At 43.3% G+C, this 72,089-nt stretch overlaps 1 protein-coding gene across 1 annotated transcript; it reads left to right on the top strand.

Annotated features, from left to right (window-relative positions):
• Positions 1–40,274: 40,274 nt before the first annotated feature.
• On the top strand, positions 40,275–67,805 carry LOC310773370 (NLR family CARD domain-containing protein 3-like; the record flags this gene model as incomplete). Its single annotated transcript, XM_083633238.1, has 9 exons — positions 40,275–40,299; positions 45,498–45,560; positions 50,767–50,855; positions 51,500–51,548; positions 57,030–57,302; positions 58,848–60,670; positions 62,181–62,209; positions 64,497–64,670; positions 67,742–67,805. The coding sequence occupies 9 exons, from the start codon at positions 40,275–40,277 to the stop codon at positions 67,803–67,805; spliced, it is 2,589 nt and encodes an 862-aa protein (XP_083489364.1).
• Between the last annotated feature and the right edge of the window lie 4,284 nt (positions 67,806–72,089).

Here is a 72,089-nt window from a genome sequence, read left to right as displayed (position 1 = left end):
TTGAGCTTACACTTTTATTGCCAACTTGTAGATGTCCACTGTGCCCAAGCTTACCCTTTTAAAACATCTGAATAACAGACAAGTAACTTGTTAACTGATAACCTATTAAGCCACTAACAGTTTGACTTAAAGGGTGATTTACACAACCTGAATATTAATCTTGTTATACCTATACAGAGACACTATGAATGTACCATGTGGAGTATCTAGTAATAGTTAGGATTTTACATTAATTTCAAGACAAATGGTTCAAATTCTGGCCTTGTGCTTATGCAGACCAGATTTATGACTACCACCACTACTACAAAAGCATTGGCTTTTCATTGTGACAACCAATTACTTAGATCACCATTCAGGAACAGTTTGTTTAATCCTTTCCTCACTGAGCACATCTATAACCATGATCAGAAGTGTACAGTAGAAGCAGCACACTATCTTCATCCAATGGACTCGGAACACCACAAAAGCAACACCTCAGTAAGCTGTCCACTCATGGCTAACACATCTAAGCTTATCAGGAAGCTAGGATTTGAAATTATGACAGTTTGCCTAGAAAAAGTCCATTGCTTAATAAGCCTCTTTGACAGCCACCATTTGGCTTACCACCACCACTGCTACTTACTACATATTACTTGCAAACTTGGTACACTTGTGCACATATCAACTCTGACTAAATGTGTAATTCAGTGTCTATATTATCTGACATATAACCCCCAAGTCACCAGAAGCTTGGACCCCGCATCGCCGCTTGCGGCTATATTTATTATTATTATTATTATTATTATTATTATTATTATTATTATGAGGGAGGGGTTTATCCAAACCTGGCAGGGGTTTGACCAATAGCAGAGCTATCATAAGATCTGTCAACCAATCACAAGTGATATTTCTCTGTAGCTCCATCCAATGAATGGAAAAGCGGTAGCTCTATTCACCAGTCACAGTGATATTTGCTTGTGACAGTGCGCTGGTCAACATCCAATGAATGAATGAGTTTTTGCTAGACTTGGAGGGCTCACTGCCATCCACATTATAATGAAGTACCCACTGCGAGGTGTGAAGCCCTATCGGCCCTATTGTCGTGGCTGAAGGGTTAGGATCAGTAGGGGACACATTACATTACATTACATTACATTACATTACATCATTTGGCTGACGCTTTTATCCAAAGCAACTACAATAACACATTTTTGTCAGCAATAGAGCAATCAACTATAGGGAGCACAGTCTATGACAACTACAACCTCTGAAGGAACAGTGGTACAAGTTTAGTTTAGGTTATGTTGTTTTTTTGTTTTTTGTTTTTAGAAAGAGAGAGAAATAAGTTTAATAGATCAAGAAGGGCCCAGAGGGAGCCTGAAAAGGTTCCAACAAACGGAACACCACAGACGTAATACTGACGTGGAGGTATGAGGACAGAAATCCGGCTTTTCGTGCAGTGATAGTGATAGGCGCTTCCTTACTTGGAACCTCAGTTTTTTCTTTTTGCTGAGTCAGAAGAGCTGTGCGAGTCAGAAGAGCTGTGCGTTTGTCTCCACTACATGTCTTTCAAAAGCATTGATTTTCCACAATGGGTGAGTAAAGTTTCTCTGTAATTTTTTTAATAGCGAATTTATTTTTATAAACGTGTAGGCTATATCATGTAGGCTACTGTAGAAAAAACAATGCTTAGGAATTAGCCTATTTAGGCTATTTTACCTTTTATCTTAAGGAAAGTAGCCTAACTTTAATTTAAATCGTTTTGTCCTTCCTCTCTGTCTATTATTTTCTATATAAGGGTGTATGTGTTTATTTACTTTTGTTGTTGTTTTTTTGTTTTTAGTCCGAGTTGTAGATAGAAGAAAAGCAATTGCGCTGTATCTTTCGAAGGAAGAATATGGTTTTGTTTTAGGCTACACAAGAGACGGAGGGGGAGGGGCACACACACACACACACACACACACACACACACACACACAGGGCCGGCCCTAGCCATCTGGGGGCCCTAAGCAGGATATAGATCAGGGGCCCCCTCCCAGGGGCGGGGGTTTGGGGCCATCCGTGCTGGAAGTACTTTTAAGTAGGGGGTGCTGTAAGGAGGGGACTCTCGGTGCTGCCCGATAGGGCTTTTAACGTTTTTGGACTTTTAGCCATATTTAGAAGAATATTTAAAACAAACAGACATGACAATGACGCTCGTTTGTAGCCCTATCAGTGTCAAGCAAGCGTGTAGAACCCAGCAGCCATAGGGGTTGCCAGGTCAGTTAAACCAGGGGTTCCCAACCTTTTTTGTGCCAAGGACCGGTAGATACATGCAGGACCGGTTGTCAATTTTAATCGTTTTAGTTACATATATATTTACTAACCAGGTGGCGACAAAAGGTAAATAACAGCCTTTTGTGTTGTATGTAGCCTACAGTATTTATGTTTTTGTTTAAACTACAAACATAAATAAACGTCAACCTATGTTTTAACTACCACACACAGCCTATAATATTATAGCCTATGTTTATTAAAAAAAAAAAAAAAAAAAAAAAAAAATTGGGGCCTGATAGATTTCTCTCCTCAGATCTATGGTTTTTTTTGATTAAACATTTCCTCATAGGTCCAGTTTGGACTCAACAGAAGGCGGATACTCCAGAATGGTGGCCCAACATGCTTATATGAAGCATATGGATTTGTTAATTCAAATATATCTTTAATTATGGTTTAAATGTTCTGTTCTAGGTCTCGGAGGAACTGCGGTGACTTTGTGTTTAGATAACCTTCTCCCTCTCTGCTAGGAGACGTGCTGACCATGGAGAGGTGAATGATTCAACTGCACCAGGATGTCAGTTAATGGATTCAACAGATGGTTAAATGGTTTTGGTTAGCAGTAAAACTTCTCTTAGACTGTTATCTGAGGATGGTCTATTAACCTTTAATGGATATATGGTCTTGCTCAGTCACGTTTGGAAAACAACATAGGGTTTATGGCCCTTCTTTGGGATAGATGGTTGCAGGAGAATGGGGGGAGCCGCATTCCACGGGATGCCCCAGCAGAAGGAGAGATATGTGGAAGGGAGATCAACTCTATGCATTTAACAATCTAAATGAATGACTGTTGTTGCTTATTATTCAATATATATCCTACTGATTGACTGACTGGTTTTGATATCTGATATGGAATAAAGTTTAGACTATACATTCGATGTGCTGACTTTTCCCCCCGAGGAGACAGGATCAGACGCAGCACAGAGCAGAGGAGAGGAACCATGATTTGAATCTCAGACGGCCCGGCTGGGAATGTTGGATGATTTGGAGAATATATATTGGTTATCTTATGAGAATAGAGTGTGTTTAGATCAGTCTGATGTTGTATTTCTGTGTTTTGAATGACTTCAAACTTGCATTACTTGCTACACAATAAGGGAGCTATATAATATTTAGATAAATATCAGCCTATTGTTATTACTGCAACTATAGAATGGAAAATAAATGTATAGTCAAAATAGTGGTTATATTAGAGTTGAATCTGCCGACCGAATTGGCAGGTAGCTGTCAAATTAGTTGATAATTGGTAATTGATAAGAGTTTTCTCATCCTGATTAAATGAGGGTGAGTTTTTCTCTGGTTTGTTGAATTTAACTTAAGAAAATACCATCTTGCTCTTTTTACATCCTTAGGGTGGTTTTAGACTGAGAGGTAGTGGTCTGGACTGTATGATGTTGTTTCCAGTTCAGACTGGGAGTAACCCATCATTAGTTGGATTTGATCTTATCCAGGATGTAGAATTAGTTTATATAGTCTAAAGTAAACCATAGATAAAGTGCAATAGGATTTCTAATAGAAAAATAGCTAAATTAGCTGACCCAAATTATAAGAATCAAAATAGGAATTTAAAGTAAATATATTGACAGTTGCTTTGGTAGATAGGAAGTTAATAGATAACTATTTTAAGAGAGGGTTAGAGCTGTCACCTCCAGTGGGAGAGCCAGGTCACATGATGTGGACAGAGAGGGGGAGAAAAACATGCCTGTCAAGTAGCAGTGACCGGAGAGATCATATGACCACCAATGACAGCCCAAGCAGTGAAGGGTGTCACCAGATGGAGGAGGAAACCTACGGGGAGAGACCAGCCCACACTGGAAGACAGACGCCCCGAAGAAAATGCAGTTTAAAAGTCCACGCAAAATATTAGAATGGGTCGGTTTTCAAGGGTCTTTTTTGACCTGCTACATATTTGCTGTTAGGAAGGACCACTGAAAATTCACCTCGGAGATCTCTGATGGGGTAATATAATACTTGATCTGCTTTGTACTAAATATGCAACATTCTCTATATAAAATAATGTTCTAAATATCAGAATTGCTTGTTGTATTGGTTTTTCATATATCTGGAATAATTGGACACACTGGAAAGGTATTAACATATGTCACACCTTCTGATTGGAGTGGGCAGTTTTAACTAGGTTGAGCGAGGCACAGACAAAACCTTTCCATCAGGCCCCCCCAACTCCCGGGGCTCTAGGCAGCCGCTTGGTTCGCATATAGGGCGGGCCGGCCCTGACACACACACACACACACACACACACACACACACACATATAGAGAGAAACAGAGAGACCACAGGGAAAATACTGTCCTTCAATTTATTTTCTTTTTATATTATGATAATACTAGTAGCCTATCCTGCTTGTGTTATTTGTTTTGACTATTGTATTTTTTCGATAAAAAAATATACTCAATTAAAAGCGGCTCACCACCGAGAAACACTCATGAAAGGGAATTATCCACAACAATATCCTGGATTATTACCAATTTAACATCAGATGGAGCTAGCGTTTTAACTGAAGATCGCTTGGGCTCACTTCTTAATCGAGGCAGTATTGATTTGTGTGTGTGTGTGTGTGTGTGTGTGTGTGTGTGTGTGAAGTGAGGGGAGGAGGGATTCAAAGTTAAATTGTGTATTTATTTCTCATTTAAATGCGGCTCTGAAACTGGAACTTTTGCAAGCCGAACCCCATATTTTCAAGATGAGCCAGAGAGAGCCAGAGACCCGAGGCAGTGCACTGTAGCAGGTATGGAGTCACGCTGAAAAAGGTGCGCTGTCTCTGGGCAGTGGGTGTTGGGTGCTGGGGGTGAAATGAAGGATGGTTGTGGAGGCGTGCAGCGGTGCGCTACTCGCCGACTTAAGGCTGGGTTCACACCGACGACCCAAGCCTACCAGCCTGCTACTGTCAGGTGCTTTAAAAGCATCAGTGGTTTCAGTTTAATGTAGCTTAAGGTGACCAGATTTCCGGAATGAAAATCGGGGACATTTTCTGGTCCGCTATAGGGGACCATTTTAGAAAATTGTGTACATTTTACAGTAAAATGCATGAATCTGGTGCACTTTGAGAGCAAAAGTAAGAGGCTAGATCTATGAAGAACTTTGTGATTTTGAAACAATAGAAAAAGAAGCAGTTTACAATGGTTAGGCTACTAGTTATCTGGCACATTTTACCACAAATTAGACAGCCTAGGTAATTCATGGGAAATAGGCTACTGGTGTATTGTGTAGGGTGGCAGGAACATAGAGAGGGACAACTTCTCTCTTTGACCTCACCAACTGGTGGATAATTTATTTCCACAAAACAAAAACATTACAGTAGTGATTTATTACCTCAGTAAACACTTTCCTTGAGTTTAGGGTGTCGCTCACCAGTTTCAAGTATTCAATGGCCACATGACCATATTAACTGCTAATTTAATATTAAATGCTGACAAAATAATTAAAAAAATCATGTTAATACTAAAAGGCAATTTTAATGATTAAAATTGTAATCTAGAGATAAATATGACCTATTGTGTTAATTTAAACGAGGAGTTATCAAAGTTTTGATGGCTGAAGGCCAATTTAGGGAACAGTAGGCTAATGACTAGATAACAATGATCCAAGTTTGGTGTACATAAAAACGTTACTGACTTCTCTGCAAAAACGTTTTGAGTTAGTTACTGCACTTACTTACCAGATAGTTTTACTGTACTTTTAACTATTCAAAACAACTGGGATGGATAACCCACTGAATGGGGTCCGGTAAACAAGGACGGTAGCAAAAGCAGTAAGCAGACGCCCCCTCTCGTTCGCCACCTCTGGGGCTTCGGTTGCGGGCGGCTGGGTCCTGGGAAAACCACGGCACGGGCAGAGGGAGAACATCTACTCTGTGATGTACTCTGTCACACACAGGCAGCACTTTGCACAACGTGCGCACAATGACAGGCTTTTGTGGTGCCGCAAATGCTCTGTTATCGAGTTTCTTGCCAGTATTATTATTTGACTTTGTGGCCAAAATCGGGGACAGCTCCAGCCGGGGACAGAGCACCGAAATCGGGGACTGTCCCCGAAAATCGGGGACGTCTGGTCACCCTAATAGCTGCTCTATGCAAAGGATGTGTCATTGGCTCATTTTAACACACATTTCCGAAAAATGGCCTTTGTGCCCTGACATGTGGCCTTGTGCCCTAAAAAAAATTGCGACGCCAAAGGTCAGATGGCCTTCCCCCTAAAATGACGAAATTCCCAGCCTGGTGGACACACACATTTGGATCAGCACATGAGCTTGAGGTTGTCTGTCAGTGTGTGCATGTTGTTGAGATCCTGTCAGTGTCTGCTGGTCCTGAAAAAAATCATAAAATGTCTTCAATGACCTAAACTGGCCTAGAGAATCATATTGACTTTAGTTAAATAGAGCATTTTTAGTCTTACATTTGGTTTTAGAGGTTTATAAATGTTGTGGTTCCTTAATATGCGTGTGTCCAGTGAGAAATCAATCTACATATACTCTGATATTCTGATCTGGTCTGATCTCAACTATAAAGTCCCATTAAAAGGTGTGAAATCTTAAATTTTACTTATTAAACCCTCCTTAAAACTAAAGGCTAGGTCCACTGGATGATTTTAACACTGATTCTAACACCAACTGGACTGGACCATGCCAACCGTGAGGGTAGGGTTGCCAACTTCTTGAAATGGAAATAAGGAACCGGGGCAGACCGTCGGGGGCGGGGGGGTTTGCTAACTGTAACAGTGTTGCTAACTTTAATGGCTTTGGCTTCAACCATTTACCCATTAATACAAGCAGACACAAACCTGGTTTTGATCAGTTTTTGCAGGGGGGTTTTGCGCCATGGATAAAGTTCAACATTTTAAGAAAAACAATAAACAGTAGTGCAAATGACATTTTGATATAATTTATCTTCACATTGGCATGTAGCCTACTCATTCAAGAATTTTCTTTTTTCGTTCAACAGTGCAAACAGCAATTTTACATAGCTATTCTTTTGAATAGGGGGGGGGGTCTTAAATATATATTAACAATCGCACAACTCAGGCCCGGTTCTACAGGGGTGCAAAAGCATGCATTGCACCCTTATTTTAATTGTCTGCATGCTCAGTTGAAAAGTAAAAAAAAAAAAAAAAATCTTGGCTTCACCTTCAACCATTTACCCATGTATTATTAACACAAGCAAACACACAAACCTGATTTTGATCAGTTTTTGCATTTTATTTATGGATAAAGTTCAACATTTTAATGAAAAACAATAAATAGGATGCAAATGATATTTTTATATAATTCATCTTCACATTGGCATGTACGTATTCAAGAATTGTCTTTCAACAGTGCAAACAGCAATTTTACATCTTATTTTGAATAGAACAGACCTGCAAGAGTTTACATTATTATTGCAAAATCATTTTAGATTTCAAATGTAATCTTCTGAACAAAAGAAAAGTATAGCTTTAGACTGAGGAGCTCTGATTACTGTATAAGAAGTCTTACACCTGCATTACCCTATAGACTTTTACTGTATCTAAAGATATCACATAAACATGCCAAAACACTGTTGTAAGCGTTTGCAGCTTTTTAAAAGTACAATTCAAGCACTTTTCAAGGGACCTAAACCAGACTCTCGAAGCCTTTATGATCACATCTGAATAAATAAATAAATAAATAAATAAATAAATAAATAAATAAATAAATAAATAAATAAATAAATATTGACAATGTGCAAAACAAATGGCATTTGTGATGCCTGGTGAATGAGGAACTTTGAGAGTGCTCTGTGTCCTGCCTCTGGCTGCTGCTGTAAGATGACACCACAGACAGGCAGCGATGTCAGCACAGACTCCACAGCAGTTTACTCACTCATACATATAGCCCTGCACTCTTTGCACAGCAGTGTTTCTCCAATAAGGGACACATCGCGTCCCGTATCAGTTCAATACGGAACAAGTCTTTTTGTTTAGAAATAAGGGACGATTCATTCCTGTATTTTAAGGGACCCCTTACCCCTCTGATCACACTTGTGATCAGATAATTGTTACCACCCCAACTCACTCCCCCTTCCAACACATTCCTGCAACATTCCTTAAAAGGTGTAGGCGATCTGACAACAGACACAGACTGACTGAAAACTTGACATACTCTTCATTGAAACCAGGCCAGATGTCCATTCCATATCAATAGGTGAATTGCAAGATCCGTGTAATGATTTGGAGAATATTGCTCTCTTTTCTGTTATTGCAAGAAAACAATTACAAATGAATTACAAATAGCAAACATTAGGCCTGAAAAACATATTTTAAAGTGCTAAATGTCTTTGATTGCTGCAATGTCCCAAAATCTGACCACAGTAGGTGCAAGAGAGGTTGGTTGTTTACACGTTTATCCACGGCCTAAAAACCTTTCTACTTCACAATTTGGGCTAAAAAAAATGGTTAAATGCAAATCCTTTTTTTTGGGGGGGGGGGGGGGGGGGCAACTTCTTAGGTAAGGGAGGGTAAGGTAAGGTAAAGGAATGTCAGCAGGTTTTACATGTTTACATTTCCTTGAGGGAAATATTTGGTCAAAATTAGGGGGTGGAGGCTCCCTCCACCAGGGTCACTGGACAAAGAAAGGTAAAACTTAGAATGTAGACAACTTAAGACAAGGAAACACACCGTGGAGCTGCAACTAAAGCAAGAGGTAGGTGATAGTTTTCTTGGCTCTTGACCAAACAAAACAGCCTTCATTTGTAGGGAGATGTAACCATTTCATTGTTTTCTTTTATGACAATGATGAGCAAAGCAAAATAGATTTAACTTATTTATTCATGTAGAAGGAATCTCTTGCGCTACCGCCCCTCCACAAGGGGAGATCGGTGCTCTCAGACGAGGACAGAATAGTGGAAAGGTAGAGATGACTGGAGCACACGAGATCACTGGCAAACACATTTAATAAGGTAGAGAAACTGACGTTTCGACGCGAGCAGCGTCTTCTTCTTCAGAGTCAAACAGTGAAGACAGATTTACAGCAGTTAAAAAAGCCTCCACTCCAGAGAGGATGATTTCTCATTGCTTACAAGGGAGTGGGAGGTGGTGCATCAATAAGCCAATCACATGATGACAGCACTCATAACACATAGAAGTGGTGGTGATGCTGTATTAAAGCAGCACTCCGTCCACAATAATATAGAAAAAGCAACAATATTGAGAAATAATGTAATCAAACACCAACAAGTCAACATCGTATCATTACAGGAAACATCATAGCATTACAAAAAACAAGAGAGGCTCAATTCTTCATTTAGTCCCGGTGGTTCAACAGTGTTGAGGGTGAAGATCCAGAAGGCCTCTCTTCTGAGCAGTTTGTTGATAATGTCTCCCCCTCTCTCTGTGAGGGGGAGATTTTCTCTAGACCCCAGAACTTGAGTGTATAGCTGCAGAGCCATGTTGTGTCCTGTGCATAGTGTCTTGCAATTGCATAGTCCATGTTTTTATTGCGGATGGCGGCCTTGTGCTCAGCAATCCTGATCTTGAGAGGGCGTTTGGTCTGACCGACATAGACCAGACCACATGGACATTTTAGGATATAGACTACATGGGTTGAACTGCAGTTGATGAATGATTTAATGTTATATTTTTTACCTGTGCGGGGATGAACAAACTGTTTGGAATTTGATGAGTTTGAACAGTGGGTACAATGCCCACATCTGTAGAAACCAGAAGGGGGCGGGGGTAACCAGGTGGTTTTTCTGAGGGGTATGGCACTATGAACCAATCTGTCTCTGAGTGAGCGGGATTTTCTGAAGGTGATGAGAGGAGGTTCAGCACAGATGTTATTCATGGCTGGATCGTTTTGTAGCACATGCCTGTGTCTCTTGACAATGTTTTTGATTTGCCCTCCCATCGGGGAGAACTCAGTGGTGAAGACGAGGGGTTGTGCAGAGCTGCGCTTAGATTTTGTGAGGAGGCGGGCTCTGTCGGTGCACACCGCTCTCTGATAGGCTGATGTGATGTCTCTCTCCGCATAGCCTCTGTCACAGAAGCGTTGAGTCATGTCAACTGCCACGCGCTCAAATTCCTCCTCTGTGCTGCAGTTCCTTCTGAGCCGCTGAACCTGTTTTGTGGGAATGTTTTTGATCAGTTGTTTTGGGTGGTGACTGTCTGCTCTAAGAAGAGTGTTTCTGCTCAGTGGTTTGCGGTAGATAGATAGTGCTATACAGACCTCCGTGTTTATTTTTAAAGATGGTAAGGTTGAGAAAGTTTATGTTGTTGTTGTTGGAAAAATCCACTGTGAAACGTAGATATTGTGTGCTGGAATTGATGTAAGTCATACAGTCATTCAGTTCATCAGCAGTGCCGGTCCAGACAAACAGAATGTCGTCTATGTACCGTTTCCATAGGGTGATCTTGGAAAGAAATGTGTTGTTGGCTGAGTTGTTGATGAATCTTTCTTCCCAGAACCCCATCACTAAACAAGCATATGACGGCGCAAATGCACTGCCCATACTTACACCTCGCCAGGCCCGTAGCTACCATTGAGGACACCGAGGTCATGACCTCAGTATTTTCCACACCAAAAAAAAAAAAAAAAAAATATATATACCGGTATATATATATATATATATATTTTTTTTTAATAGCCCCGGTCCCCAGATCTATTAATCTGGCATTGATGTTTTAATGCGACAGTTGATCAGAAATGCAACAATTTGCTCCCTCTGTATGCTATAGAAGGAAGAGAGATAACTCACAACATTCAGATTTTGCATTGAGGCTAGATTGGGGCTAGACTTTGGGGACAGTTCTATTGAAGTGAATGGGTAAGTAACTCCCCTGTAAGTGATGTTTGTGCAGATGGGCCATTGTATTTAATTGAGCAGTATTCTGCCATGTGACCTGTATGCAGAATATAAATTATATCATATGGGGAGACATTTATTTTTTGTATCATTTTAAAGCAACAGCACAGTAAAGAGGATATTAATCTAACATGATGTATGTAGTTCTTTATAGATCTAGCCTCTTCATTTTGCTCTCAAAGTGCACCAGATTGAAGCATTTTACTTTAAAATGGACAACATTTTCTATCCGGGGCGGCAGAGCCCCCCCTGGGCCCCCCACGCCGCGCTAAAATGACCTCGGTATTTCTCAAACCCTGGCTACGGGCCTGCACCTCGCCTCTGCAGATAGTACGAACCTGCATATTGGAAATAGTTTTTGGAAATAACTATTTCCGTGAGGGTCAATACAAATTCATTAGGTGGTAGCCTATCAGTGGGGTGTGTTTCAATGTAGTGCAATAATGCTTCAATGGCTACATCATGAGGGATACATGTATATAGGCTTTGGACATCAGATGTGACGAGTAAAAAGTCTTTCTCACATTTAAAGGACTCTAACATTGTTAGAACATCCGTCGTGTCTCCTAGATAGGAGGCAAGATTAGGGACGATTTTTTTAAGAAGGAAGTCCAGATATTGTGATAAGGGTTCTGTGAGACAGCCGATACTGGATACAATGGGTCTGAGAGGTGGATGGGACTGGGAATTGTGAATTTTGGGAAGACCAATAAAAGACAGGGCAAATAGGGTGCTGTATGGTCAAAAAATAATTTTCCTTTCCTGTGATCCAGCCTCTTGAGTGCTGACTCCAGGATCTGATCTATCTCAGTCTTGTGTTCATACACCGGGTTAGCAGTTAAGGGGGTGTATCAGAGTTGATCATTGTGTTGGGACTTAATGCTGTCATCATATTGTCCCAAACTCATAACTACAATGGAGCCCCCTTTGTCAGCAGACCGAATGACTATGTCCTTTGTTTTTTCCAGTTCATTTAAACAATTCATTTCAGCATCTGATAGGTTCCTTTTCTTGTGGTTTGCCTTGTTGCACATTTTTATTAGCGGATACTATTACTACAGCCGTGTATTATTACACAGCACACTATCGCTGTTGTGAAATAGCTCCTGACGCAGTAAACACGGCATTAAATAGGCTAGTAAGTTGGCTAGCGTCCTAAGCTATGACAGCTGTCAGTCACTTTTAAACAGCGCGCTGCGGAATGTCAAGAATATGGCGGCGGTGGGCGTGCCCGTATGTGAGTGACGTCAATCGAAGGTCTATTGTCAGTGTTTTTGTGCTGCTGGGTCCTAATGCCTGCTGCAAACTTCCTTTGGGATATCAATAATGTTGAAGTTGAAGTTGGAACTCTGGACAAAATCATATCTAGAAATATTCTCAGATTTGGGTTTGAGAGACAAAATCAGGCACTGATGTGGACTAACTTAGTGGGTCCTTCATATGAAAAAGATGGAGAATCTCTGGCCTAGGTGACCTGGGTCTAGGTGACCTGCATGAACCCAGAGATTCTTGGTACTATAAAGTCCAGAAATGACACATTCACAAAATCTAGTAAAAATAGGGATGAGCAGTTATATGAGGAGTTCAAAAAGCTGAGAAATGAGGTCACTAGACTGATCAAGAAAGCCAAGGCTGAATACTTTAATGACAAAATAACAGAGAATGAGTCAAACCGTTGTTTGACTTATTCTTCCAACAGTTGTGGAAGTGTTTGAAACAGATAGCGTATGGAAACAAGCTTAGGACAAAAGCTAAAAATATGATTTTAGATATAGGCGGCACACTGATTACAGGTAATATTAATATAGATAATTGTTTAATCATTTATTTTTAAACCATAGCAAATGCCCTAGTAAATAAACTGCCCAATCAAACTGGCATGTACGGTGAAAAACAGGTAGGGGAGTTTTACAGACAGGTATCCAGGCAGACACCTTTTCTTTTTCGAACGTGTCTGAGGACACGGTATTGAGAAAGCTGAGGGCCCTCAACGCTACCACGGCAACAGGACAGGATAACATTCCTGCTAGATTCCTTTGGGATGCTGCAGAGTCCATCGCCCCCTGCTTCACTTTCATTGTAAATCTGTCAAGGTCAGTTTCCCAATGATCTCAAACAAGCCTGAGTTATACCTCTTTACAAAAAAGGTAATAAACTAGACCCAGGGAACTATAGGCCTGTTTCGATCCTTAGTGAGCTGTCTAAGGTTCTAGAAAGGATCATTCATGATCAAATAAATGATTACCTGTCAACAAACACCCTACTGTTTTTCTTTTTTTTGTCGACGCCCTCCCCAGGCCACCGCCAGTAGGCCAGCACCCGATCGCACCGTTCCAGGACCAGAGTGCGCCCGCCGACTCGGGAACGCGATTCAGCAAGGACAGAAGTGTCCTTTGAAGTAAGAGGCATTTACCTAATTGGTCTGGGCAGACTTCCTTAGAACCGAGGTTTTAAAGTTTGTAGTAGCCTAACTGTGAAATGTATTGATTGCGCTGTAATGCTAATGCTGATTGTTGGAATACACTGTGAATTGTTGTGAAAGGAAGCAAAATCGCCAGTGTGCTCTGCTCCTCGCACGCCCGCTGCTGACGTGCGGGATTTTCAAATAAGTGTGTGTTGATCTTATATGCAGCCAGGTCAGGGGCGATCCCCCTCTACCCTGTTGGTCAACATATCATTATTCCGAAGCTGCTATTAAGTATATTCTCTCTCTCTCTCTCTCTCTCTCTCTCTCTCTCTCTCTCTCTCTCTCTCTCTCTCTCTCTCCCTCCCTTTCTCTCTCTCTCTCTCTCTCTCTCTCTCTCCCCCTCTCTCTCTCTCTCTCTCTCTCTCTCTCCGTCTCCTCTGTCACACACACACACACTGATCATTGAAAGATAAGCCCCGCCAAATTTCAAAGGAGGATTCCCATGATGTAGCTCCCTCTTCCTCTTCCTCTTCCTCTTCCTCACCAAACCCCGTGCGGAGGAGTCACGCCTCACGTGACTTCCCCCCTCACCAAGTTACATCACCATTTGGTAGCCAGATCCCGGAGTGCCCCCCCCCCTTCTGCTCTCTCTCTCTCCCTCCCTTGCTCACACACACACACACACACACACACACACACACACACACACATGCACACATACGCATGCACACACACACACACACACACACACACACACACACACACACACACACACGCATGCACGCACACGCACATGCACACACACGCACACACACACCATTTTGAATATTCATGATTGAAGGATTATGAATAATTTAGAATAGAATAGAATAGAATAGAATAGAATAGAATAGAATAGAATAGAATATAACTTTATTTGGCATTTCAACACATGGTTGATTGGAAATTGTCTTGGTGCAGAAGTGCTCACATAGAATCACTAATCACAGGAGACATAGATGCAGAGAGTTCCATACATACAAAAACAAGGAAGTAATAAAAAAGAACAGTAACGACATTTTAAAAAACAACTCATGGAACATGTTAAAAAAGCAGAGTGCCACAGTGCCACAGGGAGCTAAAAGTGCTCCATAAAAAGTGCTTAAGAAGTATTTAAAAAGAAAGTGCTAAACTATTTTTTAAAGTGCTTTTGGTCATAAAGTGCAAAAAGACTAGCTGGTGTTAACCCTTCTAGCACAAAGTGCCTGTGCTCTTGGGCTAGAGTTGAGGTGTTGGACAGCCTCATGATATGTACTGTTTTTAAAACCAGATGTCCTACACCTTATGCTCTGGAGCACACATGGGCAAAATACGGTGCCCGCGGGCGCCACCTGTATTGCCCGCGATGGAATTGCAATTTTTTTTTTTTTTTTTTTTTTACACAGTGCACCTGAACGCAACATGCAAGATACCCGCTGAATAAGTGTCCAAATGTTCATGTCATATTCTGGCCAATACTCCACTTCTGTTATAGCATTTCAGTCTGGAATATGGAATATCTTTCAATAATCTTTATGACTAAAAGGCTACATTGAAGTAGAAATTTAAATAACTCAAATAACTCATTGGTTTTGGATTTATTTAGCTTCAAGACTGCATTTTTGTTCGTGTGACCCTCAACACTAGGCTTTGATCATCCCGGGACACTTACTGATACTTATGCTTAAATTAACCCACTCATATTCTGATTTATTTCAAGAAAAAAATTTCAGCTAGTGGAAATTCTAATTGGCTGGTAACTTTAAAATCTAGCAGCCATATTGGCAGGTGGTCAAAAAAAGTTAATTTCAAGCCCTGAGAGCAGGTGGTGACATAGGAGTGAGTGAGAAAAGGATCAAATATTGGTGGTTAAGACTGAATAATGACATCACAACTGTTAATTTAAAATGAGTTATTCCTCTAAACCTGGCTTCAAATGCACCAAATGTTTCGCGCTGGCGCCGTTCGGCCCTCAGCAAAACCTGGTAGTGACGACATTTTTTGTGGCCCTCTCTATCATCAAAGTTACCCATCCATGGGTTACGGCATGACAATATTTGTTTGGCCCCCGGCAACAATCTGGGTTTCTCATGTGGCCCCCCATGAAAAATAATTGCCCACCCCTGCTCTGGAGCCTCCTACCAGAGGGGAGGAGCTTGAAGAAGAGTAAGCGGGGTGCGAGGGATCTCCCATCACCTTCTCCCCACAGAAGTCTGTCTGGAGGCACATGGACACAGCATCCTCCACAGACCTGTTGGGCTGGTAGGCGAACTGATATTTGTCTAGTTTTACAACGCTAGACAGCTGGTCGCATACAAGCTGTTCAAAAACCTTCATTATCACAGGGCCAGGGGTCAGCGCGATGGGCCTGTAATCATTTAGGCAAGAGGGGTTGGGTTTTTTAGGCACAGGAATGACAGTGACAGATTTATACAATGCCGGGATTTTAAGTGTGAACAAAAAACAGTTAAAAAGATCAGTAAGAACGGGGGGGAAGTTGGTCAGCACAGTTTTTCAAAGTAAAGGTAAAAACATTGTCTGGCCCTGCAGCTTTCCTGACATGTTGCTTACATAGTAGGGCTCTAACCTGGTGCTCCTCAACTATGAAAGGAGGGGTTACAGGCCCCGCCCGCACTGTCAGCTATTCTGGGGCGTTCACCTGACTGTACATCGAAGCGGCAATAAAATGCATTTAGTTTGTCAGGGAGTAGGGGATCCTCATCCTGGACTTTGGGTTTTTTCTTAGACCCAGTGATGGTGTGTAGACCCTGCCAGACCCCTCTGATGTCCCCAGATTTCAGTTTATCCTCCAGGCTCTCTCTGTATTTAGCCTTAGCTGATTTTGCTGCCTGTTCAAATTCATACCTGGCAGATTTATAGAGATCATTGTCTCCACTTTTGAAGGCCTGATTCTTCCTAACGCAGAGGCTTTTAACCTCTTTGCTAAACCATGGCGTATTATTGCCATACACAGTCACCACATCTGATGGGATACACATCTCCTGAGAGAAGTTGATATAGGATAGGGCTGTTGAAACAAATTTTGATATTCGAATATTATTAGAATTTAATAATTATGAACGAAATTCGATTATTAATTAAAAAAAAAAACGAATATTTAATTTTTTAATTTTTAATTTTTAATTTTTTTAATTTATGTGACAGGGAGAGGCAGCCTCCACTTCTCTGCACTGCGTGCCATATATGGTAACAGGAAAGCCCTTATATGGCAGCCTCCACTTCTCTGCACTGCGTGCCATATATGGTAACAGGATAGCCCTTATATGGCAACACCAATCAACCAATTTGATGGGCACCAGGTGCTATAAATAGGAGTTCTCACAGAACCCCCGTTCTCCTGGCTGCACTTGGTCGTTACCCTTGGTATGTAGACTGCTACAACTGACAGTTCATGTTTAATGTGTTTTATTGGTGTTTTAATGCTTGTTGTTTCTGCAGCCTCCTGCTGATTGTGCCCATGCTCCTGCCTCGTTGGTAGTACATCCGTTGCAGTGAGGTACTGTTTAATCTCAATATCAATCGGTAATGCAACTGACTGTGACTTAGTCATGCTACAATGTTTGTATTTTGTCAATTTGTTGTAGTCCTTGGCTGGTGGCCCTCTGCTCGTTTGGCGGTTGCCACTCCCTGTGCGTATGACTGTGGACAGCTCAGTTATATCTGGTTCTGCCATGCTGCTGTTTTGCCTATATTAGAAATTATCATGGTTACTATATTATTGCATTTCCTTGTTGTGGCCTTGTTGTAAACAAACTGGTGTTTGTCTTTTAGGAGCTCTTCCTCTAGTGGCCTACAGTGGAGTGGGTGCCAACAAGTTAGGGGTTAGCTTTCCCCTCACTGCACGCTGAACACCCTAGTTTTCTCTGCCGTGGTTAAGTTTGCCGTGGGTTGTGTTTTTGCTGTGTTCCCTAGTGTGAGAATTGCACCCCCTGGGCTCTGCCTATTTATCTACCTCTTAACTACATTGGCCCTCACCCACTGCAGCGTTACACTATTTTATTTATGCTCCGTTCCTTGTGCTAGTTTTTATCCATTGTCCATTGTTAATCCCACTTTGGGAAATGATTAAAAAGAGTTTGTGCTGTAATAAATATAACGTTCTATAATCAGTTTATGACTGTGTTATTACATGCATAACTCTTTTTCCGCAGCTCCTTTTATTTCTGATCAAATAAATTCTTGGTTTTATGGAGAAACACATCTCTGTCTTCCCTGGTAACTGAATCTGTGCTATTTGGTTTTAAGTCAGTGGTTTTCCTGGGGTGCAACTCCCCAGGTGGCGTTGTCGAGTATCTTGACCTGGTCACATTCTGGCGTTGGTCGGCAGGATCCAGATTGTAAAAGCAGAGACGTGTTTCCTCTTTCTTTTGATACCAGTTGGTGTAAGGCTGTTTGTATGTATGGTAAGCATTTCACTGTTCTTAGACTGTTGTATTTTAGTGTTTGGAGAGGCAAAACAGCAGCTGGTGTGTGGAGGACCCAGGAGAGCTTCACCCTTCAAGCTACGGTGCTGTGGACCTGAGAACATCACCACGCATCTATTTTGTCTCCTCTTTTCCCAGTTAACTTGGTCAAGTATGGCCGAAGAGCTGTGTGAAGCTGGAAGAGAGTAGACGTGCTGAGGAGAAGCTAGCGAGGTGTTGGCGTGCCTGCCTTTGTGTGTGTCTGTCCGCTCGTTAATAAAGAGTTTGATAGGCCAAGCGATCTGCCTCGGTGTGCGCCTCATTCGGCCACATTGGTGTCAGAAGTGGGATCGTTTTGGCTTAAAAATCAGGCTCGACTGAGCGTTAGCAGTTAGCCGTTTCTAGCTAGCTGCCATGGATGACCACAGGGGAATGGCACGTGACGGAGCACGCCGGGAGTTGACGATAACTCCGGCGCACAGCTGGTGGTCTGCCAACTTGGGGAAGATGGAAGCCCGTTTGTTGAAGGGGGTCAGACAGCTGTTGGAGGCTACGCCTGCCTGGGCAGAGAAGTTGATGCAGCTAATAAAAGAGGCTACTCTGCACGGTGAGCAGTGGCCGGAGCCAGCACGGACAGCTTGTTGGACTTGTGGGAGAGTGGGTCACTTAGCGAGAGGGTGCCACTACGGTTCCAGGAGAGGGACCAGACCCAGGGAGCAGAGGTTTTGGGCGCGTCCAGGTGTCTGCTGGACGTGCGGGACATGTGGACACTTGGCCAGAGTGTGCCCCGACGCTTCCCGAGATCAAAGGACAGTGCGAACGGAGGGAGGTCCGCCTGGAGGAAGGGTGAGGCTCTGTTGGACGTGCCGTTCGCCTGAGCACTTAGCCCGAGAGTGCACTGAGACTGTGGGGAATGGAGGAGACACACAGCCTTGGGAGGAGGTGAGCCACCAGAGGGAAGAGCCGGCCCAGTCAAACTGCTCCACACCCCCCGCTGGTGCTGTGCGGAGGCCCGGGGTGGAGAGTGAGATGGCGTCCATTTGTGTTCCCACCGTTGTCCTGAAGGCACCCAAGGATGGAGGATCGGTCTATACCATCGCACCCATCGACGACTTGGACAAGGTAAAAACATGTTAACCGAACATTGCTAAAAGTTCACCATGGAGGTCTGCCCCTTGATCACTCTTTTAGCGCCCACCCTGTGGATGCAAGTGAACAATCGCCTGAGATGGAGTCAGAAGAGGACAACTCTGCCGAAGGTGAGCTGTGGGTCGTCCGGCCTGAATCGCAGGGTGCCCCATCACCGTCTGTGCACTCATGTCCCCCAGTACAGGCGGGCCCCCTATCCACCATCCCGGTGGCGGAGGACCAGCCAAGTACCACCACCCCGGTGGCGGAGGACCAGCCAAGTACCAGTGACATGGCCATGCGAAGAACCACCCGGGCCACTGCGGGAAGACATCGTAATGTGCACCACCTGCCTGAGTCAATGGGGAGTAGGGTAGGAGGGGCTACGAACTCCCGGGTACCTGGGTCTGCTAATGCTGTTTCTGTTGTCTTTAGGCCTTGGACTTAAGTGCATCGTCGGGCCGACGACGAAAAAGCTGGGGAAGATTGTGACAGGGAGAGGCAGCCTCCACTTCTCTGCACTGCGTGCCATATATGGTAACAGGAAAGCCCTTATATGGCAGCCTCCACTTCTCTCCACTGCGTGCCATATATGGTAACAGGAAAGCCCTTATATGGCAACACCAATCAACCAATTTGATGGGCACCAGGTGCTATAAATAGGAGTTCTCACAGAACCCCCATTCTCCTGGCTGCACTTGGTCGTTACCCTTGGTATGTAGACTGCTACAACTGACAGTTCATGTTTAATGTGTTTTATTGGTGTTTTAATGCTTGTTGTTTCTGCAGCCTCCTGCTGATTGTGCCCATGCTCCTGCCTCGTTGGTAGTACATCCGTTGCAGTGAGGTACTGTTTAATCTCAATATCAATCGGTAATGCAACTGACTGACTTAGTCATGCTACAATGTTTGTATTTTGTCAATTTGTTGTAGTCCTTGGCTGGTGGCCCTCTGCTCGTTTGGCGGTTGCCACTCCCTGTGCGTATGACTGTGGTCAGCTCAGTTATATCTGGTTCTGCCATGCTGCTGTTTTGCCTATATTAGAAATTATCATGGTTACTATATTATTGCATTTCCTTGTTGTGGCCTTGTTGTAAACAAACTGGTGTTTGTCTTTTAGGAGCTCTTCCTCTAGTGGCCTACAGTGGAGTGGGTGCCAACAAGTTAGGGGTTAGCTTTCCCCTCACTGCACGCTGAACACCCTAGTTTTCTCTGCCGTGGTTAAGTTTGCCGTGGGTTGTGTTTTTGCTGTGTTCCCTAGTGTGAGAATTGCACCCCCTGGGCTCTGCCTATTTATCTACCTCTTAACTACATTGGCCCTCACCCACTGCAGCGTTACACTATTTTATTTATGCTCCATTCCTTGTGCTAGTTTTTATCCATTGTCCATTGTTAATCCCACTTTGGGAAATGATTAAAAAGAGTTTGTGCTGTAATAAATATAACGTTCTATAATCAGTTTATGACTGTTATTACATGCATAACTCTTTTTCCGCAGCTCCTTTTATTTCTGATCAAATAAATTCTTGGTTTTATGGAGAAACACGTCTCTGTCTTCCCTGGTAACTGAATCTGTGCTATTTGGTTTTAAGTCAGTGGTTTTCCTGGGGTGCAACTCCCCAGGTGGCGTTGTCGAGTATCTTGACCTGGTCACATTTATTTTTATTTATTTTTTAGAACACTAGAACAGTGACAAGTTCTGACAACATACTTGAAGAAAAGAGTGTTAACTGAAGTTGACTGTTGAAGCTGCTATACTGAATGTAAACATGTAGCTCTTAAGTGCAATATGTGACTGATTTTTTTTTGTTCATGGCTCATTGTTTTGGCAAAGTTTACTTATTGATAAGGAGCTCAAACAAAGGCTGTGTCTTTTTTTTATTATCAATTATTTTATTTTAGCATTTCAGACAGCACCAATACATCACTGATGAATATTAACTAAGCTCTGGGTTATCTGACCTATTTTCTAATGCAATGTATGTACATTGTACAAGGAACATGTTTTCTTAAATAAACATCATTGCTGGACTATTTGTGATAAGCCTAATATTATTTTGAATATTCATCCACCATTCACTTTTCCATCTACATTTGGTAAAATGCTTAGAAAAAGTTTTACTTGGTCAAACCCAAAGATTCAGCTATATTTAGAATCAGAACATAAGAGAAGACAACAATTCACTCGGACCAAATTTTTTTTTTTTTTTAATTCAATTAAAAATTAATTAAAATATTCGAATATAATTCGAATATTAAAATGTATAAAGCACTGAAATTCGAATTTGATTATAGAGGGAGATTGACAGCCCTAATATAGGATGCTAATAAAACAAACCTACTTTACCAAAACTTGCAAAAAGCAATTATTTAACCATTCGATTTCCTGTGTAATGCCTTGTCACTACTGTATACAAGGTGACCATTATTTCTGGGTTGATTTCTCTTACTGCCTGGTTGTGTGGCAGGGTGAGACCTAGCCAACTGAAACTGTGATATGGAGACTCTTAGACTGAGTGTGTGTGTGTCCATGTGCTATCTGTGCGTGCATGCAGACAGTGTGTGTCATAATATCCTGAGGATGATGAGAGGCAGATAGAGGAAGGAGAAGAGGCCCCAAAGTGTCACAACTCATTTCTCAAACAATCTCCTTTCTTTGTTACTTCTTCTTATACACCCTTCGTCTTTTTAATTTCAACACTTCTGCTTGCAACTCTCCCCCGTCCGTTCATACTTGCCTTATACCACCCTCTTCTTCCTAACTCCTCTCATCCTTTCTTCTCCTAGGTTTCAAAAATGTATTAAACATGGGTAATTTACAGCAGGGCAATGTGGGAATTTAGGACTTTAATCATGTGAGAGATGAGATCAACTTTGTTGTCCCCTAGGGGAAATTTGTCTTGGGTAAAAAACACAGCCGCATCACAACATTACAAACAACGTCAAACACCCACAAACAACGTGACACAGAGACACTACAGTATTGCACTAAAATGACAGTGATAAACGCACTGCAAGATGTGATAATTGCACAAGCCTCAATGCACAATTTGTTTAACTCTATTCGATAAGAGGATAGACATTTTCGAAGATATAAAAATAAGTAAAGTAAAAAATAATAAAAGTCACACTCAGCATCACATATACCGAGGGAGGGTGTAAATAGTGTGCTGCACATATATACCCAATAGGAAAGATTGCATACGTTGTTACCTCATGAGGTAGAATAGTAAAGAGAAAACCACAAACTTACTTCTTAGAAGTAGAATATAAAAGAATAAAAAAAAAAAATCCTAAAATAATAAAATCAAATACAAGAGCTTGAGTGACAATTCCTCCTTACGTAGAGGACCTCCTCCTATCATCCTTTGGGATGCTACAACCGTGAGGTAGAGCTGGTTGTTGTTTAACACTTTCAGTGCCACGGCCCTTGGGCAAAAGGTTGCTTGCTGTGCCACATAGGCCGCAATGCATTTTAAAACAGTCATATAATTTCTTTAATAATTACTATGTAAACACTGAACACGCACAAATAACGATGAGACTCTCTTCTATCACCTGCAAAAAAAAGTTTATTGATCCCATTTTCCGTTCTTTAGTTATGAGCCGGAGAAGATAGCTTGATCGAACGAAAAACAGAGCTTTTTTTCTACGAGCTGAGATAATGAGCCTTTTGTGAAATTAAACATTTCAAGCACATCACTGACTCTGAAGCTAATTTTCTGATGTAGTCACACCTCAAAAATAATTTCCTTCAATAAAACAGTGAAGGCAAGGGAATTTTGTTTGGAAGAATAATATTTTTAGCTGAAACCAGCAGCGCTGGCGCCTGCATGCGCTGCTGGTTGCAGCTTCTTGCTGATCTTTTGCTGCTGGTGGGCATCGGATATTCTGGCTTGCGTTTGCCAACCCTGTCCTGCTGTCTGGGTCTGTGTTGTGTACTTGGCTCTGCGTGCCCACCTCCCCCCCTCCTCCTCCCCCCCTCCCCCCGTTGTGGGAGGAGTGTCTCTCTGCTCTGCTGTTTTCTCGTTTTCTCTGCCTGTGCTCAGCACTGAAAAAGTCAGCTAGATCCTGCTTTTTTACAGCCGCGTGTACCAGCTCCCATGCTTCGAGTTGAGAATAATAACAAATCCACGGCTGATCATGTGTTGCAGCGGACACGGAGGCTGTTGCAGCGGACATCGAGGTGCTCAATTGTGATAGCAGATTGGCTGCTGCAGGGGCACAGCTAAACGTTGCTTCAATGAAGCCGCTGCATACGGACGGATGCGATGCGATTTCCTTCCCCCCAATGACTTCTTCTGTGTGTTTCACTCCACGTTCTCTCATCTGGAGAGCGCTGTCGCCACCTAAGGGTTCTGTAAAATAGGTTAGACACATTCAATACCTCTGAATATTGTAAGAGGCGATGTAAGAGGCATAGATCGACACCCCCCCGTCAAAAAAAAAAAATCGAGTTATGACGCCATTTGGCGTCGCTGGCACTGTACGGTAAATTTCTAATGACGCCATATGGCGTCGCTGGCACTGAATGTGTTAAGTATTGCTATAGAAGTTTGGAGGAAGGAGAGCTTATAGCGGTTACTCTTCCATTAGGCCATGTGAAGAGGCTCTGGGTTATGGGGCCCCCTGAGCTCTTGGGCCCCTGGGCCTGGGTACGGTAGGCCCATTCGGTAATACATCCCTGCAAACGTGGCATCCCTGGCATGGCTGCATTTGAACGAGCTGTTCAGTATGAAAGACAGTTTGCAGTTTCTATTTTACTTTCTTGACTCTCTCAGATATTTGATGTGAGTGTGACTGTTAGCGCCTGCCGTTAGCTTATTTAAACTAAAACAACAAGAAGTCAATAAGCCAGCCGTTAAAGGTGTGGCTGATGTGTGAAAACTGGATCATAGCTTCAAAACTCAAAAACACTCTTCTGATGCTCTCTGGTGTCGGTACTTATTTTCATTAAAGTAGGCTCACCTGTCTCGAGGGCCAGGCTGTGTCCACTCAGTCTGTCTCACCGGTCTCCAGGGCCAGGCTGTGTCCACTCAGTCTGTCTCACCGGTCTCCAGGGCCAGGCTGTGTCCACTCAGTCTGTCTCACCGGTCTCCAGGGCCAGGCTGTGTCCACTCAGTCTGTCTCACCGGTCTCCAGAGCCAGGCTGTGTCCACTCAGTCTGTCTCACTGGTCTCCAGAGCCAGGCTGTGTCCACTCAGTCTGTATCTTACTTACACTGAATCATCTTTGTCCACTGTGGAACATAAGGCTGTGACTGACTGCTTTCATCTGGTCCTATCCTGTGCAGCATGTTGTGCCTAATTTCTGGTTAAGCCTACAAAAATACGTCAGCGCTGTGGTACTCTTATTAGCAGTGATATTATCTGGATTTTCTTCGACCATGCTGACAGGTTTTCATGCAAATCCAAAATCTGTCTTGAGAGATTGAAAGTTATGTTAGCGATCTTAAGTTCCGAGGTCACAGTTCTCCACCAGGTTGTTTTTGGGAACCCTTGTTTCCTCTCTCCAGGTGGAGTCCATGTCAAGGCTGCTTTAGGAATGTGGCTCTGGTTCATTCTTCGGACATGACCGAGTCGATGGACCCGCAGATCTGTTTGACCTTTATTCATACATGGGGAGTGTCACTGAGAGCACTTCTCTCTCTCTTTTTCAGGAGCGCCCTGTTCACATTCACACACACATTCACACCTGGAAGCTGACCAGTACAACCACAGTCTGACCTGCTGGCCACTGAGCAGCTCCACTAGAGTGGTTGGGGTTAAGTGCTGGGACACACCAGAAGCGTGTCTGAAGCAGCATGTCACGGAAGCGTCAAATTCACACCAGACCCGTTGTTTTGCTCCGCGCATCGCTCTGTCTTGCTCTGCATCAGTCACAACTTGTACTGACTTCATGCCTGGCTGCACGTGGCCGCTTGCGTCACACGTCAAAAATAGAGCCGATGCCGAAACTCTCGCTGCAGGATGCGAGATGCGTCGTGAGGGGACGCCATGTACCGCCATGTGCCGTGGCCGGTGTGATCGGTCTTCCCTGTTAACAAGGACACCAAAATTAAACTCTGCAAGGCCAGGCTTCCCTGTCGGATAGGCTTCTGGTGTGTTCGGGGTGTTAGGGCTTTGCTCAAGGGTGCCTCAGTGGTGGTAATGCAGGACGGACAAGCGCTGATTTTTCACTTTCCCCACCCAGATTTATAGGGATTGAAGTGATGACCTTCCAGTCTCAAGCTCGCTCTAACCTTTAGACCACCACAACAGCACCACATTGAAACAGCACCACATTGAAACAGCACCACATTGTAACAGCACCACATTGCAACAGCACCACATTGCAACAGCACCACATTGAAACAGCACCACATTGAAACAGTTTGTGGTTTTGTACAGATCCTCATTGGAGAACTTTTCTGATCTCCCGGAGACATCCATAGTGGAATGCATTGATCTTTTTCATGTCACTCTGATAGCCTGGGTAAACCCAGCCTCCACGTGACCTCTATGTGCTATCGGTCATGAAGAGTCTGGAGGCTGGGCTATTCAGAGCGATTTCTGGCGGACGGTGAGGGGCGGGTGTACCTCCCTTGATAGACCGCTCCATCAGCCAACCAGCTTACTAAACAGAGCACATGCGCAGTGCAACAGATGGCATCATCACTCTGCGCCCTTTATTATTAGCAAAGAAGCTAACACTACACATTCAGTAGTGATAGCACGCGATGGCTACCACTAATGTGAACGATTTTTGCAGGTTTTGCAAGAAAAACCTTCGTTTTATATATAATAAAGATTCATATTTATCTCAGTGGCCTGGACACATTTACGCCCGTGATACCGGGCGAAATGGTCTGTGTGGTTGTGTGGTGATTAGCTAATGTCTTTGTAGCATTATGATTATGATTTAATTCATTATGGAAGATAAATGTTGGTTTTACAGATGCAAATAATTTCGTAAATAGCCTTCATGTAAAGTGACGCTATCGGCAGACCATTTGGGCTCTATAACGTTATGTAATGTGACAATCGCATTTCAATAAATGTAGTTTTTGCAGATTTGTTTAATGCTCTTCTGTATTGGACATTTAAAGCTGATACACACTTGTCTTGAGGTAATTCCACCAAGCTCGATCAGTGAATATGGCAAGCTAATGTGTCATTGCATTTATCGATAAGAGTATAACACTTAACACAATCAAATGTGTAGTCACTTTTTCACAGCAATACTGTACAGTCCAGCCCACCATGGTATGGGAAAATAACCGTTATTTGAATTATATTGAAATATATGTTGCATGGTGTAGTCTATGTAATGTGTGCCGAATTGATACAGATATCACCATATTTCATTTCAATAAATATAAAGCATTTGAAGCAGGCTGCTGGTCGGTTGTTTCTGCCGTCGTCATGTCCTCTGGTCCAATCTTCGGTTGGTGTCGTGTCCTCTGGTCCAATCTTTGGTTCGTGTCATAGTTTGTGTTCACTCGACATCAACAATCTTTATTATATCACATCTGATCATTTTATCCAACCTGCCTCTGACCAGACAACTAATGAGCTCCTTCTGCGATCATATTGTGATACATTCAGGTAGCCTACATGATTTACCGAAGTACATAGCACAATAACAACAAGGCTATTTGTTGGCAATGTTTATTGAGAAAAGCATTAAAACAAGCAAACAACAATATAATTCTCCGGTCACTGCCAGATAGATCACTGGCAGATAGATGCGTACAAATAGTTCAAAACAAATCTCTCAAAGTCTCAAAACTGTTGGCATTTGACTTGTTTTATATCTTATGATGTTGCAACAACTGATCATCCACAGTATTAACCTGCACAGTAGCCTAACAGGTTAACGTTATAATCTCAGGAGAGATTGAGTAGGCTAAATAAACCATACACATGAGAATTACCGTTAACGTTACAGCATTTAATAACGTTCATTTTCCACAAATCCTTTGATCGAACGACACGTGTTATTAATCAATGGCCGTTTGTTTACCCAACACTATGCTGTGCAGCATGCAATAACGTTTTTAAAACATTAACACCTAACTTCTGCTACTCTAGAATGTTAGTCCTCATGTAATTGTCACGGGTGTGTGCGTGACTGTGAATGATTGTTTTCTACTGGGGAGTGGTGCTGGCCCAAACAGCATACAGACAAGGATGGGAAGTTGGAACAAATGAGTTTTATTACTAAAATACAAAATGGAAAAAATGTTCCTATTTAAAAGAGTCCAGCGTCCGTGTGGCAACATCCAGTATCTGCTAGTCCCTGCTAGTGCCGAGCAACTGCGTTGTCTCCCTCTCGTCCGGTTCCCCGTCCTCTCCTGACGTCTCCAGCTGACGATGAGGGTATAAAGCAGAGCAAGCCTTAATGCTTAATTCCCCAGAGAAATGACAGTTCAACAATGGTAGAATAACTCACTAGGACTGGTATTTTGGATGAGCCAAGTTAAATAGTGGATAAATGCACTGCAACCCAATTCACTGCAACCAAGTTTATCTCGAACAAATGCAATACGTCTATTGCATGTAAATCACTCGAACTCAATTTGCACGACACGCCTTAAGGGCTCCTCCTCGTTCAGTGTAGTAGTGAGCTATAGTAGTTCCACTGAGCGTTCTTGTTACTGTAAAAATGTCTGGGGTTAGGCTTGCGGGCAGACCCGCGTCGTCTGTCCACGGAGCTGGTCACAATGCAAGATAAAACAATAAAAATGGACTTAACTGAAGGAGGGGGGAAGCGCACCTCCACCCCTCCGCTTTCCCACGGCGTGTCTCCCGCTGTCGCTCCTGTCCTCTCTCCCTCGCAGCTTGTGCGAGATGGGGTCGCAGTGTTCCTCCGGCTGTTCCCACACTTCCAGGCTCTCAGGTCGGCTCGCTCTCCCGCTGCCACAAGCTCTGGCTCCTCGTGTTTCTCCGGCGTCCGTCCCAGGCACAGCTGACACACTGACTCTCGGTTCGTCTGGAGGAGGAATGGCAGCTGAAACAAAAAGAGACTGGGGAGCTCTCACCCCCACCTGCGGCTCACAGTTCATGGTGGAGCGACTTCCGGGGCCTTCCCCCCCTCTCCCTCTCACCCGTGCATCAGCCACGGTGCGACCTTAGGTACGCGAGGGAGAGGAGGTAGCTTGGCCATCCCAGCCGAAGCCGCTCCCACCAATCTTACCTAAACCGCAGGCAGGGCTGAATACTGCTCCCCAGCTCCGCCATTCCTCCTCTCGACTCGTGCACGTCAGTCCTCCATGTTGTCCATGTATCACGGCTGGCTTCCAGGCTCTGCCTCCACTTTTTCTCTCTCTGTGTCTGTCTGTCCGTCTCAAACCAGCTCTGCATCTCCTAATCAATGGTCCGGAGCAATTGAGGGAACCACCCACAGAGCCCCGTGCACCAATCACAGCCATTGTGCCCAGATTAATTAAGAGTCCCGCGAAAATAGAGAAAACTCCCTTTCCAGACAGTGCCACCCCCAGGTTAACCCTCACACCCACATTTCTACCACACACCAATGCATCACCCTGTGACATAATATTTGACAAATGGACATGTAATATAATCTCCATGTGGATTTAGAGCAGAGGTGGGCAACTATTTTTCATGGGGGGCCACATGAGAAACCCAGATTGTTGCCGGGGGCCGAACAAATATTGTCATGCCGTAACCCATGGATGGGCAACTTTGATGATAGAGAGGGCCACAAAAAATGTCCTCGCTACCAGGTTTTGCTGAGGGCCGAATGGCGCCAGCGTGAAAAATTTGGGGCATTTGAAGCCAGGTTTAGAGGAATAACTCATTAGCGCATTTAGCGGCGAGACAACAATAACAATAACGAACTGACAGCTGTTTTCACTTGAATTTTCTCAACGTAGTTATTTCCCTGCATAGCCATAGCTAGCTCCGTAGCTATGCTCTTGAGAGATCAAATGCTAATGGCTAGTAGTTCTGCAACCGGCCGCAGCTGTTACACATCATTGACAAAGACGCACTCTCTGATTGGCAGATCACGGCAGGAGCTGATGTTGGCAGTCACGCGGTCACTCATTGGCTGCGATTTAATTCGCCTCGCGCTGGAAATCGCTCGGAATAGCCCAGCCTCCAGACCCTTCGTAACTGATAGCACATAGAGGTCACATGGAGGCTGGGTTTACCCAGGCTATCACTGTGGACCATGCACCAGCATTCTGAGCAACAGCAACAGCAGAACAGATTTACAACATTTTGGGAGATTCGCATTTTGGGAGATTTGCATATTTGCCATCTTCCCGATAGTAAGATGAGAAGAGCATAAAATGCTTCCATACTGCTCACCTGCGTAATCCAGGTCTCCACAAGCCCTGAGATGCCAAGTTGACTTGAAAGAAATGTAATTTACACCCTGTTTTTAGCTCAAATCATGGTAGCAGGTGCTGCACGATGGTGGTGGTCGGCAGATACTGTAGCTTGTTATTTCTCTACTTCACTCACAGAGAAGAGAAGGATAGTCGATCTTCTCGTCTCACTATTGGGAAGATGGCAAATAGGAGAATCTCCTAAAATGTCGGCGTGTTCCTTTAACATTGCTGTTATACAGTGAGATCTTGATGCACTGCTTGATGCATATCTCTCTCTCTCTCTCTCTCTCTCTCTCTCTCTCTCTCTCAAAAGGGTTGGAGATTTGCAGTGGAGAATTCTGCATGGTATTGTGGCTGTCAATGCTTTTGTTTTTGTTATTAACCCCGATGTAAGTGATAACTGTCCATTCTGCTCACAAAGAGAAACAGTTGATCTCTGCTTTTTAGACGGTGGTGACTGTGTGTCCTGTTTGAACTGTTACAGTGGCTGTTTGGGATGTTTGGGGAGAATCTTTCTAAACATATGTTCATCCTAGGATACACATACAGTCAGGAAAAAGAGTGAAAATGTCAGTAGTTTAATTTTGTTTTGGGTCAAGCCAAAATGGCAAAAATCTACTTCAGCAGAAGGAATAAAGTAGAAGGCTCTTTGGACTTTAATGTAAACATTATTTTTGTCAGGATGATGATGGCCAGGTTGAGAGTGGATTACAATTTCTACAGCATTACAAACAGTGTGGAAGAATTCATGAATATATGGTGCCTTGTGTGTTATGCTCTGTTGTAGAGGATGAGCTGATTTCTGGGCTGATTTTGATCTGATTTATGTCTGTACTCTTTTTTATCCACTTTTTGAAAACAGCGTCATTGTATTTAGAAAGTATTCTGTTTTGAGCAAATCAATGTTTTGAAAATAAATAAAAATCTCTTCATCTCTCTCTCTCTCTCACTGTATCTCGCTCTCTCTCACTGTCTCTCTGCCTGTTAGCCACCTCCCTCACTGTCTCTCTCCCTCTCTGTCTCTCTTCCTCTCCATCTCTCTCTCAGTTGAACTTCCTCTCGTCATGACACAGTTGATTTTCTCCAGCTAAAGTTATTGTAACATCAGTTTCCAGACAGTTTGCAGTCTATTTTACTTTCCTGACTCTCAGATCTTTGATGTGACTGTTAGCGCCTGTCGTTTTATTTTATTTAGACTAGAACAACAAGAAGTCGACAAACCAGCCGTTAAAGGTGTGGCTAATGTGTGAAAACTGGATCACAGCTTCAAAAAATTCCAAAACACTCTTCTGATGGTTTCTGTTGTGTTGTTACTTATCTTCGTTAAAGTAGGCTGGTGTTTTTAGTTGTTTGTTTGTTTGTTTGTTTGTTTGTTTGTTTGTTTTGAGTGAGTGGGTTTCTCTCTTTTTGAATATTTGATGTTTTGGTGTTGTTCCTTGTAAATGATTTAGGAACCGTTCCTTCTGTTTGTAAACTGAAGAGGTTAATAAAGTAGTTTTTGAAATTCAAATTATCTCTTTCTCCCTCTCTCTCTCTCTCTCTTTCTCAGGGTTGAGAGGCACCAAATCGTTGTCAACTAGCGGCAAAGAAGGCCCCCTGTTGCGTCACCTCACTTCACATTTGTGACTGGGCCAAAAAGTTTCTCCTGAACTGCTCCTCATGTCAGATAACTCTCCACTAAAAGGTATTATAACTAACCATTAGTGTCCAGTGGATTTTACTTTCCTGGTTCCATTAAGAGTTTTCCAACATGTTAGTGTTCATGTTCAAATTAAAATCTGCTCAAAGTAGAAGTATAGTTAGTAATTAGTTGTGTTACGTTCTAGCAGCTAGCAATGCTAACAGGAGGCTTTCTGACCATTTCTTAACAAAAACACCAGACTGTAAAATAAGGCTAATCACACTAGGTTCAACATGTATGATGTGGAAATTGTCAGCCTGCTCTCACTGACTTGCTGCTTTAAGCCAGACCAGGCCGATGAAGACAAATATGAAAGATAAAACAATACAGACATTCAAATACAAGAAAGTCACAGAATATAAAGTGCAAAGTAGGCTACATAACATCTGTGTGTGGTGCTGTGTTGTGTAGTTTGTCAAAACTCCACAAATCTCTTACAAAATGGCACACAGGACTAAAAACCATGTTCTCTCTTCTCTAAACGGATTCTTTCCACCAAAACAATTCACACAGCTAATATGTTTATGTCTTACAGAGCATCAATTTTCACACTGCTGTGATCAATTTAAAACACTTCCATCAAAATAGTGTTCATGTATGTTTTGGCTTCATGAGGCCATCTTACATAATCAAATGCATACAATTATGTCAGAATAGTTTCCTCTTTCTCATTTTGGTAGAGTGTTGTTTGTCGCAAAATAGCATTTACTATAGCATATTTGATGCAACACAAATGTTACAGCAACTATTTTAGCAAAACTCAGTATAATGAGAAACACTACAAAGAAGAACATGTTAAGACGTTCTGGGTATGTAATAATACATCAGTGCACAGATACAAAAAGGTAACAAATTGAATATATATGTTACTGCAACACAAAATGTCCAGCTGACTGGAGAAGTCACCTGAGGCCTCTTCATCATACTCTGACACATAATTGAAGTGTTTTTCCAGGTGAGTTTGTCCAGGTGAGACATGAGGGAGACCAGTTGGTATAATCAGGGTGTTGCATTTTGAAGGCCAGTGTTTTAAAGCTGATCAAAGTGTGCTAAATGATGCCATTTGTGTTTAGAGTTTTGCAAAAAAAAATAAAAAAAAAATAAAATAAATAAGAATGTGCTTAGAGTTGAGGAGTTTGGAGTCATGCTGTTGATACATGAGCTTCAAGTTTTCAGAATTGTCTGCATAGGAGGACTATAAAATAAGGCGAATCACACTAGTTCAACAGGTGTTGTGGACTGTAAATTCATAATTAATGCCTACTTAACACTCCTATTTGTGTATGTATTCTATATATTGGACTGCACTTGCAATGCTGTGACTTGTCTTTTAGATATTTTCCTTTTATCTCTGAATATTGATATGACCACTGCATACTTAAGACACTAAGACAGACAGACTGAGCCAAGGAAGACAAGTATGAAAGATAAAACAATACAGACGTTCAAATAAATGAAATGTCACAGAAAATAAAACAATGTGATCAAAAGACAGTGAAGAAGAAGTGTATAACTTTGTGTCACATGCTCCACCTCAGCAGGAAACGTGTCATTTTGTGACATCAGACAGATTTTAGATCCACTCTCTCTCTCTCTCTCTCTCACACTCTCTCTCTCTCTCTCTCTCTCTCTCTCATTGAATTTTGAAGCCATATAAATGTCTCCTCCTTCACGTGTGTTGCTCTGCTGTTTAGTTCACTGTAGATGATGTGGTTAATGTCTCCATCTAGTGGACAAACAGTAGAACTACATTATATTAGATATAATTTACAGGTACTACAGCATAGTGATGCTATATCTTACCGTATGTACAGTGTTATTGACAGTGGACAGCAACATATACAGATTATTATTATTGTATAAATGTATAATGCTACATAGGGGGCGAAGTGGACAGAGAAAGGGGGAGTGTACAGTATTGACAAAATATGTACAGCTGGTTGTATGTACTGTACATTATAAATATAGTAGTCTGAAATGTGTGTACAGTTGGTTACGCTTTAAGCTACGCCTACGCATATAGGCATCGCTTCATGCACGCTATGCGCCTATTTGCGTTCACACAGGGCGCCACACTGAAGCCCGCTCTGCGCTACGCTGATCACATGGCTTTCGACTTGTGACAGTGTACTGGAGAAAAACACATATTCCCATGATGCCTTGTTTGTATACAAGTATTGAAATTGGCTATAATGCAAGTTAATTAAACGTTGAGTGGAAAAAATCTTCAGCCTATTTAACTTCGACATGCAGTTTTAGAATATTTATATAAAAAAAATACCCTACAAAAGAAGTGACTATGAGTCAACACCATGAGTGATACATGCATTGAGACAGGGGGGGTATATATACATCTGACAGAAAAGACGTTAATATAGAGGAACACATGAAGGACAGCTCTCCTACTATGCACTCGTTAATTCGCGCTCCACCCTCCCTTTTGGGCAAACTCGGTAGAAAATATGGCCCAAGTCCGTCAGAAACAACAGCCAATAATGTGATTAATAATATTTTAATTTGAAATTGGTTGAATTGTGAAAATAAACAGGACACTCTTTGCCATTCTTGTTGCTCACTTCCTGCATAACTTGACAGTTCAGCGCGCCTAGACGCTGAAAAATAGAACAGACGCCTAAACGATAAATGCAGCACAGCGTAGGCGCAGCGAGAGCGTGGCTTCAGCGCAGCGTGGCAGCGGTCTGTGTGAACGCTCTCATCTGTTAACAAAGACGCCTAAATTTTATGCGTTGCTTAAAGCGTCGCTCTAGGCGTATGTGTGAACCCGCCGTAAAGCGATCTTCCCAACGGGCGTTAATTTTGCGGTTAAAGGGATAGTTCCGTTTGTTTGAAGTGGGGTCCTATGAGGTACTCTCATACAGTCAGTGTACTGGGTAAAGCACTCTAAACGCATCATGCACCGAGATAGGAGAACTGCACTCCAGCTGCAACAGGCACAGAGAGCTGTCTGCTGAGTGTAGTCTTGCTGGCCAGCCTCCTCTCCCTTCCGTGAGAGTCGTCTGGCTGCACGGAAACAGGCTACTGGGATAAGCCCTCCCCTGCTCTACAGCTGCTCCCCATTGGAGTGACTGTTTCAGTCACGGCCAGATTTCCGCTCCCAGCTTATTACAAACTCTGTCATTGGCTCCGACCATGTCAATCAGAGCGGCTTCCGCTCCCTCCTCCCTGTGTTTTGCTGTAAATAGTGCCCTGCCGCTTCAGTGAAAACAACAACGCTAACTAGCTAGCAAGCTAACGGCAGAAACCTACACGCTAGCTCGTTGCTACACGCTGAAAATGGCAAGTTGGATTGTTGGAAACTATTTTCCAAGAACACTGCCACCAAGCGCCGCCCATCGCAATTTCACAATGGAGACCTGCGCTGCCAGACTCTTCTGACGGTATGGGAGGGGAGGCTGGCCAGCGAGACTAGCTGAGTGTGAAGGGGGCCATCAGCAAAAACGTAAAAAAAAACAGAAAAAATACATAAAATGCTTCCATACTGCTCACCTGGCGTAATCCAAGTCTCCACAAGCCCTGAGATGCCAAGTTGACTTGAAAATATATCATTTACACCCTGTTTTTAGCTGAAATTGTCACTGTAGCAACGTTACCTAGTTGTTGTACTTTCAGCTGCTAGCTCCAGTGACGATTTCAGCTAAAAACAGGGTGTACATGACATATTTTCAAGTCAACTTGGCATCTCAGGGCTTGTGGAGACTTGGATTGCGCCAGGTGAGCAGTATGGACACATTTTATGTATTTTTTCTGTTTATTACGTTTTTGCTCATGGCCAACTTCACACTCAGCAGACAGCTCTCTGTGCCTGTTGCAGCTGGAGTGCAGTTCTATCTCGATGTGTCCAGAGTGCTTTACCCAGTACACTGTATGAGAGTACCTCATAGTGATGTGTCCAGAGTGCTTTACCCAGTACACTGACTGTATGTAAGTACCTCATAGTGATGTGTCCAGAGTACTTTACCCAGTACACTGACTGTATGTAAGTACCTCATAGTGATGTGTCCAGAGTACTTTACCCAGTACACTGACTGTATGAGAGTACCTCATAGTGATGGGTCCAGAGTGCTTTACCCAGTACACTGACTGTATGAGAGTACCTCATAGTGATGTGTCCAGAGTGCTTTACCCAGTACACTGACTGTATGTAAGTACCTCATAGTGATGTGTCCAGAGTGCTTTACCCAGTACACTGACTGTATGTAAGTACCTCATAGTGATGTGTCCAGAGTACTTTACCCAGTACACTGACTGTATGTAAGTACCTCATAGTGATGTGTCCAGAGTACTTTACCCAGTACACTGACTGTATGAGAGTACCTCATAGTGATGGGTCCAGAGTGCTTTACCCAGTACACTGACTGTATGAGAGTACCTCATAGTGATGTGTCCAGAGTGCTTTACCCAGTACACTGACTGTATGTAAGTACCTCATAGTGATGTGTCCAGAGTGCTTTACCCAGTACACTGACTGTATGAGAGTACCTCATAGTGATGTGTCCAGAGTGCTTTACCCAGTACACTGATTGTATGTAAGTACCTCATAGTGATGTGTCCAGAGTGCTTTACCCAGTACACTGACTGTATGAGAGTACCTCATAGTGATGTGTCCAGAGTGCTTTACCCAGTACACTGACTGTATGAGAGTACCTCATAGTGATGTGTCCAGAGTACTTTACCCAGTACACTGACTGTATGTAAGTACCTCATAGTGATGTGTCCAGAGTGCTTTACCCAGTACACTGACTGTATGAGAGTACCTCATAGTGATGTGTCCAGAGTGCTTTACCCAGTACACTGACTGTATGAGAGTACCTCATAGTGATGTGTCCAGTGTACTTTACCCAGTACACTGACTGTATGAGAGTCCCTTATAGTGATGTGTCCAGAGTGCTTTACCCAGTACACTGACTGTATGAGAGTACCTCATAGTGATGTGTCCAGAGTGCTTTACCCAGTACACTGACTGTATGAGAGTACCTCATAGTGATGTGTCCAGAGTGCTTTACCCAGTACACTGACTGTATGTAAGTACCTCATAGTGATGTGTCCAGAGTGCTTTACCCAGTACACTGACTGTATGAGAGTACCTCATAGTGATGGGCCCAGAGTGCTTTACCCAGTACACTGACTGTATGTAAGTACCTCATAGTGATGTGTCCAGAGTGCTTTACCCAGTACACTGACTGTATGAGAGTACCTCATAGTGATGTGTCCAGAGTGCTTTACCCAGTACACTGACTGTATGAGAGTACCTCATAGTGATGTGTCCAGAGTGCTTTACCCAGTACACTGACTGTATGTAAGTACCTCATAGTGATGTGTCCAGAGTGCTTTACCCAGTACACTGACTGTATGAGAGTACCTCATAGTGATGGGTCCAGAGTGCTTTACCCAGTACACTGATTGTATGTAAGTACCTCATAGTGATGTGTCCAGAGTGCTTTACCCAGTACACTGACTGTATGAGAGTACCTCATAGGACCCCACTTCAAACAAACTGAACTATCCCTTTAACGCTTTTCAAAACCAGGCCTTATTCAGTGCACCGGGATGCACCTCCGTGGTGACACAGCGCGAGCTTCGCTGTCTTGCCCTTCTGTCTGCTCCTTTCTTTCTCCTCACCTGCTCGCATGGAGAAACAACTCTATACCTGAATATTATTCTCCGGGGCGTACAAGCAGGCGAGGAGAAAGAAAGGAGCAGACAGAGGGGCAAGACAGCGAAGCTCGCATTGTGTCACCAGGATTCCCCCTCTCTCGTCTCATCAACAGCACTGTGCTGGAGATAATTCTTCCATGTCCCAAAAGTGAAAGCAAGAAGTGGCCAAAACAGAGGGACCGAATGGGAAACTATCCATCAATCAGCTAAATATATATAGAGTTATTTCCATGTTGCCAGACACTATTGACAAAAGTTTGAGCCTCCCAGCCGGCAAAACAAGCAGTTTTATTAGCGAACGCTATTGTTTGCGTTGCCTTTGCGCTGCCTTTGCGGGCTCTTATTGCTATCTTCCCAGCGTCTAAGCCAGTGGTGCCCAATTTGGGGCCCGCGGGCCAAACTTGGCGCTCTTCTTTTTTTTGGTCCGCCACTGATTTGGGGGTAAAAAAAAAATAAAAAAAATTGCAGGCCAGGCCACCGGGCAGTTGCCCGACGTGCCCGATTATGCAGTCCGCGCCTGAATGGAGATGTCGGGACTCTTCTATCTACGATTAACATTAATTTTGTGCAGCTGGTATTCTCTCTCCCCGACTCTATCACACGGGTGTGAGGCATTGCTATCTGAGGATTGATTGCTCCTGATTGGTTGGCTGAATCACCTGGTTGGGGGCTGAGCTCTGATATTTGATCCCTCCCCAGTCAATGGCTTTACACCAGCTCAGCAAGATGGACAGATCATCATCACGGCAGTCACACTGACAAAAGAAAGTTTAGGACGGAGGGGCAAGACGAGTGTTTTTTTACCGAAGTAAATTCGACAGCGGTTTGTCTCATTTGCAGACAGAGAGTGGCTGTTTTGAAAGAGTACAATATACGTCGCCACTACGAAACTGATTTTCAAAGTACCTTGAGGATTTTTCAAGTTGTGAATTAAGTCAAATTTCTCTCTTGATTACAAAGGTGGAAAATACAACTGTTTTTAACTGGGTGTTTACTGATTAAATGTTTAAGCTCCCCACAAATGCAGATGTTTTTTTTATATATATAACCAATTGCAAATTATTACAATTACCAAACAGATAAAAAGTAGATTATTATATTGAAATGTTATTTTAGATTTAGAATGTTAATTTTCTATAAAACACAATACATTTTTGACGTTTATTTTTGGCCCTCAGCCCTCCACCCAGATTGAGTTTTGGCCCTTCATGGGAAATAATTTGGGCACCCCTGGTCTAAGCTATCGTCTGCCTCCACCGTCCAGTTTTGCGCTGTGATCACAGGTGTAGGCGTGGCCCAGGCGTGTCAGTGGGCCTCTAGCCTATCATGTGTCTCGCGCAAGTGTCATTTAGCACTGTGGGGAAGATACCGTTAGTATGTGCTCACCGCAAAGAGAGGTTTGGGAGTTGCCCATTCCAAAATAGGCGTTCCAACGCAATGTGATCTGGTCTTAGCGCAAACGCAGACGTACACCTGAGCGCAGACAGTCTCCACATCTCCGTGCAGTGCAGGAAATCCTTGCTTGGATCCATTTACGCACGGCATGGATGTCACTCTCCACTCGCGCCTGCACACACTCTTCTCTCCTCGGAATGCCACGTTGATTTTCAACTATAGCCTACATTGCAGAAAAAACACATCTTGATTTAAAAATGAGAATTAGTTTGTCATGGTTTTATTAGGCTACATAATTCTCGACCATACAGGTTTGTGGTGTGAGGTAACAATAGATTGCTTTTGAGAAAGTTGTGATGGTGTTGTGCCAAGCTGCCTCTCCCCACCTTGGCCGGCCCAAAACAACCAGGGCACCGACCCACACCCACCCCACCACCAAGCCTGCATACCCGTCCAGCTCCCACCTTCTCGGGGGAGACCCCCCTCCAGCACCCGGCGCACACAGACTCTCGCCCCGCCAGACCCTCGATCCCCTAATCCAATTCAAAACGCATAATTTCTTTGCACAACACCTGTGTCCAGCCAGTACAGTAACCTCTTTCCCTGCGCTTATGGCAGCTCAAGTCCCTCTCGCCATCAAGCAGACAGTGACGGAAGCATGTGTCTTTATGTGCACCAAGGGAAAATGACAGACTAAATTGGTGGGATTCAATGTATATATATTAATAGAAACGAATAGAAAATAGCTGATTAATAAAATGTGTGCTGGTGGAATGAAATTCAACTTCTTCAAATAGAGCAGCATCACTCATCACGGCTCTCAGTACGCTGCGTAATTATGCATGCAGTATATTACCGCAGCGGAGATAGAAGAGAGAAAAGGGATAAGCATACAGACGTTTTCTCTCTCCCTCTTTCCCTCTCTCACTCCCTCTCAGTGAAGGAGGAAGCTGCTGACCTGACGCTGTGGTTTTATGGGCATGACCACACCTCCACTATGCTTTTGGGCATAAACACGTGAAGCGCAGTGGGCCGACACGCCCACAATTAGGGCTTTGCGTCGCAAAAAGGGCGCTAACGCAAAATTACCGCCATCTCTAAGATAGAGCCCTTACTTGTGTCTGCATGCTCGTCTGATACAGATTTCTCCCTCTCTCTCTCACTCTCTTGCACTCTCACTCCCTCTCTCTCTCTGTCCCTCTCTCACTCTCTCTCCCCCTCTCTCGCTCTCTCTCACTCTCTCTTTCACATCTTTGCCAGTCATCTTCTCATCCCCTCCTGACAGATGATTTTTGCTTCTAGGGCTTTTCTGACCGGACTGGAGTCGCTCCGCCGATCGGAGCTTGGAAGGGAATAATGTGATTGATTGATTTACTGGAGATCACCAATCCAACACTTGGGAATCATTATACGCTTAAAAAGGTGTGGTTAAATGGTCAGTGCCGCGCATTCTGGCGTTTAGCGTCAAGGAAAAATGAGGGAATGCACGTGACCCCACCCACTAATAGCGCTGTGCCATGCCATAAACGCAAATTTAAGGCCAGGGGCAGAATAGAGCCCCAAATGTTCACAGACAGCCAGAGCTGAGCAAGGATTAAGGATTAAGCAGTGTGTGTTTTCTCTGTCAGTGTCTCCACTCCAGGTGAAGGCAGGACGTCTCTGGGAGTTGATCTGGATGCTGTGAATTCACCAGGCAAACATCTTCCAAGGTAACATGACTGTTTATGATGGATATACTAGCTGACATTGTATCATGTGACTGTTGTAACACCAGCTGCTAAAGTCTTTCAAATCACCTGCTCTTTGCGGATGGCCTTCATAGTGACATCATATACAACCTGTGTTCTCTTTGTGGTCATGTTTTTTAGTGGGGGGTTTTATCTGGAGTAAACCCCAGGTGAGCACGAGGAGAACAGGCAAACTCCACACAGAAGGGCCTTTTTTACGACATAACCCACCTGGACACCAGACAGCGAAGACATGGGGAGACTATGCCCCCAGGGTTACCGGCCCAGGCAGGAATCGAACCCACAACCTTCTCGCTGTCGGGTGACAGCATTACTACTGCAAGATGAGAACCCACATGACAGCTGGACAGAAGCTAAGAGGTAAGAGGAGGATCTATATTAATCCGTGAGGCAGTAGCGTTGGTCGATGCCATCTGAGGGGACACACACTTGGTTCACACCAGAAGCAGCGCGTCAAGGAAGCATCGAGCAGCAACTTTATCGTGATTTTTGGCAAGGTATACACACCTTATGTAGCCCCGCCCACTTGTTAGTCTCTCAAAACAGACTGTCTCTTCTACATAAGGTTAATACACACAGTTGAACAATATGTGATAGCATTGCAGTAGATAGTGGCCTCTAAATGTATTATCACTAGATGCATAACCTCATGCAAAACACTCTTTTCAAACCTTTTAGTCAAGGGCCTTAGGGAGATATGAGACTAAGTTTGTGCCAATCAAGTGTAAAATAACCAAATTTGGGCCAAAAGTAGCACAGGACATGCTCTACTGATTTAGCGAGGCTCATTACCCAAGCCAGTGACCCGCAGGGTCAACATGGCAGCCAGATCCAATATGGCTACCGCCCGGTGTCAAGGCCGGGCCCTTTCTCAATAAGGGTTCTTGTGTGTTCTTGTGTTCTTGTGTCCCTGTGAAACGTCATCAGTCGCAGCCCAAGTACTGTTCCAATGCAAAGTTCACATTCGCCAAGAACGCTTAAAATTCCCGGATGTGTTCTCGACATGCCCACTTTACCAAGGATGCTCTGCTTGCTGACTTGTGTCAACTTGGCAAGGCACGTATCCCAGCATTAATTTCTGCATAAGCGGAGGCAGAACGCAGCAGAGAAGACGCCATAAGCTCCGGAAATGTTTTACAATTTAAAGTTTTATTTCATCACTAAATTAATTTCTGATGACTTTTGATGCCTACAAGCAGGGTAGTAGGTTTCAATATTTGCCACTTTATGAACATTTATGGTGAAAAATCTATTTGTGTAGTACTGCAGGCGGCCTGTGCGCTGCTATTGCGCAATACGGGATGGTGGTGCAGTGGTAAGCGCTGTCGCCTCACAGCTCGAAGGTCCTGGGTTCGATTCCCACCTGGGACGCTGTGGGCGCTGGAGTTGTGACCCCCCCCATATCTTCAGTGCCTACTGCCCAGGTGGGCTATCTCGTCGAAAGGGCCTTTCTGTGTGGAGTTTGCATGTTCTCCCCGTACCCCCCAGGGGGTTCCTCCCTACATAACCCCCCACTAAAAACATGCAGAAGATAGTCATCCGACCAGTGACGACAACATCTGAAGTTGGTCCAATGATGGTCCAATGAAGGTCCCCGGGCGCTGGAAAGAAATAGCGACCTAGGGGGTCAGTGGCCTGCCCCCTGGAGGAAAGGACAAGACTGGATGGGTCAAATGCAGAGGACATATTTCAGCATGAGTGTGTGTAGTGGCCCCATGCATGTGTTGTAGTGTGTTTGTGTGACAATAAAGACGGGCTGGGGTCTGAAATCGTGTTTTCAATACCCTCAAGAACGCATCGTCTCAAACTGCCAACAGTGTTATGTGTGCTTGTGACCTAGCAAGTTCATTCTTCCAAGCATGACTAGCAAGAATGTTCTCCCCAAGAACACAAGAACAAGAACACATTCTTGGTATTGAGAAAGGGCCCCAGTGTAACAGTTTGGACTTAAAAGGCAGAGAAGCAGGCTAGGCAGTTAGCAGGGAAGAACAGGTGTTTATATGGTAGTTTGGAATGTGGCTGGTGGTAGGTCTGCAGGCTTGGTCTGAGGCAGGAAGGCAGGGTGGAGATCCTGGGCAAGGAGACAGGGAGAAGGTTAGGACCAGAACAGCAGAACAGAACAGAATAACAACAACTGCAAGAAGTTCTAGAGAAGCTGGAGACGTCACTGACGTGTACATGAGTCTATAATCCAGCGAGGACTGGCTGTTGGGCTGAAGCTTATATAGGCAGGCTGATTGTGATGGCAGGCATCATGCCACACACACACTCATACAACACACATAAGGAAGAGGGAGACAGACTAGGGGGCAGATGAGGCTGAGGGCATGACACACTCATACAACACACACACACACACACACACACACACACACACACACACACACACACACACACACACACACACACACACACACACACACACTCATACTCATACAACACACATAAAGAAGAGGGAGAAATAGGGGGCAGATGAGGCTGAGGGCATGACATCCGGAAAAGGTTTCCGCTATCACTTTTGAACCAGATGAGCTAGAAATGCAAACCTTGTGTCTATTATTTTTTTGGTCATTAGAAACACGGTGAAATGCTTATCTTTACGATTGTGTGTTTGTGTGTGTGTGTGCGCGTGCGTGTGTGTGTGTGTGTGTGTGTGTGTGGTGGGGGGGGTGGGGGGGGGGTGCGCGAGGGGGTAATTTGCATATTTCCAAGATGGTGGCTACCTGAAAATGAGTTTTACCTTAACCTTTGCCTATTTTGGCAAACTTGCTGTCTGCTTTTTGAACATTAGAAACACATTGGAACACTCAGATTTATGGCTGAATCTATCTAGATCAGGGGTTCCCAAACTTTTCCATCCAAGTACCACTATGTACAAAACCAACTTCCCCAGGGACATCTTCGACTGCATATACCCCCCCCCCCCCCCAAATTGAATTAGCTGATTAACCATGCAATAGCAGCAGAAAGGCTAAATGACAATATAAGGCTATTAGCTGGTTCAAAATGGAGACACACACACACACACACACACACACACACACACACACACACACACACACACACACACACACACACACACACACACACACCTGCCACCGCTGTGAAAAAGAGGACCCCTTTCTAAATGTTTTTTTTTTCCCTCACCAAAATTTTGCCTAAACTTAGAGTGTTATTTAGCTACTTTCCTGACAAACTATAGCATGACATGGTTGGTACAAATCGATTCATTAGGTCTTCTAGTTTCATAGGATACCAGAAACTTCACTCTGGCTTCAAAACTGAGCCTGCTGCAGTTGCTGAAAGAAAATGTTCAAAATTGTGATATTTCCCAAATAGTGCAACATTTCCAAAAATCGGCCCAATCCGGCTACTCCCAGGGTTAATGTGTATTATGTAAAAACTGTTATTCTCTGGCAGAGCACCAGGCGGGTGGTCCACGGACCACAGTTTGGGAACCAATGATCTACATTGTAGAACAGTAATTTTCATATTAGGCTATGGCTACCAATATGAACACTATCCCCAAGCTGGGTTTAAATTATTCAATTTTTTTTAGTTCTCATCATCTTATTGATTTTATTGCATTTGATTTGGATTGGATTTTATTAGATTTTGAGCAGTATATTTTAATTGTTGTGTGTGTTTCCTTTTTAATTGCTTATCTCATTGATTTGTGATTGTTTTGTTTAATTCCCCTATGTCCTGGCTATAACCATGCTATACCTACAGGCTTTGACTAGTGCACTTTAACCATGCACTACTTACACGCACCCAGGGATCCACTCACCAGTACATATTCCACACAGACATGTTCTTAAAGGACCGCATTGGAAACAAGCTTTTAGCTTTATTGTGTTTTTATCATTTTGATAGTGGTGGGCGGGCCTATGTATATATGTATGATATGTATATATGTGTTCATTGTCAATAAAGTATTCAATCAATCACTCAATCAATCAATCAATAATCAAACAATAATTTTCACTCACAATACTTTTTCACAGAACATTTCTCCCAGCTTACTTCCAGTTGCAGTGTTTGCTAGTACAATAACTGACAGGACAAATATGATAGGTTAAAAACTGTTCCCTATAGCAACACAGTTTTGTGAAAACTGTCTATATCCATATCCAGAATGGACCCATTTCACAGCAACCCTTTTGAGGTGGTAAAAGCAGGAAGTAAAGCAGCTGTACACTAATACCATTAATTATGCTTCCATTCTGTTTAGGTGTTCCAGTGCCAGGTGCCCTCATTAATGCTAATGATTAAACCTGATGCATTATTTCCTGCTTTACCACCTCAAAACGTTGCTCTGAAATCATATCATCATCTTGGCCCTCATTGTTGGTACAGGCACCCTCACATCCATACATATGGAGGTGCAATGGACTCCAGCTTTAAAGCATTTGCAGCACCCACTACATGACTTGTTGCAGCTGCAGCAGGGGAGGACGGCACAAGCTTTACTGGCATCTGCAAGATGGCTCCAGTAGAAGCTGGCCTACAGCAGTGCTCTTTTGACATGCTGGATCATTGCAGCTTGGGTTCCTGAGGGACTTGCTTCTGTTTGAGAAAAGCTGCTGTCTGGTTTCATCTCTTTGGCTGGAGCCACAGCTCTTGCTGTACATGATGACCATATGCTCCAGTCTGTACATGGACATCTGAGTTGATCTGTTCGCTCCAAGGTGTGGGCGACCTATCTAATTAATCTGTGTGTTATAAACAAACAAAAAAGACTCGTCACCTGAACAGCTTCTACCCAAAAGCAGTCACAGTGGTACATCGAGAGGACTGAGTGAATGTAACTTACCGTATTCATACTTTGGACTACATACTCCATGGTTGCGGCCATTGTTGTATAACGTCAGACAACTGATTCCCAGCGTAGTCGGGGTAAATTTTCCCCCCAAAGTTTTCAAGTCGGAGCTGCCGTCTGTGTTTTTAGTGACTTTGAACGGCTGTACCGTTTCCCCCAATTCATTGGTGATACTAACTAACTGGGCGACTGTAGCTCACTGTATACTGTACGGAGAGTGCCGGTAAAGGCATTGTGTATCTTGGTTATGTGGGTGATATGGCAAATTGACAATACTCCCACAAAATTGGCGTATCCCTTTAACAATAATAGAACATTGCTCTTAACATTTTTCATGTAGAGAAAGTTTGTAGCTATAGATGTTAGCCTTTGCTGCTAACTGTTTTGTTATTCTTCGGCTGCTAGTTCAGTGAGTTTTGCTCGTACAGTGATCAGACTAATACCACTGGAATATGTGGATTTATCAGCTTTCATTGGACATCTTGTTGGACTTACTGGTGCAAACAGAAAAATCCAACCATTACTGCGACCACTGCGATGGTACAATAGTGTATTTCCAAACAGGTACCATATACAACAATAGCAGCTGTTGAGGAAGAGGAGAATGTTTGTCCTTCACTCTCCTCTGACAGGTTTTCTTTCTGGTTCTGGGATTTGAACCGGTGACCTTCTGGTCAAAATGCTGCTTCTCTTCAGGTTCAAACTGCACTTCTTTTGTCTCTCCTATTTCTATCAGGATCCAGAAAGCAGACTCCCCTGGGCCCAGATGTTGTGGATGGGGGCCCTCTGCTGAGCAAAGGTAAGACTTTAATCAGATGTTGTCTGATCTCTCCTGAGAATCGGACTCAAGTCATGAGATCTAAAATTGGTCCGGCATGGGCACCTAACTGTGTGTTGAATGGGCAAAATCTGAACAGGCTGTGAGGTTTGGTTTAGGATTAGTTAATTCATTAGTTCTTTTTTCTCTAACTGCATTTTGCTTTGGCATCCTACCTGTTGCTCCTCTGTGCTGACACTGGTAACAGTAGGGAACATAGAGCTGAGGGAACATATGGCTGAGGGAACAAAGAGCTGAAGGAACATATTGCTGAGGGAACATACGGCTGAGGGAATATACAGCTGAGGGAACATAGGGCTGAGGGAACATAGGTCTGAGGGTACATATAGGGCTGAGGGAACATAGGGCTGAGGGTACATATAGGGCTGAGGGAACATAGGGCTGAAGGAACAGAGGATGAAGGAACATATAGGGCTGAGGGAACATATAGGGCTGAGGGAATATATAGGGCTGAAGGAACATTTAGGGCTGAGGGAACATATGATCTGAGGGAACATATAGGGCTGAGGGAACATTTGGTTGAGGGAACATATAGGGCTGAAGGAACATATGGCTGAGGGAATATACAGCTGAGGGAACATAGGTCTGAGGGTACATATATGGCTGAGGGAACATAGGTCTGAGGGTACATATATGGCTGAGGGAACATAGCGCTGAAGGAACATATATAGGGATGAAGGAACATATAGGGATGAGGGAACATATAGGGCTGAAGGAACATATAGGGCTGAAGGAACATATAGGGCTGAGGGAACATAGGGCTGAAGGAACATAGGGCTGAGGGAACATATGGCTGAGGGAACATATAGGGCTGAAGGAACATATAGGGCTGAGGGAACATATGGCTGAGGGAACATATAGGGCTGAAGGAACATATAGGGCTGAGGGAACATATGGCTGAGAGAACATATAGAGCTGAAGGAACATAGGGCTGAGGGAACATAGGCTGAGAGAACATAGGGCTAAGGGGACATAGGGCATATGTTTCCTCAGCCCTATATGTTCCCTCAGCCATATGTTCCCTCAGCCCTATGTTCCCTCAGCCCTATGTTCCTTCAGCTCTATGTTCCCTCAGCCATATGTTCCCTCAGCCCTATATGTTCCTTCAGCCCTATATGTTCCCTCAGTCCTATATGTTCCTTCAGCCCTTTATGTTCCCTCCGCCCTATATGTTCCCTCAGCCATATGTTCCTTCAGCCCTATATGTTCCCTCAGCCATATGTTCCCTCAGCCCTATGTTCCTTCAGCTCTATATGTTCCTTAAGCCTTATATGTTCCCTCAGCCCTATGTTCCTTCAGCCCTATTTTTCCTCAGCCCTATATGTTCCTTCAGCCCTATATGTTCCCTCAGCCCTATATGTTCCCTCAGCCCTATGTTCCTTCAGCTCTATATGTTCATTCAGCCCTAGAAGGATCATAAAGCTGGGGGCACATAGGGCTGAAGGAACATATAGGGCTGAGGGAACATATGGCTGAGGGAACATAAAGGGCTGAGGGAACATAGAGCTGAGGGAACATTTAGGGCTAAGGGAACATATGGCTGAGGGAACATATAGGGCTGAGGGAACATAGGGCTGAGGGAACATATGGCTGAAGGAACATAGGGCTGAGGGAACATAGAGCTGAGTGAACATATAGGGCTGAGGGAACATAGAGCTGAGGGAACATATAGGGCTGAGGGAACATATAGAGCTGAGGGAACATATTGGGCTGAGGAAACATATAGGGCTGAAGGAACATAGGGCTGATGGAACATATAGCTGAGGGAACATACAGGGCTGAAGGAACATAGAGCTGAGGGAACATAGAGCTGAGGGAACATATAGCTGAGGGAACATACAGAGCTGAGGGAACATAGGCCTGAGGGAACATAGAGCTGAGGGAACATATAGAGCTGAGGGAACATAGAGCGGAGGGGACATAGAGCTGACGGAACATATAGGGCTGAGGGAACATATAGGGCTGAGGGAACATATAGGGCTGAAGGAACATAGAGCTGAGGGAACATAGAGCTGAGGGAACATATAGGGCTGAGGGAACATATAGAGCTGAGGGAACATATAGAGCTGATGGAACATATAGGGCTGAGGGAACATATAGAGCTGATGGAACATAGGGCTGAGGGAATATATAGGGCTGAAGGAACATAGGGCTGAGGGAACATACTGTATAGGGCTGAGGAAACATATAGGGCTGAAGGAACATAGAGCTGAGGGAACATATAGGGCTGAAGGAACATAGAGCTGAGGGAACATATAGGGCTGAATGAACAGAGCTGAGGGAACATATAGAGCTGAGGGAACATAGGGCTGAGGAAACATATAGGGCTGAAGGAACATAGAGCTGAGGGAACATATAGTCAAGTCAAGTCAAGTCAAGTCAAGTTTATTTGTATAGCACATTTCATACAAAGAGGCAATTCAAAGTGCTTCACATAAAATGGTTGACAGGAAAATAAAATAAAAGAAGAGAATAAAATGGACATTTAAAAGCATCACAACAAAACTTTAAAAAGAGTATAAAAAGTGCATTAAGCAACAGGCGCAGCAGCTGCAGAAAGAGCTAAAAACTTATAGAGGACACATTGGGTTTGCATAGTAGCTGTCAGCAGTTAAAAGCGACGGTAAACATAAAAGTATTTAGTCTATTTTTAAAAGTAAGTAAGGTTGGGGCAGATCTGAGGTCTTCAGGCAATTTGTTCCAGCTAGCAGAAGCATAGTGGGTAAATGCAGCCCTCCCATGATTTGTTTTGATCCTAGGGACAGTTAATAAGCTGGACCCTGTTGACCTAAGAGTTCTAGACGGTTCGTAGCGTGGGAGCAATTCAGCTATGTATTTTGGGCCTAGGCCATTAAGTGATTTATAGACTAATAACAGTATTTTAAAATCTATTCTATGACACACTGGCAACCAGTGTAAGGACTTAAGAACTGGAGTGATATGATCAGCTTTCTTAGTCTTCGTTAGAACTCTAGCAGCAGCATTCTGAATGAGTTGAAGTTCTTTTTTGGAGAGACCAGAAAAAAGGCTATTGCAATAGTCTAACCTACTATGAAGGCGTGAATTAGTTTTTCTAGATCCTGTCTGGACATGTATCCCCTAATTCTTGCTATATTTTTAAGATGATAAAAAGCAGATTTTCTAATTGACTTAATAATAACTCCAAGATTTTTGACTTGATCCTTAGGCTTCAGGGATAGAGACTCAAGGCGTACAGTGATTTTAAGCCTTTGTTCTTTGGGGCCAAAGACGATCACCTCTGTTTTGTCTTTGTTTAGCTGTAGGAAATTCTGGCACATCCAGTTATTTATTTGATCAATGCACTGGCACAATGATTATATGGGGGCATAGTCAGCTGAGGAAAGAGTTATATACAACTGGGTGTTGTCTGCATAGTTATGATAGGCTACTTAGTTTTATAGAGCTGAGGGAACATATTGGGTTGAGGGAACATGGGGCTGAGGAAACATATAGGGCTGAAGGAACATAGGGCTGAGGGAACATATAGGGCTGAAGGAACATAGGGCTGAGGGAACATATAGAGCTGAGGGAACATAGGGCTGAGGGAACATAGGGCTGAGGGAACATATATGGCTGAAGTAACATAGGGCTGAGGGAACATAGAGCTGAGGGAACATATATAGCTGAGGGAACATATAGGGCTGAGGGAACATGGGGCTAAGGAAACAGAGCTGAGGGAACATATAGAGCTGAGGGAACATGGGGCTGAGGAAACATATAGGCCTGAAGGAACATAGGGCTGAGGGAACATATAGAGCTGAAGGAACATAGGGCTGAGGGAACATAGAGCTGAGGGAACATATAGAGCTGAGGGAACATATAGAGCTGAGGGAAGATGGGGCTGAGGAAAAATATAGGGCTGAAGGAACATAGGGCTGAGGGAACATATAGGGCTGAAGGAACATAGGGCTGAGGGAACATATAGAGCTGAAGGAACATAGAGCTGAGGGAACATATAGAGCTGAGGGAACATGGGGCTGAGGAAACATATGGGGCTGAAGGAACATAGGGCTGAGGGAACATGGGGCTGAGGAAACATATAGGGCTGAAGGAACATAGAGCTGAGGGAACATAGGGCTGAGGGAACATAGGGCTGAGGGAACATATAGACCTGAGGGAACATGAGGCTGAGGGAACATATAGGGCTGAAGGAACATAGGGCTGAGGGAACATAGGGCTGAGGGAACATATAGGGCTGAAGGAACATAGGGCTGAGAGAACATATAGAGCTGAGGGAACAGGGCTGAGGGAACATATATAATAGGGCTGAGGAAACATATAGGGCTGAAGGAACATAGGGCTGAGGAAACATATAGGGCTGAAGGAACATAGGGCTGAGGAAACATATAGGGCTGAAGGAACATAGGGCGGAGGAAACATATAGGGCTGAAGGAACATAGGGCTGAGGAAACATATATGGCTGAAGGAACATAGAGCTGAAGGAACATAGGGCTGAAGGAACATAGGGCTGAGGAAACATATAGGGCTGAAGGAACATAGGGCTGAGGAAACATATAGGGCTGAAGGAACATAGAGCTGAAGGAACATAGGGCTGAGGGAACATAGGGCTGAGGGAACATAGGGCTGAGGGAAAATATAGAGCTGAGGGAACATAGGGCTGAGGGAACATAGGGCTGAGGGAACATATAGAGCTGAGGGAACATAGGGCTGAGGGAACATATAGAGCTGAGGGAACATAGGGCTGAGGGAACATAGGGCTGAGGGAACATATAGAGCTGAGGGAACATAGGGATGAGGGAACATAGGGCTGAGGGAACATATAGAGCTGAGGGAACATAGGGCTGAGGGAACATAGGGCTGAGGGAACATATAGAGCTGAGGGAACATAGGGCTGAGGGAACATAGGGCTGAGGGAACATAGGGCTGAGGGAACATATAGAGCTGAGGGAACATGGGGCTGAAGGAACATAGGGCTGAGGGAACATAGGGCTGAAGGAACATAGAGCTGAAGGAACATAGGGCTGAAGGAACATAGGGCTGAGGAAACATATAGGGCTGAAGGAACATAGAGCTGAAGGAACATAGGGCTGAGGGAACATACTGTATAGAGCTGATGGAACATAGGGCTGAGGGAACATATTTGTTTTACTTAGGTGGAGACCTCATTTTCATGTTTTCTCCACAGAGTTGAGCAGCAAAGGACAGAAGTCCCCAGTGGTCAGTCTGTCCAGGAGCATCAAACACACCTGGACTCCACAGCTGAGGTGTGTACATGTACAACAAGTCAGTGTGTAATCAATGTAACTAAATTATAATTACAACTGATCTCATATCTGTTTAGAAACACTCAAAGAAACGATAAACACAGGGACACTGTCTTCGTTGTTTGTTGTTTCTGTGTGTGATGTGTGTATTGTTGATGTGCTGTTTTATTCTATCTTGGATGGCTCATTCTGGGCCAACCGTGTTTTTACAAACGAGGACCACAATGGAAACAACTCATGGACTTTATTATGTTTTATTCCTCAACAATTTTAATACCGGTGTCTTTATCTGTTCATTTGTATTTTTAACAACTTTCTTAAATCAATCAATCAATCAATCAATCAATCAATCAATCAATCAATCAATCAATCAATCAATTAATTCATTCATTCACACCAGTGAAAATCAATAGAGCAGCACAATGGCTTGTCCGTACTATGAAATATGATGGTGCCGGGGCCACTGTTGTCGTGCAGTAACACATCATCACATCTGAAAGTTTGGGTCAGTTGTGAAGCTGAAGAAATGCATAATGTACCGGATACTGTGTGTTTGTAATGAAGGGGAAGATAGTATCAGACAATAGAACTTATATCACGATTACATTAACAATGATATTCTTGTGATTGTGAATATTTCTGTGATTTTACCAGGGAGCAACGATGGCGACGGATAAAGAGAAGGTAGAAGACATGATGGCAGGTAGGTGAAACGAGCAGACTGATGCTGAATCTAAATGTCCACCCTCCAGACTTGTGGACTTCAGTCGTACTTAGTGTGACATTATAATTTATAAGCCGGTAAAGCCACTTTTAGCCGCCTTTATTTCTATAGAGAGCCAAAGTGAACGTCACTTCCTGCCTCTATCATCGTACCAGCGTCTGAAAAAATATGAATGGTGAGAGACAATACTATTTTGATCCCGTTTGAATTGTGCCATGAGCTCCACATGTAAATTTTGTCCATTTAAAAGAGAACTGTGTATGTCAAGAATGTCACAGTTTGTCCTGAAACCGAAATGTAAGGTTTCGTTTTGTCAATCGACTGCATCTCTCGTCTTGCACAATCACACCATCAACAACCCTTATGTGACTGGTTGTGCGTAGTCTTTCTCATTTATAACTTATACTGTAGTGCAGGGGCACTCAATTAAAATCCAAAGAGGTCCAGTTAGAGAAAATTTCCTCAAGCAAAGGTCCGGAACATTGTAACGTAGCTTACGCTATGATTTCAGTGCCATTGAACTCAATGATTGAAGTAGCCTAATGGTACAATGTCTGTATGTAGTCAACAACTGACTGTTAAATCAAAATAAACATCAACAATGCTTATTTACAGTTTTCATATTTAACTGGATTAATTATACATAACTAGCCTACTATAATAAATAAATTCTCTTTTCTCATTTCAAGTAAAATAATGCATTTAAAAATAACATACAACAGAGTGCTTTGGAAAAATGTGCATCTTAAAATGAAGTGCTTAAATTTAAGAGAAATAAGTTTCCCCTTTCCCCATTTCACATTTAACACTCTCAGCCAACAAACAACCTTTTCTCTTGAGAGAAGTGAGCTCCCTATCTATCTATCTATCTATCTATCTGTCTGTCTGTCTGTCTGTCTGTCTGTCTGTCTGTCTGTCTGTCTGTCTGTCTGTCTGTCGATCAACCTTGCATGCTGTTGCGTTGGGCAGTGAGTGTGCCCTGGCGTGTGTGTGTGTTTGCTCATGTGTGGCGCTTCCATAGACCGGTCAGGATCGCACCGCACTTCACACGAGACATACTGGTTTTAATCTGCCCGTAAGAACAATGAATGGACATGTAAGAGTGGTTTCTTTTGAGCACACCACGTGAAATTACTATCTCAATATCTCTCGCCTCGCGTCGCCTCCCCTCCGTCCGTGTGTCAAGCAGCACCACTCGAAGCAACAGAGAGAAACGATTCGCTTATTTGATTGGCCGAGTAGCATCACGTGTGATGATTTACACTGCGTGCATTGGTCTGTGAGCTTCCTGGCAGATAAACCAGTAGTACCGTAAATACTATAAAAGCATGTGCCGGTTAAAATAGAAACGCTCCGTGAAAATGTAAGTTATCAATGATTTGTAGGTTGTAGGGCTCGGTCCGGATAGGACGGTGTCTCGGTCCGGATGCGGACCGGAGTCCGGACTTTGAGGATCGCCGCTGTAGTGCCACAGTTTTACCACAAACCATTTTTATCCCCCATTGGTGCTCATTTTAATTTATTTATCCTGGTTGCTGCTCCACCCTCTGACGATCTGGGGAGAGCCGAAACTGGCTCCATGCTTCCTCCGAGACATGGGCAGTTAGCCAGCCGCTTCTTTTCACCTGACAGGGGAAGCTTCACCGGTGGGACATAGCACGTGGGAGGCTCACGCTATTCCAATGAGTTCCTCTCCCTCCGAACAGTCGCCCCTAACGACCAGAGGAGGCACCACTTCAGCGACCAGGATATTGCATGTTTTGGTGTGGGGTTCCTTTATGAAGGAAACCCCCAGGGGGCACGGGGAGAACATGCAAACTCCACACAGAAAGGCCCTTTTGACAACCCCACCCGGGCAGTGGGCACTCGAGGACATGCGGACGGGCACGCACTCCTTCAGCGCTCACAGCGTCCCAGGTGGGAATCGAACCTCACATCTAGCTGTGAGGCGACAGCGCTTACCACTGTGCCACCATGCCCCCCAAACTTGACTTGGAAAGTTATTGTTTACATTGACAAACATGATATGTGTCCCCCGTGGCACAATTCAAACGGGATAAAAAAAGTATCATCTCCACCGTTCACTGCCATTTGTATTTTTTCAGATTCTGGTACGCTGAGAGAGGCAGGGAGTAATGTTCACTTTGGCTCTCTATACAACATGTAGGCTACACACATTCATATACAGAAAGGTTTGTAAATAAGGACCAGACTATGGCTAAATTGGGTATTTCTCACATCCCGCAAAGTCTGCGAGTCTGCAAGTGCAGTGGAGTCCTGACATTTGCATTCAGCTTAGTGATTTGGGGCTCTAATGCAAACAGAGGGACCCAGGGTCCCATCCCAACATTCACCTTTTACAACCCATCCTTTCAATAGGGCGAATCTGTGTGATATCACAACAACAACAAAGTACTTCCAGGAGCCTGTACTACGAAGCTAGTTTAACAGATCCGCGATAAGTCCCTTTGATCTGGTTTGACTGAACAGGATCAAAGCTATCTAGTTAACTGATACTACGACACTGGTTTTCTACTAGGTAAGTGGACCTGGGATCTGCCTGTGCACGCGCACGTTTTTCGCTCGTGCACAGGCGCGCGTCCACGCGAAAGAGGTGCGCTAGCCAATCACATTATGAACAGCTGAGTTGATCCACGCCCACACCCATTTCCACACCCATTTCCTCATTGAATGAAAAAGCGCAGCCACAGTGGGATCAGAGATTTTAGCGGATATTTAATGTAACCTATGGCAGAATGAAAATCCGCGTTGGATATAGTTGGGGGAAGGACTGTCTAAAGCTGCCGCTTGTATTCACATCAGTCATTTGATTTACTTTGATCAGCGATTTCTGTCTCCTACAGCTTTGTGCGAGTGTAAATGTACATTAAATGTGTAATCTCAGTCTATAAATTTCCACAATCTGTAAGCCTATTTAGACCATAGATTTAGAAAGCATGCTCAATGAATAATGATCTCTATCACTCATTATGTGTGTGTGGTTGCACTGATCGAATAATTCATATATAGGCTATAATAATGATATCCTAATATAAAAGAGAAAACTGCTGGACTGAATTGAGACGATGCGGGCATACTTTTCATTGATAAAAACTAGCCTATTTTTGCTCATATATTGGCATACAGCCTACAGGACACAGTTCCAGCTGAAACATGCAAGAAGCCTGCATATTTAGTATTGGGGCTATCCCATATTTATCCCATCTATATTATATGTATAGGCTTTTCTGGCATGTAGGAGAATATCACCCTCACTCCATTTGAGGCTCCGTTTAGCCTATGATATGCGCTGCGGTGATTAATAGTGATCATATTTCTCCACGCATAGTTGAGCTGTTAAGACATAAAGTGGTAAGTAGGCTTAATTTAATTATGTAGCCTACAGAGCCACAAATGTTTTTCTTGTTATATTCTCAGTTGACTGCAATCTATTTTTCATATGGCGATCTTATATGAACGGTGAGTGACTCCAGAGAGCCGATTATATGGGTCTGTCATGGATTTTGATCTTATCCTCTGAAGCTAACCTGGTCGCGACCAGGTTAGCTTTGCAGCGTCAGTTGCCATGGTGATTGAAAGTTAACTTGCTTTGTAGTACGGCTAAACCAGGTTTAAACTCAAACTTACTCAGATAAGGCATTAAACTAGCTTCGTAGTACAGGCTACAGGCACCACTGCAGCAGAAACTATGAAATCTGCTGAAAAGCTGTGCCAAACAAACATTAATGTCTCACAAACTATACATCACAACACTTATTTTGACTTTGTGAGTGAGAGTAGAAGTAGCTCAAGCATCTGATGTATATAATGTACTTTACCAGTCAAAAGTTTGAACACACCTTCCCATTCACTTAAATGAGAAAGTGTATCCAAATATTTAACTAGTACTGTATGTAGTGCTAAACAGGACATGGAACATTTGATTATGTGACTCTAGTTCATTTGCATTTCACCTCAGACAAGACAGGACACTGCTTTCATCTCTGAAATGTACAGAGATTTGCTAGAAAGATTAACAACATTTCACCTTTTCATCAACTAGAGTGCTGCTTGATGACATCACTATGTTGACTGTACAGTACAGTAGTGGAGTGTTGCTAGTAAGGATTTTGAATGTTTTATGAATCAAAACAACCACAACAGAAACACAACAGCCCTGTGAGCCTGTTGAATTTGAGTGAGTTCCTGCTCCATAGGCTCCCACATTATAAAGGTTGTAACAAGCATAAAACATAAACTGGGATTTCTCAAAGAGTACTACAGATAAATGAAAGCTGAATTAAGGTGATAGAGTCCTAAAAGTGGTGACTTATTTAAAGTTTAAAGGTATACTATGCAACTATTTCATTAAAAATACTTTTTTAAATCCTTATACATAGGTTTACCGGTGCTCTCTCTCTCCACATAAACACAGCCTCACTCAACCACATAAACACAGAACAAAACAAAATAATGTTGCACCACAAAAATACACAGGGCACAGCGTCTCTCTACATAAACACACTGCCACACTATTATCTGGGCCAGAACTGATAATTTTGAGGGGAAACATTTGTATAATTATGTTTTTTAAATGAAATAGTTGCATAGTATACCTTTTAAATGGAGTGTCTAGCTTAAAGTATAGAATAGTTAGAGTTCAGAGGGCATGGTTCCACCATGAACTGCTGTTTAAAACAAACAGCAGTTGCACCCGGAAGTATAGCCAAATTAGCCAATCCATATGTTTACAAACATGCTGATTCATCCTATAGGCTACATTACCTTCAAGTTAGGGCTGTGCACATAGGCAGTGCTTCTGGTTCTAATTCTGGTGACAGTTGATTTGTTGATCAAAAAATTTCAACAAAACGTCCCTTTTCCATTTTTGTTTATCTGCACCAGAGAAGCATTGCTTCATGTTTTTATGTCTTTGGCAGCAGCTGGAGCAGTGGCCAGAAAAATAAGCTCAAAGACAACAGTCATTATTTTGATAGAAGTGACATAGCCCACTGCCACACAAGCTGCCTGAGCAGAGGTGTGGCCATCACAAATAATTTCTACAGCAATACAAATGTCTGTTTATTTTAAATGGATGAAAACAGGTTAATATTGGCTTAAAAAAAACTAATCTAAGGAATTAGATCAAGCAGCCATAGAACATAATTATTTAAAGCAAATATCAAGAAAAGTACAAACAGCCTACTATTCCACCTAGCCTAACCTACTCGGCTCCCCCAGCCTTAAAATCTGACGATTGGATTATCTGTGATTTAGAAATATTGATTGATGGATTTCAGACAGTAACATTTTGGAGATAGAAAATAAGCAGACATAAACATTGTTTTCAAATGAAAGCCTTCATGTTGTAATCCTTCAGAAGCAAAGTAGCCTGATATAAGATAGTTTTAGCCTTATCCTCACTCAAATCAGCTCATTCTTCATTCCCTTTCTCCTCAGAGAAGCACTTTGTGGATAAACACCGGTTTGAGCTGATCCAGAGAGTCACCATGGTCCCATCAATCTTGGATAAGCTCCTGACTGAGGATGTTATCATGCGAGAAGCCTACGATAACATCATGTCTAAACCTACCACTCAGGATAAGATGAGGGAACTCTATAAGTCACTGAATGCTAGTGGAGATAGAGGCAAAGATATCTTCTATGATATTCTTAAGAAAGTAGAGAAGCTTCTTGCAGATGACCTTGAGAAACCCAAGAATCAAGAAAATGGTAAGTTGGACAGTGATTAACAGTAGAACATCAAAGAGCAAGAAATACTTAATTGGGTGGAAGATGTGGGCAGAAAAACAGAAGGTGTCACTAGAAAGTGAAATTGAATTATTTATATTTGAATTTTAACTGCATTAAAAACTGAATTTGAATCCGATCATTTGAATTTGTAATGTTTAACTTGCAAATTTAATCGAAAAACTGAATCTATATTGTTGTGCAACTTAGTCCGTTGCCGTTCTTCCTCGTGCAAATGATCAAAGTGGTCAACATTTCTGATTCCCACATTCAATAATGGTTCAAATCTATTTTCCAGCTGTAGTTTTTGGGACTGTTCAGTTTCTTTGGTTTTGGTTCAGGTTTACAGAGGTTTGAGGTGTAATCTGGCAGCTCTGAGCCTGAGCTCTAGGCTGTTTTAACTCACTGACGGAACACATTGAAGTGTGTCTTGCAGTCTCTTCTTGTTTGTAGCAGAGCGATCTTCTGTAGCAGGTTATGACAGTCCAGAGTGTCAAAAAGTAGAAGCTGAGACGCTGACAGGAAGGATAGACTGTTTGGTGTCAGCACATCTTAAAGAGTGTGCTAGGTTCATATTAGTTTAATCTCTTACTGCAGGGCAGTTTTCATTTAAAAGTTTGTTAGAGTAGTGAAAGTATTTGGGAGACAGGTACACACGCTTGAGTTTATCTACAGTATATGGGTGTATTTATTTCAGAGAAAACAAAAAATAAAGCTAAACTTAGGAACTTTATGGAATCAGATCAAAGACGACTAGAAAATAATTGAATATGAAATATATTTAATATAAACACGTGATCGCAATTATATGATCATCGGGACAGCACTATTCCCCAGTGAGTGAATTCTCAAATCGGCCTCTAGGTGGGGTGCAGGGTCAGCCAGGTAGTTCAGTGCCTCTGCAGCAGGTCGGGGTTAGGTATCGTGACAAAAACTGATAACAGTTGTGCACAATATAACAATAATACCTGACAGTACCTTCTACAAGACAAGTGTAATGCAGCCGTGTACATGTTGCATCATAACTTTATCCATAACCCCAGTAAAGAAGGTCCAGGTAGCCTGGGTACCTGACAAATCTGCAAGCTCATGTTTGATTTGCTCTAGTGAATTGGTCTGGTGATGCCAGGTCCTCAGGGATATCAGGGCTTTTATACAATCACAATGCATATGCATTGTCTGAAAAGTTTCCCCCGAAGTCGTTTACATACATGAACATAATCAGCAGTAATTGAGAAGTTCAGCTACCTGCTTGGTTAACATAGAAGTTGCCAATGGAACCAGCTAGCAGAGCTTTGTGGGAATCACCACAGTGGGAATGTGTCTTTAAGGAATCTGATCAGTTGCATGAAACTCATGCTTCAGGAATAATAATTTATTCTACAAAAGCTACCTTATACCTTACAACCAGTCAGGACCTGTTTGTCCACCCACCAGTACTGAGCTGAATAGAGTTCATGGGAATGTGTAAATTATCAGGAAATGTTTGCATGACTATTTACTCACATCTGTTGTTTATTCATTCAGAGACTCATGCTGACATCTGCCAACGTCAACACAAATCCAACCTGAAGGAGGAGTTTCAGTGTGTGTTTGAGGGCATTGCTAAAGCAGGAAAGTCAACAGTTATGGATCAGTTCTTCACAGAGCATTACCTCACAGAGGGAGGGACTGGAGAGGTCAATGATGAACATGAGGTCAGACTGATTGAAGCAGCATCCAGAAACCAGAAATCAGATAAACCAATCAGATATGAAGACATCTTTAAACCCTTTCCTGGAAGAATGAAACGAACCAGAACAGTGATGACAATGGGAGTGGCTGGCATTGGGAAAACAGTCTTAACACAGAAGTTCACTCTGGACTGGGCTGAAGAAAAAGTCAACCAGGATATACAGTTCATATTTCGGTTCACTTTCCGAGAGCTGAATCTGATGAAAGATAAAAAGCTAAACTTGGTGGAACTTCTTCATCGCTTCTTTCCTGAGACCAAAGAAGCAGGAATCTGCAGGTTTGACAAGTTCCCGGTTGTGTTAATCTTTGACGGTCTGGATGAGTGTCGACTTCCTCTAGACTTCCAGAACAATGACATCCTGACTGATGTTACAGAGCCTGCCTCAGTGGATGTGCTGCTGACAAACCTCATCAGGGGGAAACTGCTCCCCAAAGCTCGCATATGGATGACCACACGACCTGCAGCAGCCAATCAGATCCCTCCTGAGTACGTTGACGTGGTGACAGAGTTGAGAGGCTTCACTGACCTACAAAAGGAGGAGTACTTCAGAAAGAGATTCAGAGATGAGGAGCAGGCTAACAGAATCATCATCCACGTAAAGACTTCGCGAACCCTCCACATCATGTGCCACATCCCAGTCTTCTGCTGGATCACTGGTAATGTTCTGGAGTCTGTGTTCAAAACCAGTGAGAGAGGAGACCTGCCCAAAACACTGACTGAGATGTACATCCACTTCCTGGTGGTTCAGACCAAACGGCAGAATGTCAAGTTACTTGGGAGAGTTGAGAAAGATTCACACTGTACTACAGAGACCAATAAGATGATTCTCTCCCTGGGAAAACTGGCTTTTGAGCAGATGGAGAAAGGCAACCTGATCTTCTATGAAGCCGACCTGACAGAGTGCGGCATTGATGTCACAGCAGCCTCAGAGTGCTCAGGAGTGTTCACACAGATCTTTAAAGAAGAGTGTGGGCTGTACGAGTACAAGATGTACTGCTTTGTCCATCTGAGCTTTCATGAGTTCCTGGCTGCTGTCTACATCTTCCACTGTCACACAAACCAGGATGAGAACATACTGGACACATTCTTGGGAATTGGGGGAAGAAGAGCTGAATATGGTGATGAAGTTAGATATGGAGACAGTGACCAATCCCTGGATGCTTTTCTGTGGAGAGCCATGTACAAATCCATGAAGAGTAATAATGGCCACCTGGACCTCTTTGTCCGCTTCCTTCATGGCCTCTCACTGGAGTCCAGCCAGAGACTCTTACAAGGCCTGCTCGGTCAGACAAACAGCAGACCAGAAAGCATCCAGAGAGCCATCAGCAACCTGAAGGCGATGGAAACTGATAATGATACCTCTCCTGACAGACGCATCAACATATTCCACTGTTTGATGGAGATGAACGACCAGTCAGTACATCAGGAGATCCTACAGTTCCTGAAGTCAGAGAACAGATCAGAGAAGAAACTCTCTGTAATCCACTGCTCAGCCTTGGGCTACATGCTGCAGATGTCAGAGGAGGTTCTAGATGTGTTCGACCTGGAGGCCTACAACACAACAGTGTGGGGACGAAGCAGACTGGTCCCAGCTGTGAGGAACTGCAGGACGGCTCGGTTAGTCCTGATGTGAATACCAACAGTATAGAACAGTGTAGAGCCACTATTACAGGAACACTCCAAAGACTGCAAACAGTTTTGCAGGCATTCATTTAGGCTGACAGTTATTGAGAGCTCATTTGCAAATTAGACATGTATTTGAAATCCAATTTGAAGGACCAGAATTACATTGGAATGTAATGAAGTGTTTCCTTAATCATTATCTAATTGTACATTTAAAAAGAGTAATTTCAAAACGAATTCACAAATGAAGTATTAATCCATCAATAAATAGTTATTAAATAGTTAGTAAATTTATTTTCAAAATCACCTATTAAACAGTCAATTTAAAAATGTAATTACGAATACATCTTTTAATTGGCCATTTAAAAGGTCAATTCCTTATTCCTATTTGAAATTGCAATTTGAAAATGGATTTGAAAATAGAACTTCAAATTGCGATTTGAAAATGGATTTGAAAATGCAATTTCAAATCCATTTTCAAATCGCAACTCGAAATCCCAATTTCAAATGCCATTTACGCCCATGACTCTCCTGGTCCTTGTCTTTCCAAACTGTGCAAATGAGCTATGTAACAAGGTCTCTGATTGGCTAGAGAGCTTTTATACACTTGGCTTTGTTGTGTATGAACAGGAGCTCCTGCCCACAAAAGAGGCATGGCTTGTAACAACTAGCCAATCACAATGCAATATGGACAGCTCCAGATTTTACAGCATCAGACACGCTTATTTCCTCATTCATTGAAAGCACACATCAAAGTGTTAGCGGAGCTTTACTGTATGTCAGAATCAAAGTCTGCATTGGATATGAGTCTGTTACTGAAGGACTGTCTAAAGTTACCGCTTTGATTCACATCATCAGTCATTTGATTTCTGCTGCCATTTCTGCCTCCATGACCATGAGCATACGCAGCATAGCCTAAAACCTGCATGACTTTTTTGCGAGTAATCCCAGTCTAAATGTCCAAAATCCATAGGCCTGTTTAGATCATATAGATTTAACGTTAGAAATATATGGTCTGAATCAACACAGTGCGGGTGTTTCACCCTGCCACCCTGGCCTCTTGGGGCCTCCCCCAAGATGCCCGTATGGTGTCCCACACGTCACGGCACAGGGGCATGCAACGTTGGGGCTGGGCTGTGGGGGCCTGAAAAAATCCTGCAGTAAGGAGACAGGGGGGCTGGGACTCTGCCCAACCGATGTCCATCTTGGCTACGGCCCTGGCCAACACTTCCCTCTGGTAAGGCTCGCCAGCGGAAACACGGGGCTCCTCCTCAACCTACTGGGCGGGAGTGTGTTCTACCCCCCCCCCCCCCCCCCCCCCAAGGAAAGCAACTAAGTGCAGCCCGGAGCCCCGGTCGCACTCGCGGATGCCTGCCTAGGCTGCTGCGGGGGCCCACCCTGCCGCACTCGCTGTCATAGCCAGTACCAAGACACCTTCAGGTGTAATGGATGGTTTTATCTTAAAATTAAATTCTTTGAGAAAATTGTCATTTATCCAGTAGGTTCGCTGCGAGAAGAAGCTTGACATAGTGTGAGAATCCGAAGTTCGAAAACAAAGTAAAACTTTTTTAACCCCCCCCCCCCCCCTTTCCCTTCACAACTAAAATGGGTTGTGGCTGAATATAATTAATTAATTTAATTTAACTTAGGTTCCCCATGTTCTTACATTAACGTTATATAAGTATCATAGACACTTAACACTTGCGCTGTTTCTCTCTTAATTTAAGCTTCTTCACATTTGCACTACGGGGCAGAGTACTTAAAGTGGTGTTGTTCATTTGTAGTGTTGATGATTAATGAGTCCCCCGACTACCCTGCATTTCGGATATTCCCCTGCAACCCTGCATTTGGGAAATTCTATTCCTATCCTGCTCTGGTGTCTCCTTGCTCAGAGCTCCTCGCAGATTTCTCCTCACTTGGCAGGATAAGAGAGCTTTGAGATGCTCTTCAAGATGATGGACCAAAAACAACTTCCTGTTCACATGAGGATAAGGACCGAGGAGATACCAGATAAGAGAAATGGGATGGACTAGTCTCAGCTCTGAAGTCTAACCCCTTGTTTATTTTTTATTCAGAATGAGAGACTGCAATTTGGACAAGACTGAGTGTCAAGTCGTGGCCTCAGCTCTGAAGTCCAACCCCTCCCATCTGAGAGAGCTGGACCTGAGTGGCAATGGCGTGAAGGATTCAGGAGTGAAGCTGCTCTCTGCTGGACTGGAGAGTCCACACTGCAGACTGGAGATTCTCAGGTCAGACAGTATATTTAATAAAGTACTGATATGAATATTATATGAATATTGTAATTTGCCGATGTCTGTATAGAATCATTCCATCTGAAATCAGACAGGATCCGGTTTTAGAGGCTTAGTTTTCAGTCAAATCTCTCCAAAATGGCTTCCATCTATTGGGGACAAATCTTTCATGTGAGAGTGTGGGAGGCAATACGTTTTTCAATTTATTGCCTCCCAATTTTTCCTCTCAATTTTCAGACCCAGCAATTGAAACAATTATCACATGACAAGCACATGGCAACTTTACTGCACTGGCAAGGTCGTGTAAATTCAAACAATTCCCCAACAGGAGCAAGCACCTGGAGGTGGCAGCAAGGAAAGAGCCCTTTAACAGGGAAGTGTCCTTGGCCAGACCTGTCTCTTGGTGCGTTCAACCCTATGCCACTTGCAAGACTCATCTAGAGACTGCTGTCAAAGGACAGCTGGCAACAAGGGAAGCAGTCCACAACTGATTCAGTATGTTAGGGACACCCACTCATGGCTATACAACAGGAGATGACCCTGGGACGCTAGAAGTCATCATCGAGCACAAGAAACTACCAAAAATCAGGAGCAACATAAGGCTATGAGCTTCAGGTTGCCACAGTCATGTCATAAATCACTGATGAGGTCATATACATTGTGACTTCATCAGTGATGTCATAAACATTTACCTGCTGAGGCTAGTAGCATCAGGGTTGCCGATGATGTGCTGCTGCCCAGGGGAGACCAGGGACAGATTGTAGGGACACAGTGAATGGATAAATCCAGAAGGAGGCAGTAATGCAACATAAAGGATGCCAACTGCCATAAAACACCACAGAAGAAGAAAGAAGCATCAGAAAGGGGGTTGAAGATCCTTCAAGGGAGGAGAAGGTGATTGAGGGAGCCTCAAATTGACCAATACTTCTTGTGAAGTCAGTCAAAGCAGTCGTGTGAAGCACAGGGACAGGATGACCCTGGGATGCTATAAGTCATTGTCGAGCCCTCCTGAGATGTACTGGGTTCATCACTGAAACATCAAGGAAGGCCCACTTGAAAATCCCTGCATGTCAACTCCATGCCACTGACAATGTGCTTACCATCCATTGGCACAAATTATTATGAACATCTTATCCTGTGTTTTCTGAATCTTCCTTGACCAAAGTCAGGGTTAAATAGTCAGGGTTAAGTTAGAGTTAAGTACCCCATCCAACTCAAATTCAGCTTTTTATCACACTTATTTCCAGAGGAACTGCCATATGAAGATATTGTTCCAATAAAAAGTGGATTCTGCATCTAACAAAATATTTAAACTATGCATTCAGGGCCCAAAAATCAGATTTATTCATCTGGTCAGTTACAGAATGTGTTCAAGGAGGATGGACCGATCCTGAGACAGAGGTGTGACAGCCTGTCTGGTTTCAGATGGAAAGACTATACAGCCAACACGATGCTGATCCACATTGACACCATGCTGAAGTCCATTGGATTATGAAACACTGGATTGTTGAACACTTTCAGGAATAGTTTACTTTATAGCTACTTGCTTTATTCTTTATTGTTCAGATTGAGTCGCTGCAGCATGTCAGAGAGCAGCTGTGATTTTCTGGCCTCAGCTCTGAAGTCCAACCCCTCCCATCTGAGAGAGCTGGACCTGAGATACAACAACCTGCAAGATTCAGGAGGGACGCTGCTCTCTGCTGGACTAGAGAGTCCAGACTGCAGACTGGAGATTATCAGGTAAAATCAATTGACAGTTTTTCTCAGTTGATTCAACACATTTATCCAAACTAAGGTATGTTCTCTCAAAACAGTTTTGACTGTTAGTGAGTTTTGTGACTGAGAGGAGATCATCCATGCTCTAATATCCTGTCATTAGATTACTGCACCTCTCTCTCTTTCTCTTAGCCATAATTCACTGTCACATCTCCAGCTGCTTCAGAATAGAGCAACTAGATGTTAACCAATGGGAAGGTGACATCATCGTCATCGTCGTCATCTCCCCAGTTTTAACATTTGTGCTCTGGTTCCCAGTTAGAGAATTCATGTGAAAATGTCATGCAACACATTTAAAGCAGGCTAGTTTTGAATTACATTGTGGCGCTCTTACCCTGTGAGCTGAGAGCCAGCTGAGATCTTCAGCTCCTCCTGGCTTTCCGTCACTCCAGACTCAACACTGAAGTTGGTTTCACTTTAGTCCTCAGGGCTTCCAGACTGTGGAAAGCCTTCCCGGGGGACTGAGGCTGCAGATTCACTCTCTAACTCTTTGGAAAACACACCTTTGAGCTGTTTTTGTGTCATTCTGTGTAATCTTTTTTGTCTGTCCTCAATTCTTCAGCTTGTTTCGCATGTTTATATTTGATATTATTTAAATTCCCTTGTTAGTTTCATAATTTATATCAACTTTATCTTCGCACAAGCATTTATGGCTCGTTGTGGTGCATTTATTCATCCAATCAGCTTACAGCACCATGTGTGAATACATTGTTAGTGGGAATCAAACCAGTTCCCCTGTCAGTGTTAGTGCTCCAGCAGGGCTTCAAATTTGGCACTGGATTGCGAGAATCGCACATATTTTTGCTAATTCCCGCAGATTTGTCATTTATAATGCAGGAGAAGCAATTGTTTGCGCACAAATGTCTATAATGTTAAGCCGACAGAGCGGAATGAACGTTTGCTGAATACGGATGACTGGTCGGACACATTAGAGGGCGGACTTTTAGCTGAACATTACCTCAGGCAGCGGTGTAGCCTCCCCGCTCGGCAAGCAGCATATTTGTTGTGACCAAATATCCGCACATTCCAAGCACTTCATACTCCCAGAGCTGGCGTAATGGCTTTGCCAGTAACATGACAGTAAGAAAGGCAGATGTAGTGAGCAAAGATGGATGATTTAACTGTAATATTCCAGAGCTCTGTCCTAACCAAATCTAACATCACTATTGTGAACACAAAACAAAGAACACTTTGATATCATATGTTTTATTAAAGTGTATCACTCAATACAGTAAGTAAAAAAGCATATGGCTCCTAGTCTGCAGATAAAACACAATGACAAAAGCCATAGTAATTTAGACTCAGGTGTGCATAAACTGCAGGTTAGGAACTTCCTTTTTCAAATACAAAATGGGAAATTATCGCTTATCGGACATGAGAAGCAGATATTTGTTGGTTATAGTATTGGCTCAAAAAAGTGCCCCCAAAGTCTATAGATACCCCCCCAAATCTATAAATCCCCCCTATCTGAAGAACATGAGGGGGAAATTCCCCCCCAGTTTGCAAAGTGAATTTTAAGCCCTGCTCCCGTCAGCTCAGTATACAGCACCATGCAAACAAACTGGACCTGCTTTAGACCAGGCCTCATAAATAGTCTGTCAGGAGAAATAATACAATAATGACATTAGATATAAGGGTCAGTTAGCCTCATCAATACAGTCTGTCAGGAGAAGTAATAAATAATGACATTAAAGTCGAGCTGAAATGAAAAATGACTTCCTATTTTAGGTCATATTCCTGGTTATACATGCACCTATTTAACAATGTATGCAAAGAAAAGAATCACAAAAATCTAATTTCTTTAGTTTTTCAACATCAAAAGTTCATTCATCAAGAGTTCATAACAGTCATCTACAGTTTGCTGAAATCAGGTAGTACTATCAATTTGTTTACCCCATTTCAACCAATCATATCATGACATGACAGCTGTCAATCAGTCTTCATGACTTGGAGAAAATTCTGAGCAGGCAAGATGGCTGCCTAGTGCCTACCTGGGCAGACTTTTCTAGCTCATAAATGTTAATATATTTAGTCACTAAGTATGTAACATACAACATAAAACAAACGGTAATATCTTCATTAATGTAGAATGCAAAGGACATAACTGGCTTGTTAAAGTCAGGAAGGAAGTCAGCCAGGAATATTGTTATTTACCGCAGCTCTTATCGCGGCTGGTCAGACACTTCAAGCCAGCAGCCAGCGCTCTGCCTCGGCTTGGAAATGGCAGTCCCCACGGAGGCAGCCAGGTGCCCGGTAATGACATCAGATAGAACAGAAAACATTTACACATGTCTTCTTGTCCTTTAGGATGAGTGACTGTCACCTGTCAGAGAGAAGCTGTGAAGCTCTGGCCTCAGTTCTCAGCTCCCAGTCCTCTATTCTGAGAGAGCTGGACCTGAGTAACAATGACTTGCAGGATTTAGGAATGAAACTGCTCTGTACTGGACTGAGGAGTCCACACTGCAGTCTGGAGACTCTAAGGTCAGGATCACTGTTACTATTCAACAGACCATTATTAACTGAAAGAATTATCAATATTGTTTTATCACCAAGAACTGCAAACAAAAAATACATCACTGTGTGTGTGTGTGTGTGTGTGTGTGTGTGCGTGCGTGCGTGCGTGTATGTGTAGGCTGTCAGGCTGTCTGCTCACAGAGGAAGGCTGTGCCTCTCTGGCCTCAGCTCTGAGCTCCAACCCCTCCCATCTGAGAGAGCTGGACTTGAGCTACAATCATCCAGGAGTCTCAGGAATGAAGCTGCTCTCTGCTGGACTGGAGGATCCACACTGGAGACTGGACTCTCTCAGGTATGAAGACAGGCAACATCTCCTAGAAGGCTGAGAGTCATCTTTTTTCTGTCACACTGGAGACTGGACTCTCTGAAGAGATCGGGGTCATATTCAGGAGACAGGGGGAGTATTTTGCTACTCTTTGGTATGGGCTTATCAGTTTCGAGGGCATTGCATTCCTCAGGGAAGCACTCTGATTAGGCCCCTTGCACAAGCTGCCTCTCTGATACCCCTTTTCCACCTACAGGAGCCTGGGCTGGAGCTTTGCTCAAAACTGGCGCTCAGTGGGAGCCTGGAGCCCCAGATTATGAACCCCTTTCTTGTTCCACCGCGAGAGCTTTGAACGAGAGCCACGTCATTACGTCATTGGATACGTCGGTAAAAAAAAAAAAAAAAGTCTCTGATGAAGGAAGTGTTGTTATTGCTCCTGGTTTTTCGAGCCTTCATTGAAGCCCAAACAACGCTGGCACAACGCTTCTGTGCTGCTCGTCGTGGCTGCCTTGAACGGCGATTACGTTCGAGAAGACGGGTAATTAACGTTGCCTAATACGTTTTGATTCTTTGTAACACTGAATGGATGCTAATGCTAATGTTAGCTTGTTAGATAACAGTGCAGTCAGAGCTGAGTTCATGCTCACAGCAATTGTGTCTTAACTGACTAAACAGACATATGTTCCGGTTGCAGAAACTGCACTACTTTGTTTTATTTTCGGTCAGACTTCCATGATTTGATCCTTGTATTGAGGGTTGACAGACATTATTGACTTGTATTATCATGCAGTGAGTGTGTTTACACGTGAGTAAACAGGATACTGGAGAACAATAATTTCTCTGCTATGTAGACCTAAGGTTAACCAGGTTTCCAGCCTATGGTTAACTGTAGGCTTACATGGCAGAGAAATTGGTGTTCTCCAGTATCCTGTTTACTCACGTGGATGTAAACAATGATTTCTGTAAAACCTCTCATTTCTCAAAGAATCAGGATAAATGATCGTTTTTGTATTGATCACTCTCCACACAGCATAACATTGCAGACGTTTTCATCCAAAGCGACTTACAACATGCATCTTTACAATCACTACAATAATCTTATGACTGTTATTGAGTTCGGTAGTCTGTTTATTTCACTGAGCTAGGTGTGCTAAATGTTTTGGGATTAAAGTAGGCCTACAATTTGACATCAAGACGTAAGCTGAACTGTTTGTTTTGTATTGTACAGGACTGGACTGGGGAGCTGCAACCTGTTTGCCTGATTCTCATCATTGCCATCAGATGTTTTTCTTCACTTCGTTCTACCTAAATTCAAGTCCAATTTTACTTACATGCTGCTGGAATGTAGGAGTTCCTGTCTGTCCCCATGTAGCCTAATGCTAGTTCCTTGGTCTCTGTTTTATCTTTTAATAGTAATTGCAATGGATTTCTATTTTTTTATAGTTACAATAAATACCATATTATTTAAATGTTTCAATGTTGTTGTTTTACCATTTTAATTGTGAATAACTGCAGGGACACAAACTCATGTTATGGAGAGTGAAAAATGTGACAGATACACAAAACCACCCAGAAATCAAGTTTAGTGGCCTATTTTGGGGTCACCTATGCAAACTAGTCGCTATTTTACATGTGCAGGGGGAGGGCAGAGAGTAAATAATCTAAATGTCAGTTAGGGATTTTCTTTTTAATTTTATATCATATTTTACCCCACCTAAAAAAATTTAGTCCCTTAACTGTACACACAATGTTGATGTTCATGAGTGAAATATATCTTGCCAGTCTATACAATAAGCTTTTCTTAGTTATTTGCTTGCATGTGGATGTTTATGAGCACAGCCACACATTACAGTACATGAACAATTGAAAATACAAGGGGGGGGGGGGGGGGGAATCTAATGGCAGAGATTTTATTTGGGCACAATAAATTGCAAAGTTATTTATGTCTGTAAACACTCCCATCATTCAATATCTTTTAGTAGCCTACTTGAAAAGCCATTACAAAAGTAAAAAAAAAAAGAAGGGTTTGAGCAGCATCATCATTGCTGCATGGCAGTGATGTCACTTGCTTATATAGATGATTTATGACATGGTAAATGGACTGCATTTATATAGCGCTTTTATCCAAAGCGCTTTACAATGTGCCTACATTCACCCATTCACACACCGAAGGCAGCCAGCTGCCACGCAGGGTGCTGGCACAGCCATCGGGAGCAATTCGGGATTCAGTGTCTTGCCCAAGGACACTTCGACATGCGGACTGGAGGAGCCGGGGATCGAACCACCAACCTTTTTTGATTCGTGGACAACCCGCTCTACCTCCTGAGCCACAGCCGCCCCATAAGATGATTCTGCTCTTATGGCATCACTGACATCATCAGTAGAGCTATTTTTAGAATGTAACAGAGCTGGTGTCATTCTTCAGGATGGCATGGACAAACGGTTATTCACAACCATATTGTGTTTCAAGCTTAATATTTTTAATGTGTAGCTGTGATCCATCACCTTGTTTTACTGCATCTATATGCCCTGTTTTTGCACTGTTATACTGTTATTTGCACTATGTTGTAACGGAGCCTACAGCACAAGAATTTCACACGTGATACTTGTACTACGGAGTGATAATAAAAATCTTGAATCTTGAATCATCAGTGCATCTTCATGGTTTGGTCACGCTGACAGTGGAACAGTTGTCTGGTCAGCCTCTGCATCGCTGTGTCTGTCATTTGCTAAAACATAAGAAGACAACCAGTTTAGCATAAAACATACCCAGACTATCTCACAAGTTAGTTAACACACCAAGCTAATATCTCAAATGATTTTCAATAGCAACGCCTGTAGTGGTCATTCTAATCATATTGCATTGGTCTCAAATTTTACAAATGCCCTGTGCTATTTTATTATTAGTGATCAATATCACAGAGACATGGGAGGATTTAAGCCAGTTAGCTCGACCAGCTTTAGCAAAGCAGGCATAATGGAGGGTATACACAGTTTATTCACCTATTTTCAGATCAACTGTATCAATCAATGACTGAGTGAAACAAGGTGGGTAAACTACTCACATTGGATAGTTTACCCACCTCTGTATTTAATACCACTACACCCCTGTCACATAACGTTTTAGGACTTGCTCAGCTGACTACTATTACTGTAAACGCTACATAGCCAGCTGTGAGCTAGCTGTGAGCTAGCTTACGTTAGCAACCAAAGTCACAGCACCTTGGTAATTCAGATTATGCTATGTGCTGTAGCTTGCTAACCCAGCTAGTTAGGTAGCTGTTGGTGGTGAGAGTAGAGTGAGCATGTCCAAAAAGATCGTTTTAATAAACGAGAGAGTGGAGTTTACAATCTGTGGTTAAACAAAGCTAACTAGCGTTAGCGGTCTCTACCTACGTTACATCAGTGACGATGGCTAAAACCTATAAGCAACTTACATGTTGATGTCCTGATGAGACGTCGCCGTTTCTTATGTACTGGAAGCGTGGGCTGAAAGTGTGTTATCACGTTGTGGACATTAAAAGAGGACGACTGAAGGTGTTTATCAGTGTGTTCCGCCATTGTCAAGCCAGAGTTCGCCTCACGTTAGACTGCCCCCAGCCCCTGACGCAGCCTATGACGTAGCGGTGCTTTCATCTGATCCAGGACAGAAGTGGAGCCACTGAAGCACCCATTTCCAGCGCCGAGAGCCAGAGTTTAGGCTGTCGAAACACAAAGAACTGGTTTAAAATTAGGCTCTGGCCCAGCACCGGCCCTGAAACTAGGTTGGTGGAAAAGGGGTATGAGTTTATATTTCATTGGGCTATGTTGGAGTTGTGATCTGCCGCCCCATAGAGCACATTCTTTGTCTCCTTTATCAGCTCATGTTGTTCAGATCAGTGAGGTTTGTGTCATCTGACATCACTGTGCCACAGAACATAGATTTTCCGAGTTATTCAACAGGCTCTGATTTAGCTTGCATAGGATTGGCTGGCCAGCAGTTAGTGTTCAGCAAGAGGAATGGAGGGCGGCCTTGACTCCATCTGTGTTGTTGAGAAAGCTCTAGGAGAGTTTTGGCCCGTGTTAGGTCATCGGCTGGGTTATTCTTTGAGTCAACATATCTCCAGCTCTTTGTGTCAGTCAAAGTCTGAATCTCAGCTATTCTTGTGCCAACAAACACATCTGACAACAGGAGTCAGATGTTAGCCATGTGAGGACTGTTGTGGAATCTGTCCAGAGGGTCACTGACTGTAGTGGAATAGTGAGTTCAGAAATGAGAAGGTTAGCCAGCTGGGCACCAGATAGCTGCACAGAGTTCAAGGCGAGGGATAGATAGCTGGCGTTTAGGGGCTATACAAGACCTGGCCATGATGAAGCTGACATGGGTGTGGTCATGTTTGTCTCTATTGTGGATGTAGGCAACCGCACCATACACACGCTTGGAAGCATCACAGAATACATGCATATGGGATTCTGAGGTGGCTGCGTTGGTACAGGAGGGCAGATAACAGTGTGGAAAGTGAATGTGAAAGGGAGATTTTGCAGTTCCGACTCCCATGCTTGCCATTTCTCCAACAAGCCGTCTGTTTTGATGATGTTATCCCATCCTCTTTCCTGCTTCCATA

Source organism: Poromitra crassiceps (assembly GCF_964638095.1).
Source record: "Poromitra crassiceps genome assembly, chromosome: 3".
NCBI classification, from domain to species: Eukaryota; Metazoa; Chordata; class Actinopteri; order Beryciformes; family Melamphaidae; genus Poromitra; species Poromitra crassiceps.
The sequence above is the reverse complement of the archived record's forward strand: the minus strand, read 5'-3'. Positions and strand labels throughout refer to the sequence as shown.